The sequence below is a fragment of the Hakea prostrata genome, chromosome 6, assembly GCF_041222555.1.
Source record: "Hakea prostrata isolate BN-2017 chromosome 6, UWA_Hpros_2, whole genome shotgun sequence".
In the NCBI taxonomy this organism is placed as follows: domain Eukaryota; kingdom Viridiplantae; phylum Streptophyta; class Magnoliopsida; order Proteales; family Proteaceae; genus Hakea; species Hakea prostrata.
In genome coordinates this window covers 22879225-22951313 of record NC_142605.1, presented here as the reverse complement: position 1 = coordinate 22951313, position 72089 = coordinate 22879225, and the positions used below count along the sequence as shown (strand labels likewise).

At 37.7% G+C, this 72089-nt stretch overlaps 4 protein-coding genes across 4 annotated transcripts; 2 read left to right on the top strand and 2 right to left on the bottom strand.

Moving 5' to 3' along the window:
• The first annotated feature begins 14975 nt into the window (after window positions 1-14975).
• Window positions 14976-17607, top strand: LOC149012692 (patatin-like protein 2). Its single transcript, XM_089159417.1, has 8 exons — window positions 14976-15083; window positions 15197-15370; window positions 15475-15659; window positions 15769-15949; window positions 16281-16442; window positions 16537-16809; window positions 16935-17110; window positions 17314-17607. The coding sequence occupies exons 1-8, from the start codon at window positions 15018-15020 to the stop codon at window positions 17381-17383; spliced, it is 1287 nt and encodes a 428-aa protein (XP_089015543.1). The 5' UTR covers window positions 14976-15017; the 3' UTR covers window positions 17384-17607.
• A 13709-nt stretch (window positions 17608-31316) lies between these two features.
• PBA1 (N-terminal nucleophile aminohydrolases (Ntn hydrolases) superfamily protein) lies at window positions 31317-43065 on the bottom strand. Its single transcript, XM_089158282.1, has 8 exons — window positions 42743-43065; window positions 42518-42594; window positions 40272-40327; window positions 38731-38803; window positions 35645-35756; window positions 33663-33736; window positions 32121-32195; window positions 31317-31596 (listed from the first exon to the last, which is right to left on the bottom strand). The coding sequence occupies exons 1-8, from the start codon at window positions 42843-42845 to the stop codon at window positions 31477-31479; spliced, it is 690 nt and encodes a 229-aa protein (XP_089014408.1). The 5' UTR covers window positions 42846-43065; the 3' UTR covers window positions 31317-31476.
• An 11192-nt stretch (window positions 43066-54257) lies between these two features.
• LOC149012690 (F-box/kelch-repeat protein At3g23880-like) lies at window positions 54258-56151 on the bottom strand. The gene is made up of 2 exons (XM_089157648.1): window positions 54823-56151; window positions 54258-54396 (listed from the first exon to the last, which is right to left on the bottom strand). The coding sequence occupies exons 1-2, from the start codon at window positions 55962-55964 to the stop codon at window positions 54258-54260; spliced, it is 1281 nt and encodes a 426-aa protein (XP_089013774.1). The 5' UTR covers window positions 55965-56151.
• Window positions 56152-70184: 14033 nt separating this feature from the next.
• On the top strand, window positions 70185-70875 carry LOC149012689 (major pollen allergen Ole e 10-like). Its single transcript, XM_089157647.1, has 4 exons — window positions 70185-70269; window positions 70364-70398; window positions 70493-70745; window positions 70847-70875. Exons 1-4 carry the CDS (start codon window positions 70185-70187, stop codon window positions 70873-70875), a joined length of 402 nt encoding a protein of 133 aa, XP_089013773.1.
• The last annotated feature ends 1214 nt before the right edge of the window (window positions 70876-72089 follow it).

Genomic DNA, 72089 nt, shown 5'->3' with positions numbered 1-72089 from the left:
TTTTCCCTATAGTATTCACATTCTATAATTATGACCGTTAGATCTCGAAAATATTTGCAATCCAAGAAAGAAAGATCCTCCAATCTATGATTTGCATGCCTGAGAATGATTAAATGGGGGTGAAATTTCTACTTCTTACACAGGTAAGTGTATGCGAATAATCGACTACGCCACCTCTGATAGATTTTATATCTAATGCATTAATCCTGTCTTCATGTCTGGAGTAACATGAAAAAGGGACGTCTTGGCTTTTTTTCCATGGATTATGTGCTACTGTTTGGGTATTTACCAAGAAAAACCTTAAAAGTTCTGAATCTTAAAGCTAAGGTTATGTACATGGTCAAACAACAATATTGGTTTTCACTATAAGGAAGATGACAATAAGATATGCAGCCTTAATTCATGCTTTACAATCTGAAGACAAGAACACATCAACTAATAACAAAACAGAAACAAACCATGAATTCATAAAGTTACCAAATACCCCGGCCCCCAAAGCCCAGAGATGCATCTTTTAATACTTCAGGCCCAAAAACCATTCATTCCAAAAGCTTTTGGAATTCCATTTTTTTCCCCTTGGTACACAGGCAGGACTAGCAGCCCAGAGAAACAAAACTACATAGAGGTAGCAACCAGATCTGCCTAAAGAATCTCCATCCACCGATTGTCTGCAAGGTGACCAAGCTTCTCGAATGGCTCTACAAAATTCATTGAATATGCTTGCATTCTGAAATTGACCCTGAGACATTCGAACTTGAAAAAAATAATCTTCACTAATAGCAACCAAATATTCTATAGCAATAGCTGAGAAGTCGCAGAAGGGTGCCCTTTTTTCGGGTCATAATCAAACTAATCACAAGAATTGGGGGTCCACAAGCCAGGGGATGAGAGGGGGGGGGGGGGGGGAGGAAGTGGAGGGATGAAGGTTCAAACCTGATTGGAAAGAAAAAAAACTAAAAAATCAAACTACAATATTGACAATAATAATGGAAGCAAAATTAGTCTTCCCCTTCTTGAGTAAACCTTTTAGGAAAGAGACAAATACAAATTCTTTTGGACAATTTATCAAACAAAAACTGGGCAATATTTTTTTTCATCACAATTTAGCTGCAAATCGTATCACAAACACATCCACAATTTTACACACAATAACACAAACAATTTTTAACGTATACAATCTCTCCAATATGAAGAGGTACAACCATGAGACCGTACTATATCCAAAAATCCACTGATTACCAAATAAATGGGAATATAATAATTTTTTCTAGATAAAACTAGAGGCAAATATCAATATTCATCAAGAACAATAGTTCTCGATATACACCATCAATATATGAACTTTAGAATGAAGAAATCAAGAAAACTCAAATAGATTTTACCAAAACAAAGGCATAAGTTAGTGATAAGTATAACATAATAACCAATTGGGTTGAACCATGGTCGGTTCAATCGCCCCTGGTTAGGACCTATCCAGAGGTTAACCCATTGGAACCTTGAGCATGATGGAACTCAACGGATACAGGAAGGATCGTGATCCCACCAAGTTCGGGATAGACAATCGTGCCCCATATGGAAACCGCAACTAACCTAGATTAAGGAGATTAAACTCTACGATCGGACGGCTACACATAAGACTTTTGAGTTGATCCAATGGTTGGAAATGAGAGGTAAACCCTATATAAATCGAAGAATAACACGAAGAAAAGGTAACTTAATTGTTTTCCCTCGATCCATTGAATCTTTCAATCAAGCTCTGCAACTTGTTAGAGTTCATTGGTGGTGCATTTATTGACTTAACCATTAGAGGTGGCTTCCTGACCACTAAGTCGGCCCACATTAGACATTCGTTTTGGAGGAATCCAAAGGTTGAACAATTTTCAAACACATCATATATAAATCAAACTGACTTCAAGATTTGGATTTGAAGAACAAGAAACCATGAACTTGTCTAAAAGTCAATTTGATTGGATACCAAATGACTACCTAATGAAGAGTTGATCAAAACTAGATAGATCCTCTCAAAAATGAGATTTTCCCTCTTTCTTTTGTGTTTTGGGATTTTTTTGTTCATTCACATTTCCTTTGATAGGAAATAAGCAATTAGACTCTCTTTAAGTGTTAAAGAGAGACAAAATTGCCCTTCCATAAATCATGTGGACCAACTGTCAAGTAATGCGTCATCCTCCACATGGAAGGAAACCCCAATCCAACAAAACCCATGAACTCTTTGGTCTTACTGCTTTTACATAGGAGATTGCCACCATTCTCTCCAAGAAGCACGTCCATGTTGAAAGGAACTTCTTCTTCTTTTATTTATTTATTTATTGTGTTTGTGTGTAATAAGAAAAGATGAAATATTATTAATACGTGGAGCAAATGCAAGTTGTGCTTACAGGTTCAAAGGAGGTATGGGTGTGAAGTGCCCTATCAACCTCTTTCAAGAACCAAGAGAGGTTTGGTTATCTCAGTATTACTACATTTATTGATGATATTTGCTAGGTAATCTACTAAGTTTAGAGGCCATGGTTTATTTGGCTTTGGTAGCATATCAAATCCTCCTTGTATATTGCTCCAAATTAGCTCTATTTATATGTTGAGGTGATATACTTGATTGATGCCATAATTAAGACACTGCATTTATTCTTTTTTTTTCTTCGTATCTGAGGTTCATCCTGGCCAGCTTGCGCGTACCTTGATTACATCCTTTGGGGGGGGGGGGGGGGAGCTTTGTTGTCCGCATGGGTCGAACCCATGACCTCTCCATTGAGAAGTATGGATCTTACCTGTTGCGTCTTGACCTTCTTCGCGTCAAGGGGGTAGTTGAACGACCTCTTGAAGGCTTCTCCAATTGAATACGAGTAGGAGTGATGCCTGCACTCACAAAGGAAATTAGAGCGGCCCGACCTTGTGATGGTCGAGGGACTGCCTCCGACGCCCAAGTTAGTCTAGGCAACAATAGAAGGATTTGAGAGGGTTTTCAAAGTGTAGAGAATGATAGTAAGTTGAATCTCATACCTTGCCCATCTTAGGATGGATGCTATATAGTGGTTACCTAGAGGCGGCCCCTCCATCAATTTCACCCATTTAGTTGAAGAGTGGGCGAGTTGCCTTAGGAAGCACGTTCATTTCTTTAGTGGGATTAATGGAGCTGTTACTCCATCATCCACTTCCCCACATTTTGGAGTGGGTATGATGGGTGGTTATCTCTAACTGACCATTTTGACTTGGTCATCTTCAACGTTCCTCTTGGAATTAGCATTGAGCGTTCTCTCACTTCCCAAGCCTATCTCGAGTGAATATCGAGGGATCCCTTAGGGAAAGAGTTCTTCAACTCCCCGAGGGGGTGTGTGTAATTCTCCACAAAGGGTTATCCAATTTCTTGAGGGGGTGTAAAGGATTTCTCCCAAGGGGTTATCCAACTCCCTGAGGGGGTGTAGAGGATCCAAGGGGTTATCCAACTCTCCTAGGGGGTGTAGAGGATTCCTCCCAAGGGGTTATCCAACCCCCCGAGGGGGTGTAAAGGATTTCTCCCAATGGGTTATCCAACTCCCCGAGGGGGTGTGTGTTTCTCCCCAAGGGATTATCGGGTCGCATATCCTCCACAACATTACCACTCTACCAACCCTGCATTGATCTGCATCTATTTTTTTACTCCATTAGTTGCTTTCAAGGCCCCTGTTTAATAAGCAAAATTTCCCCATCCAGTGGAGGGGAAGTACCCCTACAAGCAAAAATATAGGAGAGTTAAAGTTAGTCATGGTTATTCTTTCTCTCCATCATTGCTTAAGAAACTGGAATCCTAGTTTTGTTAAAAAAAAAAAAAAAAAAAAAAAAAAAAATAAAAAAAAAAGAATGAATTTACCCATCCAGTGGAGTCTTACACACTAACTTGATGAAATACCCCTACAAGCAAATATATAGGAGAGTTAAAGTTGTCATATTTATTCTTTCACTCAATCATTGCTTATGAAACTGGAATCCTAGTTTTGTTTGAAAACAAACACTTTCTTCATAACGCTTTGAGTCTTGACCACGAAATATAGAAAAAACTCCTTTGGAAATATTTGTCAGTCGATTCCTTTCTTTGTTTACAGGCAAATGATTGGGATTGGCTCAATACTATAGAAATTCAACAAAGCATAAGATTCCTTTGATGAATTCCTATAAATAGAACTTCTTCTTCTTCTTCCCGATCCCTTCCTAGAAACTTACTTGGATGTTCTTAGCTTCCAAGTAATGGGTCATTCCATTCAGTCCATGACCATACAACTTCTGCACTTCAAAAGAATTTCAATTTCGATTAATCCAAATCCTATTGCGTATTGGGTCCAAGCCAAGTTTAGGGTTTCATCAGTATCAGTGGTCGATCTAATCAGAATATTAGAAACGAGACCAAATCATAACTTTGATAAAAACCCCTTCCTTTCAGACAAATTAGGCTTGCATTACAGAATTACATGCGTGTCTATATATATATACTACTCACTTGAGTTAATTGTTTTTCTTAAGTTCCAGTTAAGCAGTACCTCACCAATATCCACCAGAACTAATCAAATCAGTCTCTTATTATGGCAGATAACACGGCTAATCCAAATGCAAATGGGATCTTCTCGTGTTGACTTAACACTTTTTCAAGGCAATAAAGGACTTGGGGCTAACCCGGTGATGCTTTTTGGCACATTTCTTAAGGACTTAGCATTTTTTCAAGGCAATAAAGGACTCGGGGCTAACCCAGTCATGCTTTTTGGAACCTTTAAGGACTTAGAACTTTTTCAAAGCCAAGAAAGGACTCGGGGCTAACCCGGTCATGCCTTTTTGCACATTTCTTAAGGACTTAGCACTTTTTCAAGGCAATAAAGGACTCGGGCTAACCCGATCATACATTACGGCACCTTTCTTAAGGACTTATCACTTTTTTTTAAGGCCTTAAGACTGTAAATTAAGAACATGGGAGCAAACCCAATCTTATATTTTCGCACCTTTTCCTAAGGACTTAAGTGCCTTCTTTAAGAACAAAAACACGAGACATAACCCGACTATACTTATAGTACAAAGACAGAGGAAGGTACTTAATCGTATCCCTGGCATTTCTTTTGAAAAAGTTCTCCCGAGTAAGTCCCAATAATACAAAAGCAGAAAACAGTTACAAAATACTGAGCCAAATTTCATTCAAAGTACACTTCTGAATACAATGTTCATTACTCGAGATACAAGAAGTTACATGGCTCGGGATAGAAGAAGTTACATGTCTTGGGATACAAGGAGTTACATGGCTTAGGATACAAGAAGTTACATGGCTCGGGAACAAGATGTTACATGCCTTGGGATGTAAAAATTCAACAAGATCACATCGCCAGAGTTCGATACCTAGTGGTTGATATATTGAAGCATTTTCGAACTCTTCATAGTCGCCGAGAGCAAGATTCATGTGCCGATTGAAAGCCATGAACTTACCAACGAGCTGACGACCGTCTTGGATTGTCACTCGCATCTTGCCTCGGACGCCTCAGTCGACCTTCACTGGATGGAATCGGGGTAGATCCCGCCTCTGCAGACTGCTCGGCCAAACCTTCATTTGACACATTAGTGTCAACAACGGTGTTGCACAGGGACTCCCTAACCTCATCCTCGGCTTGGGACTTCTTGACCGCCTCATCCTCAACCTCATCCTCCGAAGGAGGATCTATAAAATCAGTAGGATCAAGAATCACGAGATCGGGAGCCCTTCGGGCCGTGGAAGATGGAGTTCATCTTGCAACTTCGGATTTAGGAGTTTTGACAACTTTAATGGATCTAGGAAGGACGTCTACTCAAGAGTGAATTTGAAGGCCTATCTCATCCCCTTTTTAAAAGCAAGCAAAAAAAGAGCCAACGCCAAATCTTTGAACTCATGAGTAATGAAATACTCCTCCAGCACCTCCCTCTTAGAACTCCCGGACAAACTGGCCTTCAGCTCCTCGATCGTCCTCCTCAACTCAGCATTTTTCTCCTCCTCTTCACCCAGGAGAGTATGGACGCTCACCAAATTCTCAATAGCCTTCCCAAGTGACCCGACTTTCCCTTTGTATTACCCTTTGATCTTAGAAACATCGGTGTTCTTCTTATTCAATAGAGCAATCTGCTCCTGAGCGACCTCAAGCTCCTTCCTAGCCTGGGAGGAGCTATAGTTAGCTTTTTGATGAAGCTGCTCAAAAAGCTTTAGCTCCTCCGACTGTTGTCGAGCTCATCCCAACGCCTTGGCAAAGCAGTGAGCAACCCCAGCCAGGTACCTGAAGGAAAAGTATCAGTCAAAGTCATCAAAATAAAAAGAAGTAAGAAGGGAAGAAAGATCACCTATACTCGTCCGAAAAGAACTGGTCATTTAGGACATCCTTCAAATATTCCTGATCGGACTGATGGGTGGCGCCCTCGACCCAACGTTGAGCAACGCACGGGTCACAAAAACCGAATCACGTTCAGTCAACATGAAGGCAGAAGAAGGCCCAACGCGAGATTCGGGTTCATGAATCCGAACCTTTTTGGCCCGGGCGCCCGAGGGACTTCCACAGTTGGCTCTCTTCCTCCCTCGGGAACAGGAGTCTTTCTTTTGGGACTTCTTACAATCCCGACCACGGCAGTAGAAGGTTGATTCACAGTCGACAGGAGACATGGCCACCATGCATCCGAAGCTGAAGAAGTCTTTGACTTTGAGGTAGGTTTCCTCCTCCGAGAAAGGGCCATGGACCCGGTCGCTATGGCCAGAAGGTCGTTCGTCGAGACATCTGCGGACATTGCATAACAGAGAAAATTAATCAGGTCAGAACCTAGAATACACTGTCAAATCAATCGAAACGAAAGCTCACCTAGAGTAAAACCCCACAACTGGAGAATAGACTCATATTACATGGAATAACCATGAACGGCATACTCATCCCCTTGAACCTGGTTGATCTTCCCGACTACATCTTCCTCTTCGAGATCCAAGCCAAATGGGGTATTCAAAAGATCAATCTCCTTCCTCGACCTTTCTTGGAAATCCATAAGGAAAGGCTCAAGAGAAGGGGGATTGAAGAATAAAAAAATTCCCTCCATTTTTTGGTCGTGGACGGGAGAGTCTTTTTCAATAAAATTTCCCTGAAAATCAAGGGAAGTTGACGTCCTCTTCGCCAAGTAAAACCAGCCCCACTGGGTATAAGGGTGCAAAGAATAATAATGGTGGAATAATCGGAAGGTTGGGACAACACCTAATTTATAACAAAAACCAATGAAGCCGATAACATTAATGCGCCAACTGTTTGGGCTCAAGTTGACCGGGCTGATGGAATATTGGTTTAATATATCAATGAAGAGATCATGCAAAGGGAGACGAAGCCCCCCGATGAAAGCATCATAATACAAAGGATAAAAGCCACTTGGGAGGAACTAACCACCATTTCAGAATCTTTTGGGAGAACAACTACATATCCATCAGGAATGTTGAAACTAGAAAGAAATCGATCGAGATCGAAAGAAGAAAGTGAACAAGGGTAAAATTTGGGTCCTGATGTACTCTTAACAAAATCTACATGCCAAGGGGTTTGGGGTTGTGACTGGGCCAATGCCAAAACCCTATCATCTAATTTCTTTCTATTTGGCTTATGAGGAATGGCACCCCGAAAACCACTTGGACGTTGAAAAGGCAGACGAGGAGGGGCCCCCGATTGAGAAGGGATGGCTTGGGAACTTGATGTGGGAGGATCACGAGAAGTAGTCGTTGATTTCGGCCGCAGAATACTTTGGGCAGAAGGATTAGCGGACTTGAATACACCCGTAGACTTAGAAGCATCCTGAGACACCTCATCTGGGACCACCTCCACTCGGGCTTGTTGGCGCAGGACCCATGGTACGTGTCATCTCGACTATTTCATTATAAACCCTTAGGTCATCATCGAGAGAACTCTCACCCGATGTATGGGTACGTTCATCATTCGAGGATTGCTCGTGCAAATCCTTTAGACGATCCTAGTAAGATTGACACCCTTTATTTGATCACTATCACCCTCACTCACGTAACCCTCACCGGCACAACGTTTTCTCTCACGTTCTTTTGGGACGGGTGAACTAGGCTCATGTCTAAACCCACACTCTCGGGAGCACGATCGTAAAATAAAATACTTACTGGTGAAGAAAAGCTGGATGGGGCACTTAGATCTAGTCGGGATCAAATCTTGGTCTAGAGCAATGAAAGCGATGGATCAAAACAAAGAAGGAAATGGGGTATTTATACTACTGGAAGATGTGTTATTGATCTTGATCGAACGGTCGCGATGCAACGAGATCAACGGTTCAAAGGAAGAGACGCTTGGCCTTCCCGAGGCAACCATAATGACCATTAACTCTGCCATTTGACGTGGCGACACGGGACTAGGCGCGATCTTTGAGGAAACCGTTATCGTAACGGATAATCTCTTCAAGCGAGACTAATAAATGAACCCGTCAAACATGTCCCGAACACTATCCCACACGATGCATCCATAGTACGCGATAGGGGGCTAGTGATACGGGAGGTTTTCTACCCGACCGGCTTCAGACCTGGGTGGGGCTAAACCCAATACTCAGTTAGGATCTTCTCCGACTATCTAAGAAAGAGCGTCATCTACGCTTGACCTATATGGAAACAAAGCCTTAGATAGAAGGTCAACTACAATGATGATTGAGCGAGACGGATGACAAGGGAGCATAATCCAGGGAGAAATGACAGCCCTCATCGGGGAAACCTGCTCAATCCGGAAAAGGTAACACATACACTATTTAAGCGAGGACTCACCCCCTCGGTAAGCATCCAATACATTCTAAATATAACCCTGTATAACTCTCGCACAAGATCTTAATCTATTCACTGTCTGACTTAGCCATTGGAGATGGCTACTCGGCATACGAGCCGACCCGTGTCTAACCTTTCTTGTAGGACTCATCGTCTCGAGAATCAATAGGGGCTTAGTCGACATCAGAATAATAACTGAGACGCATCACACTCCATCAGATGTTTACGAAACTGGAATCCTAGTTTTGTTACATATATATGTACATCCTAGGAAAGAAGGAAAACTTTTTCCATAACGCTTTCGAGTCTTAACCACGAAATATAGAAAAACTCCTTTGGAAATATGTGTCAGTCGATTCCTTTCTTTGTTTACAGGCAAATGATTGGGATTGGCTCAATACTACAAAAATTCCATATATCATAAGATTCCTTTGACGAATTCCTATAAATAGAAGTTTCTTCTTCTTCTTCCCGATCCCTTCCTAGAAACTTACTCGGATGCTCTTAGCTTCCAAGTAGTGGGTCATTCCATTCAGTCCATGACCATACAACTTGTGCACTTCAAAAGAATTTCAATTTCAATTAATCCAAATCCTATTGCGTGTTGGGTCCAAGCCAAGTTTAGGGTTTGCTCGGTCTAATCAGAATTTTAGAAACCAAACTATATCATAATTTTGACAAAAAACTCTTCCTTTCAGACTGATCACAGTATTTCATGTACACGTGTGCCTACATACACCACTCACTTGAGTTATTTGTTTTTCTTTTAAGTTCCAGCAAAGCAGTACCTTGCCTATATATACCTCTCACTTGAGTTATTTGTTTTTCTTAAGTTCCAGTTAATCAGTCTCTTATTATGGCAGATAACAAGGCTAATCCAAACCCAAATGGGAAAGCTCAAGATCAAGGATCTTCTTGTGATGTTAAGGAAGAGACTCATGACATCAACAAATCGGCTCAAGATTTCATAAACAAGTTCCGTTCGAAGTTAGATAAACAGAATAAGGAGGCATCATCTGGGAAGTGAAGAGATCGTGAAATCTAGTTGAAGAAAAAAGAAAAATATACTTCATGTCAATGGAGGAGTGTTATGATGGTTAAGAACCTGACTTCTCAGTAGAGAGGTCGTGGATTCAACCCCTACTAGCGGCATATTTACAAGTAGATTAGATTAATCAGCACATATGGTTAAGCCTATACTGTGAGTAAGAAAGTTTCATAATATAGTCTTTTGTTTCATTGCCTCTTCTAATATTCTTTCTTTCAAGCGAAATAGGTTTCCCTATTAACAAAAGCACTACCTAAAAGAGTTAGCTCTTTGGAATTCAAATTTTTTAGTGGCTACATCGATCCAATTAATCTTAGGTTTACGATAATAATTAGACACGCTATGAGATGTGTGTGGTGTGCATGCCAACGCAGTCGGTTGTCTGGGGAGCCTTGGTGCATGTACATGGTCGATCAAGGGTGATGGAGGAAGAAATGTTCGAATTCAATAAGAAAATTAACCTTTACAAGGATAGATTCTGATCTATATAGAAGCCGTTCAATCTGGACTTCAGATCATGCATGCAGCTTAACTTTCAACAGCTCAACAGCTTAGAGTTGATCACGTAATTATTGAAAAATGTCATAAGCTCTATGTGGTTCGGGTTTGTTGTGCTTGTGCATAGCAAAAGCTGATAAACCATAGTTGGACTTTCTTAATTTGCTATGTCTCTCTCTTACACCGGTTGTGGGAACGAATTACTATTCCAACAAACAAGGTTTAAAGTATTCCACGATACATATTCATATTTGACCCAACTGATACGATACATCTCGATACGTCTCTCCATTGAATTACACTAAAATACATTAGTTAGAGCGATACAAAACTCGATACAGGACGATACGTCTCTTAAAATCACCTTACCGATACGATACTCGATACCGATACTTTAAACTTTGCCAAAAAATTAAATACATGTTGAATTAGAACTGGATAGCCCATGGCTTGGATTTCGGAGTGTAAATTGGAATAGATCTAAACCATCAGTATGATATAGATCTCACACATAAAAGACATGAAATCTGCAGTTTAGAAACAGATTTTATGTTCTATGAATTCCATCCACACTTGTTCTCATGTGAATAACTAATCTAAACTCAACATCTCGATATATTACTTTCAACGCATTCATCACGCAGTTTCAGTCCAGGCACTTTCTCAGAAACTCACAAGTATTTCTCATAATGTTACGATTCTGCTGCACCTTCTGATAAACTTCGGGGTAGTGGGTGTTGCCACAAGTCTTTGCTTTTGATCAAAAGAATGCAAATCCTTTGTTGTACAATTTACCCGCTAGTTAACTCTTTCCTTTGGGTTTGATTACCAAAAAAAAAAAAAAACTCTTTTCTTTGGAGTTGCGCAACAGCCACAGCTGCGGCCGTGGAGGGGGGGGCCGCCCGCGGTGGCACACCCCCCACACAAGCCCGGGGCCCCCCCGCGCCCATCCCGTAGGGAGCAGTGTGCTTTTCTGATGCTTCTTTCACTATAAAATTGGGTGGAGTCCATGTGGGTCCTATTGACAGTTTTATCTTTAATTCTTAATTATTATTATTCAGATGTGGACCCTACAAGTGTTGGTACTCCTCTTCGGACGAGGAGGTCGAAAAAACAAGATCCATTTTATCACTAGTGGAATGAAATGCTTCGAATCAAGAGTCCTTGAGATGGTACTATATACACTAAGAAAGAGGTTTTCATATAAATAAATCATTCTAGAGTTGTGAAAGTATAATCCTTTATGGGTTCATATCCTCTACAATTCTCAGTACTTGTAATTTTCGGTAATTCATATTTAGAATTGTGACACGTGACAGTCAATAATTCAACGGTTACCCATCTAACAATTGAATCTAATGAATTCCTAAAATTAAGCCTCAAGAAAACTGGAGAGAAAGAATTAAGAAAAATTTTAGGATTTCGTTAGATTCAATTTTTAGTTGGGTTTTGATTGTAACCGTTAGATTATTGACTGCCATGTGTTACAATCCTAGATATGAATTACAGAAAATTGCAGGGGATAGGAATTGTAGAGGATGTGAACCTAACATTTTCTACTAGTATAAAATTGAAACAATAGAGAAAAGAACTCTGATTTTGATAAAATACGATGTTCTTACTAAGATGGGTAAGTCTTGTGTACATATTTATAAATAAATTTGAAAAACTATGGTTGTTACACAAGAGCCATTTACAATAGAATTTAGTTGAAAGAATCTTCAAATTTGAGTGAATTCAAATTTAAAAAATTGAATTAAAAAACTAAGAGATCCGTTATGCTCTTTGACTTGGTCTTTCATCCCCCTCAAACTTTGCATTGTTTAGCGCAAAAGTTTGTCTCTGTGCTTGAAGAAAGCTTGTGATGTTATGAAGCACTGTTTGATTAAGACCAAATTATTTTTTGTTGAGAGTTGTTGACTGCTTATGTTGCCCCAACTTGACACCCTTCAGAGAAGACAAATTATCGCCAAAATCCAAGGCTTGTGTTTTTTTTTTCCATCAAGCTTGACAGAAATAAGATTGGTGAGACTGATAATGGGGAATAGAGTGTTAGCAATGGCCATTGAAGATGTTTGTTTTCCGAAAAAAAATAACTCTCAAAACTTTGGCTCTAATACCATGAAACAATGGAGAGAAGAACTCTGAATTTTGATAAATATGTTGCTTACCAAGATGGGTAAGTCTTGTGTATATATTTATAAATAAATTTGAAAAACTATGATTGTTATACAAGAGTCGTTTACAACAGAATTTAGTTGAGAGAACATTCAAATTTGAATTAAAAAACTGAGAGTTTGCCTTTCAAATTTCATTTGTCATATCCTCTAAATTCACATTCACCGGGTGGATTTGTCAATTTAGGTTCGTGTGAGATTGTATATTGGCATGGTCATCCACAAAACATTTCTCAAAAATAAATAAATAAAATAATAACCTACAACACTCAAGCCAATATTAGCCAATAGATAGGGAGGACCACAAAGTTGTATAGTTAGGTGGTCATTGATTAGGCCCTTAGGGATTCATACCATCTATGGTCATGAGGAGGATGTGGTTATTAAAATTTGAAATTTTATATTATCCAACAATATAGGTTTATCCAATCAAAACTTGACACGCCATCCTTGCATAGTTAAAAAATGACGGACACATTTATGGCTACAGACGATTTAAATCAGTACTACTATAGCTTTGAATAACGAGCCCTAAATCACATGTGATCCATGAATTCAATCCTTCCACAATATTGAATGAGCCAAACATATAGTAAATGTGATGGAAGGCCCAGTCTGCAGCAAGTCGGACTGTATGGTCTAATTCTACTCCTTAGCTTCTTGACCTTTGTACTCAGGATGTCTTGGACTCTTTTTGCCCGTTTTATAATTAAATACCGGTTTACCAAAAAAAAAACATAGAGCCCCAGAGAACTGAGCTAATACGCACGTAACATGTGATATATATTATGTAATGAGCCAAATATATTCTGACACTAATTCAATACAATGCAATATAATTAAAAATATAGCAGCAGCAGATGGTGCCAATCTTCATTTGTCATTTTACTCATAAAATCACATCAATATATACACAATTTATGCATGGGTGCTAGAACTTCTATTATTGATTCTCTGTATTTTTTTGAGGTTCATCCGGGCTAGCTTGCGTGCACCTCAATTACATCTTTAGAGGGAGTTTTGTCATCTACAAGGGTCGAATCCATAACTTCTCCATTGAGAAGCATGGATCTTACCACTCTTTTTTTTCTTTTTGGTATCTAAGGTTCTTATATACCGGGCAGCTTGAGCGCACCTTGATTACATCCTCAGGGGGATGCTTGTCGCCCGGCACCCTGCCTCTCCGGTGGATCTTCTCTCTACCAACCCTGCATTGATATGGATCTTACCACTCTACCAACTCTACATTGAATGATCCTCTGTAATATTGTTTGGATATGATATGCATTTTCATGTGATCAACCGATTTACGAACGAGAGTCTATCTTGGACTCAATACCCCAAGGTAATAAATTGAGTAATCTAAATCTGAATCCAATTCTTTTTTATTTCAATGGTTGTAGAGGATGCTATTATTTTAATTTTTAATCACCATACATTCATGGAGAATTCAAAAATTAAAATTCCTCAGGAAAATGTGATGGAAGAAACATCAAGGTAATTGTATCCTCTAACTTCGAGGGTAGAAAATCTTGACTTTCTAAACATTAAGAAAAGCTTCTCATCTCAAGGCGTAGATTTACACCTCAGTTGTGATACAATCATGGAGGTTTTAGATTTGGCCATTTTATATTTAAGTGAAAGAGCATCTAGCTGCTCAATAACAATACTCACAACACAAAAGATGTGATTTCGCCTATTCCTTTTTCTTGTTCGGGGTAAAGATTGAGCCAATTACAAAGGAAATATGTGAACAATTTATCCACACCATAGGCATTAATTAATTAATATCTAATTACAATTGAGTATGTAAAGGCTATGTTTAGGTTTGTTAAAATCACCTCCAAGGAAATCATGAATAGAAACAAAAACGAATCTAATATTGAACACAAAGTTGGCGTGGTTTCATCGGCTGCTGTGCTTGTTCAAGTGGCAATGAAGAAGAACTTTCACTATGTAGAAAGAATATTATAATGCAGATCTTTTAATCAGTCATCAGATTAGTGTTAAAAAACTCACTCAAAACCTTAAGTCAAAAATCCTAAATTTCAATAATTTTATCGGAGAACATAATGTACATATTTATAGATTTTAATTGGGTAGATGGATTGACCCATCGAGTTAGGTCGAACCATAAAGGTTATGCCTCAGCACCCCACCATAAATCGAGATCAATGACGCGTTAGTCTCTAATTTCATCACATATCTCACGAATCAGATAATTTGAATTGCCCACTAAAATATGTCAATACAGATCCATCTTCAAAGTCGAATAGAAGAATATGGGTCACAACATAGCAAGGTTAACTCAAACACTGATACTATAACTCAAACTGGCTAGTTTTGTTTTGTTTATATTTATTTTTTTGGAAAAAAAAAATTAAACCCCGTTTGATACTTTTGAGGATTATAAATATATATACGCTAATGGAATAGATAACAGCACCGACTAAAAGAGAGCTGAGAGGTGAGGAGAATAAAGAAGAATTCCAAAAGAGGTAGTGGACTTATGGAGAGAAGTCATTGCATTGATCTGAAACTGCCAACCTTGGCATCTCTTTGTATTCTCTTAATTGTGAGTATTGTTGACTTCTCGTAGATATAGATTATCTATAGCAGTTTATTTAGAATTTCTCTTAGTTATTATTGATGTCCTAGACTAATTCTAGATACGCTGTTGCTTTATAGCTTGCTGAACCATCATTCACGGAAGGGCGTTACCAGGGTAGAAAATCTGACAGAATCAGTACCAGTAGCAGCAGCTCCGATGATGGAATCATCACAATTCTTAGCATTGATGGAGGTGGAATTAGAGGAATCATCCCAAGTACCATTCTTGTAGAACTTGAAGAAATGTTGAAGGTGACTAATATTTTGTTAACGTAGTTTATTTCTGTTCATTCAAATGTTTCTGCATGCCTTGTGCTCGCTTTAAGGTGTTTTTTGTTGAATTAATTACTTGTCAGCATCTTGATGGTAAAGATGCAAGGATTGCAGAGTATTTTGATGTGGTTGCTGGAACAAGCACTGGAGGTTTAATCACAGGGTTGCTCACTTACCCAGATGAATCCGGTCGACCTCTCTATACTGCAAACGATCTATTGAACTTCTATTTTGAAGAAGCTCCTAAAATCTTTTGGTTGAACTCAAGGTGGGTTCATTAGGGTTTTTTTCTTTCATGCAACCATTCTTCCTTTTTGGAACATTTTGAGACATGACAAAAATCTGATCAGTTTGAAAAATTACAAATCTCCTCACAGTATGAATGAGTTTGAGCAATTTGTGAGGACGCTCTATGAACCAGAATTCAATGGTACATACTATTACAAAGTAGCCAAAGAAATGATTGGAGGAATTCGATTGAATGAGACGGTAACCAATGTGGTTATTCCAACATTTGATATGAAACTTCTCAAACCAACCATCTTCACTACCTTTGAGGTACGTCTCAAACAAACAAGTCTAGATCCTCTATCTTCATGGTTGGATTCTTAACATGTGTACAATCTCAAAGCTTTTTTTTTTTTTTTTTTGATAAACTGTGATTATTGGGATTAAGTTCAATTTTAGCTAATTTTGCTTTGATACTCGTCACATATCAAGAATCCAGTCATATGGGTTATTGGAATATTATTTCCTCACCATCCACATAGATAGAGGATCCAAACTCGATTTGAAACAGCTTTCCAGTGAAGTATCAGTAAGGTTATACCTTGTGCACTGACTTCATATAGTGATGTCAATAATTCAGTAATGAATTGTCACTCCACAGGCAAAATCAGACGAAAAGATGAATGCAAACCTATCAGATGTTGTAATAAGCACAGCAGCACTTCCACTTGCTTTCCAACCATATCAATTTCAGGTTACCACATCGAAAGGAGTCACTGTGGAATATAACCTTTATGATGGTGGCCTTGTAGCTAAAAATCCTGTATGTCCCGAGCTTCATTAATCCATTTAATGCCAGTAAGATCAGTTCTTCAAATACACAAAAACTGAAGCTCTCTCTCTCTCTCTCTCTGCAGACTTTGGTTGCTATAACTGAAGTGGTAAAGGAGATGAGTGGCAACGTGGATTATTCGAAGTTTCGGGTTCTATCTCTTGGGACAGGAGCAGAAGAGGTGGAAGGATATGAAGCTAATATTGTGAAGTGGGGCATCGGTAACTATTACATTTTATTCAAGAAATTGAACTCTTCCCTCTCTGGATTAATAGAATCAACTGCCGGACCCCGCATGGCTGAATTATATGGTCGCATGCTCTTCCATGCTTACCCAACAAACTATCTCCGGATTCAGGTTTGATTTATCTATAGAGATTCTTTTTTGTAGGTTTATATAATATTATGGTTAACAGGAAGTTTACCATCTCTGTACTTTTGTTTCTTCATTTTGATTCTAATTTTGTTCATGTTTGAAACCAGATCGACACCTTGAACAGCACTGAAGCTAGCGTGTCTAACACAACAAGTGCAAACCTACACCATCTTGAGGAAATAGGGAAACAGCTCTTAGCCCAAACTCTTACCTTCTACGACCCAAGCAGTGGAAGGTTTAAACCACCTCGTCTTGGTGTCACAACTGAGCAGGCTCTCCTCAGGTGGGCTCTCTCTCTCTCTCTCTCTCTCTCTCTCTCTCTCTCTCTCTCTCTCTCTCTCTCTCTCTCCCTCTCTCTCTCTCTCTCTCTCTCTCTCTCTCTCTCTCTCTCTCTCCCCCCCCCCCCCCCCCCCTCTCTCTCTCTCTCTCTCTCTCTCTCTCTCTCTGTGGTAAACTTGAAACCTAGCCTATTAAATGTTCTTGCAGGTTTGCAGAAGAGTTATCTACTGAAAAGAAACGGCGTGAGGCTAAGCGCAAATCAATTGCTTCGATGTAATATTCCCCCTCTGGTTATTAAGACATGATCAGCTTAGTTAGCAAATAGTTGTCCTAAAATAAGATGATGTCAAGAAATAAAGGGCAAAGGGAGCTTGAGTAGCTTAACGATGTTCATGTTTGGAAGTTTGGTGGAGGCTGGCAGAGGTCATGGTCGTGTTTGCCTCCATCAATTCTTATTTTCTCCTTGTGTATGTGTGTCCCCACTAGGTAATATCAATAAAATTCGGGGGCATTTATACTAAAACAAAGGAGAAATATCCTCAGGGCCTTAATTATAGACTTTTTTTTTTGTTGGGGGGGGGGGGGGATATGGTGGGGTCAGTAAAGCACAATGGAGTAACCGAGCACAAATCTAACAATCACCCATTGGAACAAGCCACTCGATTGAGCAGTATTAGGGAATAGAGAATGTTGTTGTAGTTAAATGGCCTCCTGCCACTATCTTCCTTAATTCAAATTTACCCATTTGGCACAAGGAGATTTAAATGTGCACACTCAACTCAGTGAGTCACAAAGGAACATTTTTAATAAAGCACATTTACATGGGCAGACTACACATGGGCAGCCCTTAAGAAACCAAATATGAATGCTACTAAAAATTAACTTGCAAGTCTCCAGACAGTTGACATGCTTTAAGATATAACATCAGCCCTCCTCTGGGTAGGTCTAGTCACTCTGATCCCTTACGGACTAGTTACTCTATTGGGATCCCGGGTAAAGGGGTTCAGTCCTCATCAATCAACAATGGCTGGGGTTTAAGTCAACACTTTCTTACCACGACCATTAGCATGAGTACTGGCGCATGTCGGGGTTTCATATGTTAGGGTAGTAGCATGTAAGGGTACCAAGCCATGCAATCTAGACTCCCTAGGTATGTCATCCAGTAGTCATGATAGTGCTAGGGCATCAGTGAGCATGTGTCCCATACTACAACCCTCTGATATCCCAAGCAATGAATACCTTTCCATCACAACTACATCACAGTATCCATCATTATATTATAATCATTCAGTCTATATCACATCGTAATGAAGTATATATAAACATCATATACAACATACATTCAACATTAATTCAATGACTTATACAACTAAAGCAAGTTACATGAACAATGGATAGTGTAAGAAATATACTATTTATCATATAGCATGTCATTACATATAAATAAGAAAGTGTGTCCTTACCTATAAATATGTAAAAGCTTACTAGAATGCAATTAAACTTCACTCACAATACTTCCAGTAAACACAGAGGATACCTAAACATAGAATTGCAAAAATACATTGAAGACATGAGTCAAATCAGATCAAAGACAAACTTCACAGAGCTACTGTGACCCAGCTGGTCGCTTGGGGCAGTTGGTTGGGTCAAGCGACCGCCCTGAGTGACCGCCTCAGTTACAAACAGTTTGCAAGTCCGAAATTCTAACTTTCGATCATCTAATTTTAATCTGATTTCGGGATGATTTAAGTCCAAATGTCATTCTTAAGAAGTCTATAACAAAGGTACGAAACAACAACCTAAAATTCTAAAGATTCATAATTCAATCCATCTCCTTTGATTAGATCCATCCTTTATTCGAATGCAAGGATCCGTTCTCAGACAAGATTATCTCAAAATCATTGATAGAGAATAGAATCAATACAATTTAGTCACTACCAACAAAAAGGGGAATAGATCTACACCATTCCAAAAGATGAGGGAAGAGAATGGAGTGAGTGAAGATCACTTACCTCTTCAAGATTCAAAAAGCAGACGAATGATTGGTTCTACTTTGCAATCTAACTTCTCTCACCTTCCAATACGTGTTCTCTGCATCCTAACCGTCCACAACAGCAATCCCGAGTAAAATAATGAGTAAAAAGGTTAGGGCTTGCTATATATATGGAACAGATGGCAAATTAGGGCAAAACCACGCAAGCAGACCTGGCGGTTGCTTGGGGCGGTTGATTGGCTAATCAACCGCCTTAAGCAACCGCCCACTAGTACTTTTTAGTATTTGGGTGCTTTACTCAAGGGGTTGATGCCCAACTCAAACCTAACCCTATACAATATGTGGGAGAGGTCTTACCTTTAATCTGGACATCTTCAAATACCTCTTGACTCCTACTGGTGATCCATTTCCAAGTAAGGAAGGTTCTTCATCAAGAGAATCCAGATCCATGGACTTAGAAAATGGATCTTAGACTTCATTCCGGATATTCCACAACTTATTCCAGCTTGACTTTTGGGTTATCAGACCTGCAATACGAATTTCGGGTTAAAAATACGAGAGTTGTTACAATTCAAGTATTGAAGCAATTTTTGACGATAATTGCATTTCAAAATGGGTTTCAACAATTTAAAATTTTGTCTCTCCATAAATTTTGCAAAGGCAATTATCACCCCTAAAAGTAGGTCTTAAACCCTTGTGGTGCATCGGAAATAGTTTCCTTTAGAATTTCCAATGGGAAAAGTGAAATGATATGTTATCAGGAAAGGACATAAAACAAAGTTATGTAATTGGAAGGATGCATGCAATAAAATGGGTAGAATGAATTCTTTACCAAAAGATATCTAACTCAGTTGAGTAATGATATAATTTCATGCTTTAACTATCTTAATCAGGAAGTATGGATTCCATCTTAATTAGAACATTTTCAAAAGCAACATTTTCAACACGGACTTTAATCAGGTCGTGGACCATCCATTTCCCTCTAAACAAAGGACACATGTCCATTAGTCACATCCAAATGTTTAGAATAAATTAAAATTCAAAAACTTCTATCCTCTAAATCTTATCTCACCCTTTGGATGTGACTAATAGACACATATACTTCATCCAAAGGGAAATGGACCTAATAAAAATCCTTTCAAAATATAATAATGATGGAAAAAGTCATTTATTAAAATAAAAATAGAAACTCACACTCACACTCACAATTATAGCAAGATCATACATTTCCTATAAGACGGAAACATTGTCATATGGACTACTGATTTTCATCATCATTTTCATGAATGTTCCTATAAGTGTAGATCTATGTAAACAAAATAAGAGCAAATACTTGTTGTATCAAGTTTGTTTTTGGAGCTTTGGACCTGTATAATCAACAACATCCATTTTAGAAATCATCAGAATTTTGAATTAAGATGAAAAGCCAAGGTTAAGAAACTTGAGAAAAAGAGCAAAAGAAAATTAAAAGTGGGTGAGTTAAGACTTACCAGTAGAAGGGATAAGACTAAATCCATTGTAGACTCTAAAGTGAGAACAACATTGTAGATGCAGTGCAATGAGAGATGCAAAATCCTCCACTGGTGTCTCCATTCCATCTATCTGGGATTCTGTTTTGTAGGTTATGAATAGAGTTCGTTTCTTCTTTCCATCACCTTTATTTAAAATCAATTAGGTCCAGAATGAGAGCGTGAAACTGAGAAGTTGAAACAACACTAGAAGTGGTAAAGACTCATACTTCTAATGAAGAAGTTATGGGTTCAACCATTGTGGATTGCATATGTAATACCCCCATCCCTTGTATATAAAGCTCTCCTGCTTCAAAAAAAAAAAAAGTTTATCGGAAAAAAAATAAAATAAAAAAAGGAAACAGGTAGAAGAATCAAAGAGAATGAAAGAGATGAATTGTTTGAAATGGTTCAATGCCTAATCATACTATTAATATTAGTATTATTAAAATTATAAAACGATTTACTAGGTAATATAATTTTTTCCCTAGATTTTGTTATGTATGCTTGCATAGGTTTTATGTCTAAGTGGAACCAATGAATTTGGGTGTACTAGTGGCAATTGATGTTGTAGGAATAAGTGATTTGGTTCTCTTGAATCTATACAATTATTCTTTTGTTGCATCTACTTTTTGCACTTAATACAATTGATCTTTTTAATAAGAATAAGAAAAAAACATTAAGATCCATATGGCATTAATGGTTTGGTTACCAATAAAATTTTAAAAAAAATGATATCAATGGTTTTACCAAAAAAAAGAAATATGACATTGATGGAATGGATCTTGAGCAACATTTTTTCAGAAATGGGAATAGGAGAAAATTTTGAGTAAATACTATTTTCTTTAAGAAATAGGGAAAAGAGAAATGATTTAAGATTTAATTATTATCAAGTGAGAGTTTAAAATTATGAATTTGAATGTAATTAACTGTATCTTTTCACTAAACCTTTGAGGTATTTTTGAAGAAAAATTTAACCATTCTCCATTTGGTCGTACTTATATAATAATAATATGATATGATATGATTTTTGGAAGAAAAACGTAGTCATTTTCCATTAGTTCATCCTTTTATAATACTAATATGATAGTATGGTATACAATATAATGGTAATTTTGATCATCTATACTATGATAGTCTTTTATTTTCCGACCAATATTAATTCTCCCAGAAGAGGGGGACATTTCCTATTGGACAAACTTCTAAAGTATCGATACCTTTGATCATATATCTTGAGATGTTCATGAAATTTTTGCAATTTTTACATTATCACTATTCTTAAAATGAGAACTTTCTAGCTAGCTCAAGCTCTGAGCAATCATTAGCCTCTCGTTGCCATGTTCAGCAGTATGGCGTGAAGACGGAGCTGGAGTTGTTGTCGGGTTGGGTTTCCCCCATGTGGAGGACGGCTCATTACTTAAATTATCCCATATACTTTATGAAAGGGTATTTTAGTCTTTTTCTTTACAAGTCAAAAAAGAGACTAATTGCCTATTTGTTGAGGAAGAAAAAGTTAAGGAAAGAATCCCAAAGAGAGGAAAAAGCTCCAATTCTGTTTTTGAGTGTCTTGTTCAGTTTCGATCAAACTTTTCACCAAGTGGTCATTCGGTGTCCGATCAAGCTGAAATTTAGATTGGAGGTTTGTGACTTCTCATTCTTCAAATCCAACAGTGAGATTGTGAATATGAACTCACAAAGTCAAAGTGATTTTTATGCCTTTGAATATCTGTTTTGGTGAAATCTATTTGAAACTTTTTAATTTAATTCATTATTATAGTTCATATATTTAGTTGGGTATACCAAGAACTGTTGTTCTTGATGAATGTTGATGATTGTTGAAGTTTTCCTCTAGTTTTAACTGGAGAAGATCCTTGTATTTCCAATTTTTGTGGTTAATAGATTTTTTGTTGGACTACGGTCCTGTAGTTTTGTCTCTTCATATCGGAGAGGTTTTCCACGTTAAAATTCTAGTGTGTTATGTGTTTGTGATTTTATGCAATGCTTATATATTTGTTTGTGGATGTGATTGTGATACAATTTGCAACTAAGTTGTGAGCAAAATATATTGTCCACATTATGTTTGATAAATTGTCTACAATAATCTCTATTTGTCTATTTCCTAACAGTTTCACTCAAGAAGGGGAAGAATTTTTTTTTTCCGTTGCTATTGTCAATATTGTTGAGTTGTTCGCTCGTTCACCCATCAAAGTGGTATTAGAGCTTTCAGATTGGTTGTTAAAGTATTTGCTTGAGTTGAACAATGGAGACAAACACAAGTAGAATGGGGAATTTGAATTGTTCCAATTATCATATTTAAAAAGGAATTATGTGAAAGATTTTTATTTGCTTGTATTTGCTAGTGAGAAGCTTGAAATAAAATAGATAAAGAATAGACTATTTTTCATAGACAGGTTTGTGGTGATCTCAAGCAATAGGTGGATGATAATGTTTGAACCATATTAGTGGAGAGACACATGTACGCACTTTGTGGTCTAAGCTTGAGCAATTGTATCCTCTAAAAGCATAGATTAATAAATCATTTTTTATCAAGCAAATGATGGCTTTGAGGTGTCAAGATGGAATTCCAATGACAGATCACTTGAATTCATTTCAAGGAATTATTAATCAGTTGGCAGGTATAGAAATCGAGTTTGACGAAGAGATTCAAGGTTTATGGCTTCTTAGTTTTTTGCCAAACTCGCGAAAGACATTTAGAACCTTATTATCACTCAAATGGATTTGGTCAAAAGTAGTAATTTGAATGAATAGATGAGAAGAAAATCAAAGGTACCTATTCATAGTTAAATGCTTTGGTTGTTGATAAAAGGGGGTGAAGTAAGAGTAGAGGCCCAAACAAAATAGTGGCAAGAGCAGAAACAAATCCAACAAGTTTGTCAATGTTGAGTGTTGCCACTGTAGTTTGAAAGGTTACACAAAAAAGTATTGTCGAAAATTGAAGAGAGAAAATAACAAAGAAAAAGACAGAAAGAAAGATGATGACAAAAATGATGATCGAGTTACCACCACTTCCAATGATTTTCTCGTTGTATATGAGAATGGTGTTAATTTTATGTGTCTAGAGACCAATTGGGTAATTCACAGTGATGTTTCCATTCATACTACATCTTATAAGGATTTCTTTATATCTTACATACCAGATGATTATATGGTTATAAAGATGGAAAATGATGGTTTAGTCAAAGTTATTGGCATTGTAGATATTTGTTTGGAAACCAATATTAGGACAATGTTGATTTTCAAAGATGTGAAACATATGCCTGACATCTGTTTGAATTTAATGTTCAAGGGCAAGCTTGGTGATGAAGGGTATTATAGTATATTTTGTAATGGCCAGTAGAAGCTCACCAAGGGTGCTATGGTTACGGCAAAAGGTAAGAAAATATCATCATTGTATTTGATGCAGACAAAGCTCTCCAAAGGCATTATAAATGCAATGGAGAATGAAGGTACAATTGAGTTGTGGCACAAGAGGCTTGGTCACATGAGTGAGAAGAGAATGATGATATTGTCCAAGAAGAATCTCCTATCCAAAATGAAAGGTACACATTTAAAGAAGTGTGTTCATTGCTTGACAAGTAAACAAAATAAAGTTTCGTTCAAAAGTTCTCCTCTTTCAAAAAAGAAAGAGGTACTTGACTTGGTACATTAAAACGTGTGTGGTCCTATGAAGACATGAGCCATTGGAGGCTCTCTTTATTCTGTAACATTCATTGTTGATCAATCAAGGAAGTTGTGGATTTACACCTTGAAGACAAATGATCAAGTGTTTGATGTATTCAATCAATTTCAAGCTTCAGTTGAGAGAGAAACTAGAAAGAAGTTGAATTGCATTCACACAGATAATGGGGGAGAGTACATAGGGTCATTAGACGTTTATTGTAGAGAACACGCAACTCGGCATCAAAAGACACCTCCGAAAACTCCTCAATTGAATGGTTTGGCTGAAAGTATGAATGAGACATTGGTAAAGAGAGTCAGATGTTTACTTTCACATGTAGGGTTGCCAAGATCCTTTTGGGTTGAGGCTTTGAGTACAGTTGTGCATGTTTTAAATCTGACACCATGTATTCCATTATAGTTTGATGTGTCAAACAGAGCATGGACAGGTAAGGATGTTTCTTATGATCATTTGTGTATTTATGGATGCAAAGCATATGTCCATGTTTCTAAAGATGAGAGATCTAGACTTGATGTTAAGACACAGCAGTGTATATTTTTGGATTATGGTCAAGATGAATTTGGATATAAGTTGTATAATCCAATTCATAAAAAAAATTGTGTCAAAAGTAAGGATGTTGTCTTTATGGAGGATGAGAACATAAAAGACATTGACAAGATGGAAAAGATAGTGCTTGAGTGTAGTGATTTGATTGACTTGGATCTGATTCCTCCAACAGTGGTGTCAAAACAGATTCGAGATGAAGTTCAATATGAACAACAAGGTCCAAATGATGCAAATGCTTCTAGAGAAGTTGAGACAGGGGATAGTTCTCAAGAGCAGTCACTAATATCAAAAGCTCCATCACCTATTCCACTTAAGAGATCTACCAAAGACCAACAATCTTTCACAAAATACTATGTTGATGAGTATGTTTTACTAACAGATAAGGGAGAACCGGTGTGCTTTGAAGAAGTAATGGTAGATGAGCATAAGAATGAGTGGGTTGAAGCCATGCAAGATGAGATGAAATCCTTGCATGAAAATCACACCTTTGAATTAGTAAAGTTGTCCAACGACAAAAGGGCTTTGAAGAACAAGTGGGTGTATAGAGGAAAACAGGAGGAACAATCTTTACTTTCATGATACAATACTAGATTGGTTGCCAAGAGTTTTAGTCAAAGGAAAAGCATTGACTTTGAGGAGATATTTTCTCCAATTGTGAAGATGGCATCCATTCGAGTTGTTCTTGGTCTAGTAGATAGTCTAGGAGTAGAGGTTGAGCAAATGGATGTGAAGACTACTTTCCTTCATGGTGATCTAGAAGAATAAATTTACATGGAGCAACCGAAGGGTTTCTGTTTTTAGGTAAAAGGATAAGAGGATTATGTTTGTAGGTAAAGAAAAGTATTTATGGCTTGAAACAAGTATTGAGGCAATAATATAAGAAGTTTTAGTTAATTATGGGGGGAGCAAGGCTACAAGAAAACTTCTTCTGATTATTGTGTTTTTGTTTGAAAATTTTCTGATGATGATTTTATAATTCTTTTGTTTTATGTGGATGATAGGTTGATTTGTTGGCAGGAATCCAACTATAATTGCTAAATTGAAGAAGGAGTTGAGCAAGTCTTTTGTTGTGAAAGACTTGTGGCCAACAAAATAGATTCTTAGTATAAGAATCATTCGAGATAGAGATGCAAAAAAGTTATGGTTATCTCAGAAGAAGTACATTGAAAAGGTCCTTCAGAAGTTCAAGATGGACAAGGCTAAAATGGTTAGTTCTACTCTTGCTACTCACTTTAAACTCAGCACTAAAAAGGGTCATTCCATAGTTGAAGAAAAGGAAGACATGGAAAGAATTTCATATGCCTCTACGACAGAGAGATTGATGCATGCCATGGTTTGCACAAAGACAGATGTAGCTCATGTTGTTGGTGTAGTTAGTTGCTTTCTCTCAAATCCAAGAAGAGAGCGTTAGAATGTTGTTGAGTGGATTATGTGATATCTTCGTAGTACTTCAGTCTTGAAGCTTGGGTCTGAAAATGATAAACATCTTTTGATTGGCTACACAGATGCAGATATGATTAGGGATGTTGATTTTAGAAAATCTACCTCTGGTTATTTGATTACTTTCTACTACTAAGGCAAGATTGCAGAAACGTGTTGCCAGTTCTACTATAAGGAAAAGTTTATTGCAATAACGGAAGCTTATAAAGAGTTGGTATGGATGAAGAAATTTGTGCAGGAGCTTGCTTTTAAGCAAGATCAGTATGTATTTTTTTGTAATAATCAGAGTGTCATCCACCTTCGTGCTAAATCAAAACATATTGATGTGAGATTCCATTGGATCAAGGATGTTGAATTCCAAGTTGTTAGAAATTGTGAAAATTTATACTAATTAGAATGGTTTCAACATATTGACGAATGCTCTACCAAGGGAAAAGCTTCAGGTTTGTTGTTCGATGGCTACGTTGGCGAATCCTTCTACATAGTGGAGAGGGGGAGATTTGTTGGGTTAGGTTTCCCTCATGTGGAGGATGACCTATTACTTGAGTTAGTCTATCTACTTTATGGAAGGGCATTTTTGTTTTTTTCTTCAAAAGTCAAAAGAGGGGATAGTTGCATTTTGTTGAAGAATAAAAAGTTGAGGAAGGAATCCCAAAGATAGAGAGGAAAGAGCTTCAATCCCGTTTTTGAGTGTCTTGTCCAATTTCAATGAAACTCTTTGTAGGAAGGTCATCCAGTGTTTGATCAAGCTGAAATTTGGACAGGAAGTTGGTGACTTCTCGTTCTTCAAATCCAACAGCGGGATGGTGAATATGAGCTCGCAAAGTCAAAGTGGTTTGTATGCCTTTGTGCATTTATTTTAGTGAAATCAATCTAAAACTTCTTAATTTGATTCATTGCTGGAGTTCATACATTTAATTGTGTATGCCAAGAACTATTGTTCTTGATGAATGTTAATGATTGTTAAAGTTTTCCTCTAGTTTTAACCAAAGAAGATCCTTGTATTCCTTGGTGATTAGTCAATTTTTTTTGTAGACTGCGGTCCCATAGTATTTCCTCTTCGTATTGGAGAGGTTTTCCATGTAAAATTGCATTGTATGTGTTTGTGATTTTGCAGACAAGTGTGTTTGTGATGCAAATTTACAACCAAGTTATGAACAAAAGATATTGCCCTCATTCTATTCTATAAATTGTCTACAAGAATCTCTATTTGTGCGTTTGAAAAACAAGTGCTCTCAAAGAAGAGAAACAGTTGGCTTTTTTTTTTGATAAGAAGAAAATTTCATTAAATTAAAAACACTTACACCCATAATTTTTAGTTGCATTACCTGTTCCTATTAGTTCGGAATCAAATAGTGCTAACTTTTCAAACAAACCTTGGAGCATTTGGGACGGGAATTTGTTAAATATTACATATTTGGTTGTCTTAGCAACCTTGATTAACATATCTATATGTTGTAGAGACCATGTTCCAAAATTTGGTTTTGGTAACAGATTTGGCAACTCTTCTATATTGCACCAAATTTCCTGTATCCCAATCCCTTGTTGCTGCCTGATCCATCCCATATTGTATTCCAAAAAGAGCTGCTTCTAGCTTGTCCGGTATCTGCACGGTTCCAAAATTGATGGACTCTATATGTCCATTCATGTGCATCCCAATGCTCCATCCTGCCATCCCTAGGTGCTAGTTAAGTACTCCTACACATATTAATACAATATTATTAGTTTTTGGGATGATGTTGCACCAATTTAAGTGCTCATAGGTTAGGTTTCCTGCATTTGGGATTGGAGAAATATGAATTGTAATTTCATTTTTCTGTAGTTTAAGATTTGCAATCCAGTGATTCAGGCTTTTTAACACCTTCAGAGGGTTAGGATTTTTTTGATGAAAAACTTTAAGGTTTCTTTCCTGCCAAATGAAATAACAAGAGATAATAAAGACTGAAAGAAACCATTTGGATTTGGATATATCTAAATGGGTTTCAAGGTTTTGACACCAACTTAGAATTGACAAGTCTCTCCAATTTTCAGTTCGTAAGCCCAGTGGTCCAGCAGCATGTATTCTTTTAGCCCATTCACATGATATAAAAACATGCCAACTTGTTTCGCTTGCTTCTTCGCAGAGAGCGCATTCAGATGAACAGTTAGACCACTAGGGCTAGTTTTGATCTGATTGGTAGACCGTCGTGCAGTAATTGCCAGAAAAACACCTTGAATTTTGGGTGTATAAGTAATTCCCAATAGAATTTCCACCACCCAGAAGAGGGGTTCCCTAACGAAGAGAAACGCCTCTTGATTATCTCAGAAAAAGCTTTTTTAATTGTGAATTCTCCATTTGGAGAAAGCAGGGAGGACCATGAGTCGTCATGGTCCGACAAATTAATTGGTGTTGAAATGATGGAAATAAAATTAGGATGAGTTAGGAATATCTCCCTGTTGATGCTTTGGATATTGTTGAGGACCTCAGCAACGTTGCTTGACGTGGCCCTATTGAGAGATCATTTGTTGGTGTTGGATCTGGCATTTGTGTTGGTAACTAGGGATCAAACCAGAAAGAGGTTTGTGTTCCAGTTCCGATTTTTCGTGTCACCATTGTTCTTAATTGCGGAATTATAGTCGTGAGACTATTCCAAATCCATGATCCTTTCTTTGCACCAACTTTAGGGTCAAAAAAAGATTGATTTCTGAAATATTTTGCTTTTAGGATACGAACCCATAAAGCATCGGGTTGGGTTAGTATCCTCCATCCTTGTTTCAGAAGCAACGCATAGTTGTAATCTTCCATCCTCTTAAAACCCATACCTCCCATCGCTTTTGGCTTGCAGAGTCTACCCCAAGCAATTAAGTTCAACTGTTTTTTCTTGTTTGGCTGGCCATTCCAAAACCTTTGACAAATCGCATCTATTTTGGTGCATATAGTCTTTGGGAATTTCAAACATTGCATTTGGTATAACGCCATAGATTGCAATGAAGCTTGCATCAAAACTCCTCTTCCTACGAACGAGAGATTTGTTGCCTTCCAACACGCCATCTTCTTGGTCATTCGCTCGAGCACAGATTGCAGAATTTTTGTTTTTCCTTTCCTAGCCAATAATTTTGTTCCCAAATATGTTGTCTCTCCTCATAGTTTTGGTACCCGTAAGATAGAAAGTATCACATTTCTGTCCTCTCTGAGCACATTCCGGCTGAAATGAACTCCACTTTTCTCAAGGTTGATCTCTTGTCCTGTTAAATCTGAGAAAAGTTCTAGGACAGCCTTCAAAGCCATCACTTCTTCAGTGTCTGCTTTGCAGAACAAAAACGTGTCATATGCAAAAAATAAGTGAGTGATATCTGGTGCCCCTCTCCCTATTTTGACACCACTGATTAGATTGAGGGATTTATATTCATCAAGGAGTCGAGACAAGACTTCCATGATTAAAAGAAAGAGATATGGACTTAGGGGGCACCCCTGTCTAAGACCTCTTGATCCCGAAAACCATGAGTAAAGGGATCCACTCATTTTAATCGAGAAGGTGGGGGATGAGATTAAGATGTCAATTAATCTACACCATTTTTCATCAAACCCAAGGAATTGAAACAGCTTGACTAAAATGCCCCGATTAGCCTTATCATAGGCTTTTGACATATCAAGTTTTAAAGCTATGAAACCTTTTTTGCATTGGGTTTTTTTCATGAAATGAAAGATCTCATGTGCCATTATGATATTATCCGTAATTTGCCTTTGTGCCACAAACGCATCTTGGTTTGGTGAAATGATTTCTGGGAGAAAGGATTTCAATCTTTTTGCAAAGATTTTTGCAATAATTTTGTAGGACACATTGCACAAACTGATGGGACGGAAGTCCGATACTAGTTTTGCATTTTCTTTTTTCGGGATGAAGTAGAGTAGAGTGTGGTTAACTCCATCTGGGAGAATCTCATTCAAGAAGAAAGACTTAACGAACCTGAAGATGTCCTCACAAATGACATTCCAGAATTTCTGATAAAAGAAAGCATTAAAGCCGTCCATTCCTGGTGCTTTATGAGGACCCAATGAGAAAACCGCACTCTTAATCTCTTGTTGTCCGGTGTGATGGACAAATTTCCGCCATCAATATTGATGGGAGGAAAGAGACATTCAACAAAACTAGGGTCCAAAGTTTGATTAGGTTGGAACAGATTTTTCATAAAATCTGTAAAAACCTCAGCTATCTCACTAAGTTTCGTTAAAATTTTCCCATTTGCCTCAACCTCTGAGATTTTTCTCTTGTGGAGGTTAACTTTACTCGACAGGTGATAAAATCTAGTATTCCTATCTCCATCAGAGATGTACATGCCCCAGGACTTTTAAAACCAAAACATCTCCTCCGCCTCCATGGCCCAATCAAGCAATTGTTTTTTTTCCCTGATTCCCTCCCAGTCAGGATTAGGCCCTTTTTCAAGAAGCTTGATTTCCATTGAAATACGAACAAAAAGATTGTCCACACGGCCAAACATCGAGAAACAGTTGACTTGTTTCCGCAATTATTGTCGACATTTTGGTTGAGTTGTTAATTCCTTTCCCCCATCAATTGTTGCCACAGAATTAGTCAGCGTTGGTATTAGGTCGATATGAACTATCAGAATATTACCCCCAAAAAAAGATATGAACCATCAGAATGTCCTCTTCTGATATGTTCATCAACGGTTAAGCCAATTTGATTACCGTATAAATTCTCAACTTTTCAGCTCCAGTGCCAAATTGGAGGCCAAAACCCTAGAAGAGTCAATCCTGTTAGACAAGGCAGAAAAGCAGTGATTTGGAACACGGGATGTTACCCTTCGTCCATTTCACTAGGAGGGTCATCCCCTTCGTGCCATTGATATATACTGCTAGGAATTGACCGATCTGGCTGATCCATTACTGATTTGAATCGGATGATCTGGCTGATCCCATGCCAATTCCTGAACCAGAATAATGAAACGCCACATAGAAAATACGGGCTCAAAAGAATCCCTGTTAAACAGGAAGCAGCAGCAAAAAGGTTAAAGTCAAAAGAAGTGCACGGAAAGATGGTTTACTTGGCAACCAACAGCCTTCTTTATCCACAAAGGTGACTTAAAACAAAAACAGATCAGACATGTTGAACAATATTAGCCAGACTACAAAAATCATAAAAGTTGACTGTTCATAGGGTTTCTTGGCATATGAGATAATGGACTTATTGAGAGTCCTCTGGCATCAGTGTGTCCAGCAATGAATTCTGGGGCTCCAATTCCTCATGCCAAAGGGGTAGGCTGTCTCCTGCGTGGAACTTCCTCGACACCCCCTCTGAGTTTATCTGCAATTGACATACCGACAATCAGAAACGGACAATAATTTGACAAAACAAAGCATGGTAATAAATGGTGACTCCATCTGAATGGATTTTTAATGTGAACTACACACATTTTGCAACAGAAAATACTAGAACTATTGACTCATGATTGGCCCCTGTACCTAGACACAACCATGCAAAATGAGGACCACCACAATCCCATGGAAAGGTGGAAATGGTGAAATATGTCATGTAGCCTTGTATCAAGGGCAAAATGCCGCACATGATCTGCTAGCATTCTCATTCCCACAATTTTTAGCAGAGTTAGAATCCCCACAGTTTAAGAGTGAACAGACAGACGATCAATTCACAGTGCACCAGATTGACAGTCAGACAGTACCTCATCATTTCAATTTTGGCAACGTATTAATTGTATGCTTTCCCTTGAAAATATATACTTTGTTTTTAGCCTACTAGTCCAATTTTTTCCATCCTTCCTTAATCCCTTTATGGCTTGATACGCTTGTAAAGAGAATACTAATACTCACAGTGACAGTGCGAACAACACCTCCACTAGCACCATCTCGAGCAATGGCAAGGGAGACTGCCTTCACCACTAGTTTCTGCAGCAAGTTAAAAGTTGTCATTTCAATATATAAGTACTGAAAAGTGAAAGCCATTAGAAGACACATGGATACAATTTCCAGCATAGAAATAATAGGCTACCATAACTTAGCAAATTGTCAGTTGCAATACCTAAAATATGTAAAACAGAGATTTTGCATTTGGCTAATTAAGCAGAAGTAATTCAAAAGTGGTCATTTTTCATTCCTTAATTTGACTAATTGTGGATAGCACATGTTAAATTGTTGTATCTCAAATAAATTGTAAAATGATGGGAGCTACTAACAAGGTTATACGCAGTAGGGTAAAAATCACAATTAATTCAACCAAGCCATCTAGCTAAAGCACTACTTTGAGCTTAAGAAAGCCAACAAATTGTTGTAGATCCTGAATGCATCTGCTCACAACTCACACAGAGAGTTGCTCCTATCAATCTGCAACTAATTGCACACAATGTCTTAATCCACAAAGCACATAGAGCCTTCAAGAAAAATCTTAGTTTTCAACACCACCTCTGTTGGGACATGAGAAGGAAATACTGGTGGTGTGCCTATGAGGTATTTTTACCATGTTGATAATAATCTTTACGTGGGAATCCACTTCACACCAAATTTGAGACTTACTGCTTTTCAGCCTTCTCCACTATCATGTGTATCTGATAAATTTATGATATTTGCACCCAAAAAAAAGAAGAGATCATCTTATTATTTTATTTGTGATAACTGATAATTCAATTTAACAACTGAAGAAATTGACAGACCCAAGTGAATCTCCCAAGGACCCAGTCCCAATAATCCTGTACTTCTCTATGAAGGCAGTGACTAAATCAACCACAGCTTAGCTTGTTAACCCTATCAAATCATCTGGTGATAAAAAGTTATCCAGGGGTGTATGTTTAAACACTCAAGTTTACAGAATCATCCAAAAGTAGCCCCCTGAAAATGCCTGCTACATGGTAGCTTATTTTGAACTAAAATTTTCGGGAAATTTGTTCCTGTCATCATATCCAACTTGTAAGTCTCAGGCAGATAGAGTTCCCTCACATGGCAATATAAACCTTTGAAAATTGCTAATATGGTGGACATATAGTTCAGATGAGACCCCAAACTCTGGGTAATCCGAGGGACATAAAATGCACTGAACAATCACTTTGATCAAAACCATCACTCTGATAACTTATAATGGTGGACCATAAAGAGTCTTATTAACGCCCAAGTGAATCAACCTATTTTCCATATTGTCCATCCATGCAATTAACTTCTAGGTTACTGGTTTGCATTGAACATATCATAAGAAGAAGAGTTTAGTTCCAGATGATTCCAAATATACTAACACTGATTCAAACAAACAATCAATAAACAACCAAAATGAAAGATTAAAAAGTAATTAAAAAAAATACTTCACGACAGGCAGATTCATCCCCCAAAAAATATGCTTCATATGTGCAAACACAGGAGATTGCATACCTCTGCTTCCTCCTGGGACATTCCTTCTTTCCATTCATGATCAAAGAATCCATACAAATAGCTGGAGCCAGATCCTATAAAATAAATAAATAAAAATGTCATTTAGAAGTATAATATATCGTTGCAAATATCTAACTACCAAAGTCAATTCCTACCCATCCCCCCAACAAAAAAATTTGAAGACTTTCATCTTGAAAAGGGACTTCATCCAACTTATAGACAACCAAAAGTCCTAGAGGCAGCCCTAATTCATCCAGGTATTCCCAGTGTTGCAAATTAATACTTTCATCCGATCGAACTTGAAGCGCACTGGCAATAGTTATATTGACAAACTCTTTTTCCTACACAAGTTTGATGGCTACAATCCCATCCCCAATTTTTTAACATCCACCATGTCATCTTATAGAACCTAGACTGTAACCCTATAGCAATACTAAACACAATTAAACAACAGCAGCGACAAAATGATGTGGATGTTGCTTCCTCAACTATATGAAGCTGAAGCAAGAGGTACAATTTTGGCAAGGTGACCAGTATGGCAACCATGAACTAACCACTTTCATGATTTGATTCTACAACTAACTTAGCATTTATTTCCACTACACACTGAATATTTTATTACAGTAAGATAAGAAGTTGGCACCCATCAGATCCTTTTGACTAGAGAGAGCCAGATGTGATAGGATTTGGCAATTGACCCAAATATTATGCATGTGGGATTAAGCCCAGCTTCAACTTTACCTAGTTATCCTCTCCTTTAAATTTAATATTTAAAAAAATACAATTAATATCATTTTTTAATAATAATACCTAGAACTTCAATGAACATCACTGTCCGTTCTGCCAACCTCCTCACAAGTACATAATACTAAATGTCACCCATGACAATTTTTATTTTGGCATGTAATTTTTACATTGAATTAGACATCCAAATAATAAAAAAATTACATCGAATCCATTTTCTTGTTTGTACATGTAAAGAAGAGGAAGGGAGAAAAAAAAAATTCAGTTTTTCACAGCTATATACTTTGTAGGGAAGGGAAGTAACCAATCAGATGAACATTCACCAAACTAACAGATTAAGTGCTGAACATTTGAGAGATTCAAAATTGAGGAGCATCTGTTTAATAGTTCAAAATATTATCCTAAAATTTTCTTCTCCATGGTAATGCAAATATTATATGTTCACAAAAACTACAAATTACCTAAAGCATAATTCACAGTAAGTATAAGCTTATAGCATTTTTCTTAAAATAATACCTAGAACTTCAATGAACATCACTGTCTGTTCTGCCAACCTCCTCACAAGTACATACTACTGAATTTCTCCCATGACAATCTTTCTTTTGGCATGTAATTTTTACGTTGAATTAGACATCCAAATAATACAAAAATTACGGCGAATCCATTTTCTTGTTTGTAAATGTAGAGAAAAGGGGGGGGGGGGGGGAACCCTTCAGTTTTCACAGCTATATACTTTGTTGGGAAGGGAAGTAACCAATCAGATGAACATTCACCAAACTAATAGATTAAGTGCTGAACACTAAAAAGATTTAAAATTGAGGAGCATTGGTTTAATTGTTCAAAATATTATCCTACTAAAATTTTCTTCTCCATGGTAATGCAAGTATTATATGTTCACAAAAACTATAAATTATCTAAGTGTAATTTCACAGCAAGTAGTATTTCACTACAAGATACTGACCCATTTTACAAAAAATTTTAAGAGACTGTAGTGGTCCATGAAAAAGTCTCTATAAAGTCCACATCATAGCGTGCATGCTATAAGTATTCATCTACATCCTCCCATCCATTTTTTTTACATTCTGTTCTGTTTGGTTACCTTTCTCCAAAACAACTACCCTTTTCCAAACCCAACACCCTTTGACTTGCTCATTCAAATAAATTGAATTTATAAGAATTTTATTTAAGAACTACTTATCAATAAAATCTTCTCTAAGAACCAAGTAGCAATGGCATACCTCCAAGTGCAAAAGGTTGCTCCAAAATTGTCCCACCAATAGGCACTGAATAAATTTTACCTCCTTCATACTGGTCCCATCCACCAACAATCAGGCCAGTTTGTAACATATTCTGCCAATATCACCAAACAGAGATAATAGTATAAATGGAGATGTAGATTGGGATTGCTGAACTTAGTGTAAAGTGATGGACAAATTAATATGAACACAAAATAATTTCTCATTATAGCATTCCAGTGAGTCTGTAACACCCCTCAAAACAAAATTAGTGTGGAAGTAACTTATACCCACAGCAGACATAGGAATTAATGAATTATATAAAAAAATAAAAAATACAAAAAGATGCTTTTACTATCAGGAATGCTCTCGCAAGTTATCTGTCACAAATACGAAGGAACATCCTCCTTTCACCATTAATAAGAAAACGATCAGCAGATTATACAAAAATACATTAGAGTTTTTAGGAGAACATGGAAAGAATGAGAGTCCAGACCCTTCTCAACACTCTTTAGAAGCGACCTCATTGGAAAGAACAAAACGGTCACTCGAGAGGGCCATATTGAAGCCACTGAAGAATAAGGTTTCAGGCATGGATATGAAACAAATAAATCTTCAATGAACATTGTATAGAAAAATTATCAAAGATTTGGTTCACAGTTTCTGGCATTACAATCTAGCGAGCAAGAGAGATGCTAGAAGTGGGATAGATATGGGTTAATCAAAACTACAGCAAGGAAAGCTACTTTAGGTATGGATAGGCTGCAGTTGAAGTTTGGGAGCAATTGGTAAGGATGTTTTATAAAAACAAGACATCAAAAAGTTTATTAACAGTAAATTATAAGATTCAATAGAAGCTGTAGTTTTAAAGGGTGAAACTACGCTTTGACATGAGATGAGAAAGTAGGCTACTTAGAGGATTCCAAAAGAACAATCAAAGAAACAGTTCCCAGTGATAAATACGCAAGAAAAGACTAGAAAAGAAAGAATGACTATGTAAGTGAACTTTCACTGATTATATTAACTTCTGGTAAACCAACAGTGACAATAGATACAAGAGAAGATTAGAAAAGAAAGAACGACCATGTAAGTGATTTTTTACTGATTCAATTAACTACTGATATTTAATTTACCGAATGTTACAATACACATGAGATTAGAAAAGAAAAATGACTATGTAAGGGAATTTTTACTGAGTAAGTTAACTTCTGGAATTTCATTTACCAAATGTCATGACAGAACAAAGTAACAATAACTTGATTTCAGACTTATGAAATGGATAAATCTGGGAACCTCAAAAATTTAATGGTATCATTTAAATACTTCACTACTTTGCCATTTAACCTACGGGTACTTTGACAGTTCAAAGCACTTCCACTCTTAATTTTCTGTAGTCTCTGAAAAGGGAGACAAGAAAAAGAAAAGAAATAAAAATGAGAAATAAGGGGGTAAAAATCTGTCACTAAGAGGAGAAAAATCTGTCAAAAAACAATATTTGAAACCTATCTCAAGGTGGCCAGAGGTTCATTCTTCAAGGATGAAATCCTTTAGTAACTGTACCCAGAACTGTAGAAATGATTCACATTTATCACCAGACTGAGCTTCTTTTCCTAGGAACAAGACTATGGTTGTGTTCCTTACCCAAAAACAAAAGTCTATGACATATTGGGCCTTTGATCCCATGGGTTTTCTATGTAATAGGCTCTATTCTATGGGCCAAAAAGTGGGTGGTTGGGTTGCATACAGGATTGATTAGTTTCTTTATTTACCTAATTTATCTCAAGTTGTCAATTGATGAATTGAAACATTCTTTATTTACCTAATTTATCTCAAGTTGTCAATTGAAACAATTCTAAGTGGTTCAATTTAAGTTGCAATTAATTGCAAGTGTTTTATGGGTGGATTATGACAATTCAGAGTCAATTTCAGTTTCCTAGTCTGGATGCATTACCTAATAGGTTAAGGATTAGGTTAGATTTTTGCTGCTTAAATAGGAGTCTATTTTTAGTCTTTTATATGAGGTTGTTTTAGTGGCAAGTATAAACACAATTATATTAGAAAGCTTTTAGCTGCTTCTCTTCATCTCCAGTGCAGATTAATATTGTATTTGATCAAGGCAGGTGAAATTACTGTTTGATCTAATCAACCCCTAGATGTGTGAAGCCCAGATGGCACCTTGATGCGATGAGTGTTGTAAACCAATCAATTCCTTGACTCGCTCAGGAAGTTCAAAATGAAGCTTTCTTTCAAGATTTGAAGATCTTTTCATATTCAAGATTTGAGGTTTGTGATTCGAGATTCGAGGCACAAGAACAAAGCTAAAGATTCAAGTTTTATAAAATATATCTATCAAACAAGGTGCTTCCCATGAGAAGCCAAATCAACAAGTGAAACTTCTATACCCAATCATCCCCACCCAAGAGAAATCAAAACCAATAACTAAGCCTCATACACCCCCCATCATCTCCGCCCAAGACAACCCAAAGCAAGAAGTAAATCTTGTGCATCCCAAACAATACAATCTTCAACCTGATTCATCCCAAATATCTCTTGGCATTCCTAAATTTTCAAAACATTCACATATCCATCCAACCATCTCAACCCTTATCTCTCATATCCCTCAGAAACATTCCCAAGACCCAAATCTCCCATAGCATTGACCAATCATCCAAACATCAAGCCACTTAATTGGTTACCTGACATCAATATAGCATAACCAATCCTTCAAACTCTAATTTGACACAGTCAAACCTGCTTGTTCATTGAAGATCCAGGTTTAATGGGTCCTAGTTGGTCTCCTATCAATCTAGGACTACATCAACATGACAGATATTAGAAGAGCTCTAAACTATTGGCTGAGACAGGAGAAGATGGATCCAGGGAAAACAGGATAATGGGAGAACTAAACTATAGCATTTGTTCCTTCGGCTTTTTCCTCCATGATAAGGAATCCATTTGTACCCTTAAATCTCTACTTTTGGACGTCAACAAATTCAATGAACAGAAAGAATTACTATTACATTCCAATATAAAATTGATGTCTGCATATATTACACAAGATACAAAATAAAATGACAATTTAGTCAAACCTTGTTGTTGTATGACAAAAGCCTGACTAGGTTTGCAGCGACTTTGACAGTTGCAGGCTGCCCAAGTTGTATTCTGAACCAAAGGACAGCACATCAGAGTCGGCGATGTAAAAAGATTGAAGAGGTTACTAAATAAACTTGGTGTGTAAGTATCATGCCAAATCTAACAAAATGCAATAGGAACAGTTCACTTAGCAAGCAATCTGATATGATTGGATACATGGGGGACGTCCACCAGAGCAGTAACAGAAAAAATTTGTCTCCCGCATAGCTCCTACAAACAATTGATTGTATGACTTCTCTTCTCCTAGCATTTTTATCGCCTCCCATTAATTGATTACAACTGGAGTTATCAAACAATTCCTAGGCATTTACTCCAACACATATTGATGTAGAACCTGGACAGATTAAAACCAGACAAAAAATGAACCAGCTAGGACCAATTTAAACCAGCACTTGAGGCCAGCTCAAACCAGCCAGCTGGCCCATCCAGATAGTCACCTTGCTCCACAATTTTGACCAGTCAACCTGGACTGCTGCAAACAGACAAACATGGAGAAAGGAGGCCAAAACACTGTTAAAGACACTCTTCACGTGAACACCCATTATTTGGCAGTGGGAATATTCATAGAGGATTTGTGGGGCCCAGAATCAAATTACATGATTTTATACCTAGGAGATGTATTAGTTCAGTTGAGTTTCTATTATAATAACTCATGCACATGACTGAAAGAATTATATAGCCTAGTAGCTTCTAATTCTAGATAGTTTTTTACTTTTCATAAGATTCTGTTATCACTAGTTACTAAGTTAATAGTTTCTAGTTTCAGTCTATGAAGTTTCTATTCATTTCAAAGCTTTAGCCAAGGCTCTTTCACTTGCAATAGAAGGTTAGACTTCTAGACAAATTAAATTCGCAATGTTGCCACTTTATGGAGTAATCCATGTTCAACAGCCAAGATAGTTGTGAGTGACAGACAAATGGACTGGGACAGCCCATCCCCCTCCCCTTCTCTTTCCATCTTCTTATCCCCTTTGTCTCTATCTTTTCCTTGCTGCTGTTACTGTTTTTCAATTCATTAAAAACACAAACTGAAGATTAATATCCATACTGAGTTGATTCCCCTGTCTGCATCATTATTGGTTGGGGAGGTCCAGGGGATTTGGAACAGAGAACCCAATACGACATTTTAAAGATTTCCATAAGTGATGACCTACTTGTGGATTTTGGGGTTTGGTGTATCAGATGATCTGTCCATTTCCCAAAATCATTCAGGAAATAATGGCATAACTATAAAAATATTTACAAGTGCACAGAAAAATGAGAAGCCAAAATTTTCATCTAATAATATTCAGGCATATGAGCATAAAATTTATGAGAAGTCCTACACCTACACATACATAATACACACATGCACACAGACACAAACGAATAATAAAAGCATTCACAGGCTGGTTGAAATTAGGCCCTCTCCTGGTCACCCTTCCAGATCATTACAGAAATAATTAATTGCCACAATAAATAACATAAATTTGCTCACGTGTGTTGATGAAGAAAGTAACGGACATAATCAGAGACGATTTGAGAATCTGCTGCCTGCAAATGATCAATGATCACCAAAAACAAAAGACTGAGCACTGTAGCTTAATACACTACATGTGATAAGTAAATAAGTGATTCAACATTGGAACATGTGATATCACAAATAAGAAGAAAATGAACAGAAAAGCATTAAAAAGTAAGAAATTCCAGACAAAATGAAAGAAGGAATATTATGGATAGAGGGTCAAATACACAAAGTAGTAATACTAAATGGCAACGCACAAAGAGCAGACTACCTTAAATTTGTTCATTCAAAACTGACACATAAGAATGCTTTGTTGCTACAAATAATTAGTAATAGATTTCACAGCTTAGGTAAAGAGATAACAGTTCCACCAAAAAATGCAGCACTATCAGAACCAATTCATAATTCTCCAATAAAATCTATAAGCAGGCAATTTTCTTGCTTCTTCTCTCCCCTCCCCCTTTTTCTTTTTTAGACACCAGAATTTAAGAACTTCTGCCTTCTTTGTTTTGGGGTAAACATGCAGAGAACAGTATCATGTAAAATATTGATCCACCAACCCAAACTAAATAGGAAGGGGCACCAAATACTCCACCGGAGTGAATACCATGAAAGAAAATCCATATTCATCAACCAAATATGAGAAACAACTTGTTCGCTAAAGCATTCCATGCTAATGATCTCGGGAATAGACACAGCAGAAAAATTTACAGGCAACTTTACTATCAACATTAACAACTTATCCAATTTGTGGAATTTTGTGCTTTGAATTTGACCTGCTTTTAACTTGATGGCCGTGAAATGCCATTTAAAGCATTAACAAAAGTATTTTAGCCAGCTTGCACATGTTTATGTACTTCGTATATCGCTGAATTATTTCCTACTTAATGGCCATAACATACCAAATCCACTGCATGCCATTATCTCTTAAACTATGTTACTCACACACAGCTAAGGATACAAAAAGGATTTGCATGAAAGATTCCATTCCTTGCATTCTTAATGCTAAAATGAAGTGTCAGACATGGGTACAAGTTGTGACTGAAGTTTGCTGGTAAAGTCAAATCCAACTAAATTTTAATAAGAAGATTCTATTATACTTCTAAACTAGTTTTCTCAGAACACTGTCTGTTTCACTACCCATGTTCAAGCACCCAAAAAAACCAAAAAGAGCCAGTAAAGCCCAAGCATTCTAATTTGCAATTTGGTCATTCTTTCTGTGGCCAGGCCCATGCTGAAGAGGAGCACAAGGATTTGACGCCAGTCTAAGGGAAACTAGATGATTCCATGATCTTCAATGCATGTGATGCTCATGTAGCATGTGTATGAGACTTATGTCAAAATCTAATCATGTAAAAGCAATGCAAAGGATTCCTAGGATGATGTTCTAATAATTCAAGAATCCACATGATCTTGGATAACTTAGAACATGGAATAGGGAAAGTAAATCCCATCCCATACATTTACCACTTTGTATCCTTCTCCGCCAAAGAGATGAAAACTCACACATTGGGGCAATGAAAAGGATGGAACCATGAGAAAGAAAGCAGATTGCAGGATCATTATTAACCAACCAAATCAAATGAGATTAAAAAGAAGACAACATCAAAATGAAAAATGAGGCAAAACCAAAATCAGGCTCTGGGTTGTTCGAGCATGAGCCACCTGAGATTCAGAAATATAACTCACCGGAATTCCAAGATTGGATCTCATTCCACCAAATAATAATAATAAATAAATAAAAGAAGATACTTCTGCAAGATTTTCTTGTCAATTGCATACCATCCAATATTGATATCCCATGCTTTTCTGGTGAAAGTTAAATATTATAAAGGTACTATACTATGAGGAAGATATAACTGTCTACAACCCAAAACCATCAAACTCGAATTTCTGGTAGTACCAATGCAGGAACCATTACACATATGAGGGCATCCTACCAAAGATTTTGCCCCTTAAGAACTCCATATCAGCCTACATCAACATTCACAGTGAGGCATGTATCTTTAAAACCCATCGTTTCTCCCACAAAATTAAGCTCAAGGGAAGAAGCAGCTATGATAGACCAACAATAAAATGAATTACAACAGTACTATTTTTAAGATCGATATGAACACAAATCCAGAAGACCATAATCAATAAAAATTAAAAAAACAACCAATAAATGTCATAAACAAGCATTCAGAAATAAAAAGAACAGTGAATTATTAAAACATTACTGAGCCAGAGCGACATAGGTAAACATTGTCAGTCAACTGTGTGGTTTTGTCGGATGCCCGGTTAGCAACGTACATTCCTAAAACACAGAAGAAAGAAAAATGAAATATGCACTCCTAAAGTCATATACAAAGCAGAAATAATGAATTGAAACCCTATTTAACTAAAGCTAAGTCTTTGCCAAACTAATCAGAAAGAAAAACAAGTAGGGTAGATAAGATCAATACCAGTGCTTGTTCTGGAATCAGCACCGAGGACAACGCCCCCGTTGTAGGTTACTCCAATGATGGTCGTTCCCATTGAATGAGGAGCATCCAGATGAAGATCCATTGAAGCAAATCTCAAGCTAAAAAAACCTAGTGATCGAAGAAATCCAAAGCGTTGGCAGCTGAGAAATTGAAATCGATCCTCAAATATGAACCCTCAGAAGAAAGTTTTGCTATAAAGAGACACCGAGAGCTTGGCTTTTCGCCCAAGTCACTGCCGAAGTTCGTATTAGCTTTTCACTGGAAATCTCGAACAAAATACAAGTGAACGGGATCTGGACGGAATTTTACCTTTCCTGGGAGGCAATGCTGTAAAATCCAAAGTTTCTACAACGGGCGCAGGAACCACGCCGGCTACTTTTAACAAGAAAGGAAGTCTAATTCAGATTGCCCTCTCCGGTCTATGACTATTCAAAACGTACCAAACGGCTCACCCAAGTCGACTTTCTAAAATTCAACACTAGGGCCATGGTACATTGTGTCAGCGATATATATTGTCATGTTACTGGGAGGTGACATGATTCCTCCAGCGACACGACTTATACAGAAAGTAAACGATGTATCGCCAAAAAATGGGCAATATATTGTGAAAAGTCTATTTTTTTAGCGATATATCACCAACTTCACCATATTTAATAAAAATTTATTCGGTTTTTCACCAATTTTTCGTTTGATTTTGCCAAAGTAACATAGGACCTCTACAGGTTCTGAGGGCACTGCCCCCACACCCCCGCCTAGACAGTCTCCTTGGACCCCCGCTTCCCAGTCAAAAATGTGAAGCATAAGCCATGCTCAACATAATTATATAATGAATTGTAAACTTTAATACATCTATTCACAAGTTGTGTATTTGTGTTCTCTTTGCATGTTTACATTAGTTTATATGAATTTTCCAAACTTTCAATTTTGCCCGCATATAACCAGACATGTTCATTCAAAAACTGTAGATTAAATGACTTTTCTTGCCAAAATAATGTTCTCATTGTGGTTATTAGCATCAAGTTAGGTTACACAACAAAATTCAAGCCAAAATGACCCTAAACACCCTCCAAAATCAAGGGTCGAATTTTCATTGACACCCTGTAAAAAGTCGCCGACATGTTGGTGAAATGTCGCCATGTCGGTGGTGGCGGACCTTGACTAGGGCATTATGAAGCCCCCTTCTATATATATGGTTGCAACCTCTGCGAGTGAATGAAGTGAAATTATGTCAAATTTAAAAGAGAAAAAATTGGGTTCTCTCTAGACGTCACCACGCATAGTGAATATAAATTAGGACTAATTGTGATTGTTCTTTTATCCTCGGCCTTTCCTTGAACCCTCCGAACTGAAGCAACCACGGTAAAGTGGTGACTTCTCCAACTGAAGAAAACGATGCACAATCGACTGGTCCAACATTGGGTTTGGTTTTCCCTCATTGAGTCGAACCAGTCTATCGGTTTTACTTCACTTAAAACAAGCAAAACACCACATGATGTTAATCAAGGGCAAGAATTCATTTTGGTGATGTGGCTTCATCTGGAGCATTCACAACTCAGTGCTCTGAAGCAAAATTGCACTCCAATTTGAAGATAATCTTACTGCATTATCGTTGTCTGGGTCTTACTAGGGGTGTAAACGGACTAGATTCGGATCGGATAGTGGTAATACCATATCCGCATACTATCATATTCAAAAGGATTCGGAATATCCTATCGGTTTTTGGACGGATTTAGTTGGATTCGGATGATAATCGGATAGTTATTTTCTTAAGTAGATTCTTCTAAGTGAGCATGAATACAGATTAAATACAAGTTTTTGACTAACTTTTTACATCTTTACCATTTTATTTGTGAGGACTAGATTTGAAATTTAAGAATTTAATAACTTTAATAGCTATTTTAGTAGAAAATCTAGAAAAACAATCACATGTCATAGGTAAAAAATTTTACAAAAATAAGAAAAATAAATTTCAGTAAGTAACTTAATCGGATAATTTTATTGGACGGATAAATCCACATCTTATTAGTAATCGGATGGATAAATCCGCATCCTATTAGTTATCGGACGGATTCGGATACCCCTAAATGGATGTGGATTTGAATTCGGAAACGGATTTCGATTATCCATTTACACCCCTAGGTCTTACACCCCTAGGTCTTACAACCCTTCTATGTCCTGGATTATGGAATCTTATATTTTTCCGACATTATATCCATGTGAATCACTATGCCGGAAAGGTATGCAGTGCATTCCAAGCCCAAAATGGCCAGCAAATATTTGCATCCTAAAAATCAACAAAGCTTAGATGAAAGGAAAATTCAATACTGCATAAAAAGAGAGTAATTTGCAATTCTAGTTTTGAATTCCCTATTCATGTCCGTTTTTATCCTCACATCATACGAATGTAGTCACAATTAGAGAGAAGAATGAGAGAGAGTTTTGGAGAAAGATTGAGGAACAGGAAAGTGGTCCTCTTTGAAGCCATTCCTCCAAATTCAGACTTACAATGTTCATTGAGATTTCAAAATTTTCTTGCCTCTATTTAACATATTGAAAATGGTGAGCTCTAAGGTTCCATGACCATGAATCGACAAGAAATTTAGACTGAATCATCCGCAAGAGTGAGATTTCGAGAGTTAGGAGGTGAAATTTTGAGAGTTAGGTAAAATGAATTGGAGACCAAGGTGGGGCGATGGTGGCTGGTAGGGGGAGGTGGCGTCAGTGATTGTTGGCATTGGTGGGTGGTTTCTAGCAAGGTGTAGGATTCCCCTTTCATCCACCTATGGGTCGAGTAGGGGATGAGACACAAGGGTTGTCTAGTAAATTGATATTAGAGGAGTTTTGGTCATTTCATTTAAGGATTTAGTTGAGACTAACTTAGGTTGTTAGTTGTGTGCTACACATACTATTAGGTTGAGTGACATGACCCAACTTAAGAGAGTTATATGTAAAAAGCTCCATTCAAAATGATCATAGAATGTTCCCTAATCTTGTTTCTATTTCTATTTTCAAAATGAAACCATTTCCCTCGAAATGGCTAAAACAAAAATGATGTTTACTAATTTCAACATTTTATTCAAACCAAACTACTTTTGTATTGATTCTACAAACTCACACACACACAAATGAGCCACTTGTTGATTAGCAAATTTCATATATATATTTCTAAATAAATAATCCGGTCCATAAGGCTTATATTACTGCAAGGTCTCCAAGTGAAGAACATTTGTAACTTTACCCTTTACTTTGCAAGTTAGGCTATCTCAAAGTTTCAATCCTATAACAAACAAGTTGCAATAGTTAACTCAGAAATCAATGAACGACAATTTGTTTTTCACACTAAATGAATTTAATTTATCTGATGGTGAACAAATTAAGGGGTAAAAACATAGGCCATTGAAAATATGGACTCAAACTATAGGAGGTACACATATATAATGATTTGTAGGCTTTGTTTTCTATTTCTATTTTATCCACAAAAAAAAAAAAAAAAAACATATATATGATGATTGTATAGAAAAAAATTGTAGTTACGGCATCTTCTCTATTTGTGTTCCTTTGGCTAGGAACTGTTAGTGCAATAAGACTTTCTATGTGAAGAACAAATGTAAATCTTAGTGGAAGCCCTTGGATTTCAAGCTGTTTTCTCTATTACTTCTCTTATTATATAAATAAAGTTTACGGTCATCCAACTCAATTAAATAATTATCACCAGCCGACCAAAACCCTAACAACTGCATTCTGCCAAAGAAATCTTCTACTAGTTCTCTAGAGATAACAAATTGTTTAGTCCAATACTCCTTCAAGCCAAATCCTTCATCACCCAAATGGCAGTTCATCCATCTGAGAAATGGAAAAAAAAAAAAAAAAAAAAAAAGGGCATCCTCCCAAAATGCAAGCTTTGTGATAAACTTTTCATTCTTATCTGTATAATTCAGTTGAGGTATTTCATGAAACACCTCCAGTGCACTGTCAAAGCAAATGATCAATTTAGGATTTCTTCACAATCTGTGGCCATGCCGGGCTTTCTAATGAGGAAATTTGTTAGTAGTTGTTGCCAGTGCCATTAAATGATTAACAAAGTAAGGAAACTCCCAGTTTTCTCCACCTATCATTACCGAGTGTATACACTATAACATCTTCCCTCATGTTGTTGTTCTTGCGATGAGGAGTAAAAATCCTCTCACCACTTTGTACCCAATACTGATGGGATCAAAACTGAATCTGCAAACAAGAGCAGAACTGAGCCCACTCCTTGAAAGGAACTTTTGTTCTCTAGTAGCTACATTCCACAAACATAGGTTCCAACCACCACCCCTCACACTAACAACTGCGAAACCCAAGCATACCAACCCGTTACACCAACCACAAGACGAGAATAATATTTAGAATGATTCTCGTATGGGAAATCTAGTTTCTTTTCTTGATTAGGAAATGCAGAATCTATAGTGTAGAAACCACTAAGTTCACCACGATTGTCATACCCATCAAGAAATACATTAAGGTTACTATTTTCAACCGTTCTCTGTAATTGCTTGTGGATGAAATTAGGGATCTATATCAGGTTATAATAGCTTTTGCATATATAACTAAATTGCAATAGTGACTTAATAGGAAATCTCAACAGGATCTCCTCCACAAAATCTTCTAAAGAAATTGTGATCCTCTATGATTCTTCTTCTCGTCGTTGACACATACATAGATTGCAAGGAGATGACAGGTTTAAAGACAACAATTTAAAAAAAGGATGAGAAAAAGAGACACAACAAAAGAATCAGGTAGATCCCTATTGCCCTTACTATAGATATATGGACATGTTGAAGAACAAATTTTTGTCATCTCACATTCTCATCTTCCACACTTGGCTACCTCGAATGCAACCACTTTCAAATCCTGGAATCTAATGGTTATTTTTAATCCTAAACCATCTTGAAACTACGTGTTATTCCAATCTTTACTTAGATAGCTAAAGCGATATGAACCATTCAGCTTGGGACAACCCCTTTCAGTTCAGTTAAAAGAACAGGCTTGCTACTTTCCGATGTCCACTTATCGGAAGAAATGACTGCATCTATGGTATTGCACTCATTGATTGCCGCGTGGAAGGTTCAACATACTGGCATAAGCGTTCAATGGACTTCTCGGCAAGAGTTGCAAGTCAATAAGAGAAGGTCATTGTATGTTTGCACATGTGTCACAACATTTAATGCTCTATACCTATACATTAAATGTTTCGTGCTTAACAGGGAATATGCCAACTCGGTTGTATCCCCCTAAGTATTGCCTCCTTAAGGCTTGTCTGGAGTTCAGAAGCAAACATGTCACATCTGAAGCCCACTTTGGTCAAAATCACTGGTAGATTTAGAAGATGGTGCATAAAGCCTTTAGCTTCTGCCGCAAGTTTAGCGCCAACCTAGATCGTGACCCTTCATTCAAATCTAAAGGATCCGATGGCTGAGGTTCATCTAATCCAAGAGGCATCCTATTCGCCAATAAGAGTAAATCTTTACACCCTCATCTGGTAAGCCAAGTTAGCTTGGCATTTACTCTTGCAACTACCCAAGAACATTCATTCTTTTTGGGCATTTTTACTCCTCTCCACGAGGATTACCAAAATCTAACTTTACCATCGGAGGTGGTTTCCCGTCCACAGATGTGGCCCACTCTCACTGCTTTTCTTGTCCATAGATCCCTGATTTGTGGCATTTCCAGACTAGACCGGAGTTGACAAATTTTGGAGCAACACTACCTAAATACATAGTCTGCCTCTCCTATTACTCTCCCGCATCCTCCTACCTATAATCAAGGTTGGTTTAAGTATCAGTCCTTATCGTTTCCTATCGTCCGATACGATGTATCAATATCGCAAGTCTTCAATACAATACATGCCGATACATTCTAAAATTTAGTGTTTTCGATGTCTCTCAATGTATGGCTGATACATGCCAAAACGATACAATACCGCGATACATGTCTTTGTAGTCTTTTAAACAATAAAATTATCCTTCTCGATCTCTCTCGCTGCAAGTTGTAGAGTACCAGCCAAACTTCCTCCTCTTCAGCTGCTGCTCCAATGACTTCTTTGTAGTGTTCTAAGTAGTAGCCACTGCCTCCTCTTCTCCTCTGTTCTTCTTCGCCCCCATTCCCTTCTGTTCATTCTTCCTTCTCCTCCTGCAATCCCACTACTCATACTTGGTAGCTAATGGCTAGAATTTTGCACCTGAAATAACCCTTGACCTACCTGTTCAAACATGCATTGATGAATCCGAACAACAGAGGCTTGATGCTTTTGAATTCATTGTGTTAATTCCACTTCCTACTTGCGGTATGCTCTTTATGATATTGGCTCATGATTCAATTCCCATGTATTTAGATATTGATCCTTAAAGTTTCGGTTTTTATGTACTCGCAACGTCAAAAAGAAAGTCTGAATTTTCCATTAAAAATTTTCAATTTTAAAATTTCTTGGGCATTAAGGTATAATCTGAACCTCTGTAACGTAAACCCGTTTCTCTGCAAACACGGAAACTATCAAAATCAGTGGAGCTTCAATCTATTAGCCTGTTTTAATGGGATATTTCAGTCTTTGTTATTTTATTTAACACCTTTAATTAAATGATATTGCCTAACAAATTTCAAGAACCGAGGAACCCAAAAACAGAGAAAAGGGCTTCATTAATTCCAGTAACAAAGACTCTTTAAACTAGTGAAGGATTAGTTTAATGTTAATCAAGCAAGTAATTTATACTCAAATCTAATAAAAACAGACGACTTATTGAGAGCAGATAAGGGAATGAGAAGCACTAACCATGAGATATACAAAGCAAGCATCATTCGCATCATTTTGATGTTTTTTTTTTTTGGGTAATATCATTTTGATGTTACCTGAAAAAGAAGCTAACCAGATTACCAGGCTTGTCTAATTAGAACTTGTCTATTTGGTAGACACAACTAATAGGACTCTGAATGTAAAGTAGTCATGTTTTAAAATTCCCTTTTTGTTAAAATAGCTACTTAATATAGCTCTAGATATCCATCGGAATATGGTTGACAAAAGAACAATGTAACCAACGGGGGTTGGTCCAAGTGGTAAGCAGCTTGGTTCGCTTAAGCAAGGTTTTAGTATCGAATCCTTGTGGATGCAAAAAATCCCCGCTAGGAGACTCACCCACCACAGCCAGGTGTGCGACGCGGGTCGAACACCGGTTTAAAAAAACCGGGGTTGGCAAACCAAAAAAAAAAAAGAAGAACAATGTAACACTGAAGGACTAATGAAACATGCTAATTCAATACTTGAGTTTTAGTTGTAGAAGTTCTCAGTTTCATAAAAAAAAAAAAAAAAAAAAAACAATGTAACACTGAAGGACTAATGAAACATGCTAGTTCAATACTTGAGTTTTAGTTGTAGAAGTTCTCAGTTTCATAAAAATAAAAAAAAAGCACATGTAGCCATATGTTGGGGAGGTAAGTGATGGTTAGTGAGAAGAGAAAAAAAGTCTACAAATGGATAGAAAAAAAGGAAGTATGGTTTTGGAAGAGAGCATGCGAAACGAATTTAAGAGAGTTTAGGAGGGGAAAGATAAATACTCAAAAGGAGAATTCATAAATGGTACTTGAGGAGCTAAAATGGTACTTGTGGAGCTAATTATGTTTTTCAGTCAACGATATATTTTTTTTTAATGTGGGGGTTGGGGCGGGGAAGAGGAATACCATTGTAGAACGTGAGCGCAAGCATTTAGTTGAGCTGATACTTGCCATGTTATTTAATGCATCTACGCCTTTATGTTTTTTTTTTTTTTTTTTTGGTAACAGCACTTCATTCATTGAACTAAAGAAAGTACAGACACACAAACAAACGAAGAATACATACACAACTGCATGAAGACACAAGGTTCGAAACGAACTAAGGAGTGGAAAGTGACCAAGCTGTCGTACATACAATAGACAGGCTCCTCCAGGCTAAGGAATGGGTCAAGCCCAACAGATAGGGTCAAGCCCAATATACCTTTAGAAATAAAGCTGCAACAAATACAACACCAAATAAGCACCCACATAGGGGGACAAAATACACGCCTCAGGGGCGGACAGACAACACGCCTCAGGGCGGACAGACAACACGCCTCAAAGGCGGACATAAAACTCCTTTGGTTGTCTCGGTGGTAGCATAAAAAATGCGGAGAAGGTTCAGACCTGCCATCCGACTGTGCCGTAGAGGCGTACCTATCAAGCTCGCCGTAGAAAAACTTGTTCCAGATCTGGAGTTAATCTGCGGTATGCACCAAAGATCGCTGCAACCAGAGAGAATATTTATTAGTAAATAACGAAAAAAGGAAGAGCTGCAACCAGGGATGGAGAGGGAGAAAGATCGGCAGAAAGAAACTCAGATCTAAGGGGAAAACCCCAGATCTGGGTATTTAAGCTGAGACAGGAGAGAGGGAGAAGACGAGAAAGAGGAGATGAGAAAATGCGAAGAAGACGGGAAAGAGGAGAAACGAAAAGGCGGAGAAGGGAGTACAGAGGAGAAAGGAGAGAAACAGTTGAGGCGGGAGACGAAAGGGGTGGAGATGAGAAACTGGAGAGGCAGAAGTCAAGCAAATTCGAGGAGGCAAGTGGGAGAGCAAGCAGGTGGTAGGGAAGCAGGCGGGAGGTGGAAGCAGGGAGAGTAGGCGGGAAAGGAAGCAAGGAGGAGACGGGAGAGAGGAGCAGGGGAGGCGGAGAGACTACAGAGGCAAATCTCTCTGCCTCAAACGGTGGTCGACAGAGCTTCGGTCAGCAGAGAAAGAGAGAGAGAGAGAGAGAGGGAACGTTGCGTCAACTCATGGTTTTTGGGTAGAAGCTTTTCTTACATTTGTATTTTTAATCAACCACTCACCTTCACAAGTTCTTGATATGAAAAACTCCTCTGAAGCTGTTGTTTGCACAAGATCCAAATTACTCTGTTTTAAGAGTTTCTGGTGCCGGCTGGGTCTTGTCCGAATATTTTCCTCTATTTCAAGACGATCTTTGATGTTCTTTTCAATTAATACAATTATCAATAAAATAATTATTAGTAATACTATAAAATTCTCAAAAAAATGTGCAATGTGTTTTTTTCAACAATTAACATGGAGAAAGAATCATGCCCACCACTATTTCGTTGTTCGTAACATAAGAACGTCACTAATGAATTTGAAATCATGACTTTTGTTTTTTTTGGTAAACAAAATTTATTTAATGTTTTCATTATTCAAGTTTTAATATTCTCATTTATATCATAGAGAGAGAAAAAAATGAAACTGAGTAGAATTCCCAAAAGTTATGGGCTGACCAGCGTATTTATAATCGATGTGAAAAAAGAGCTGTTTAGAAGTTCATAGGTATGATCATTGGACATTTATTCTCCACAATTGTCAATAGGCTAAGATTGAAGCCCTATAATGGAGGCAAACAAAGATCTCTCTCAATCTTAAGGTGTAGAAAAATGAGGAAATGAAGGGGTTACGGTGAGGTTTGAATTTGAATTCAAAGGTTTATTTGTATTTCCCACCCATTGAACCCCAAAGAAAGAGGGATCTTGGACTCTGAAGAAAATATATTGAAGGAAAAAATTCAAGTGGTTAAATATGATGAGAAGCAAATAAGATCATTGATGGAAAGCACTACCAATGTAGAAGAGCGGATAGATGATGAGTTATGGTGGGTTTGAATTTGAATTTGAATTCAAAGGCTTATCCTTTACAGTCCGGATAAAATTCTGCATTGAAGGCTGTACAATAAAATTTTAAAAATAAATAATACTTAGAAACCAAGAAAGGAGTCTTCTCATTCGAGATGAACTAATCTACAATAAATCCATTCCAGGGAGTCCAACATTTTTCCTTTATATTTGTAATTGTGGTGGTTGACTTAGTCTACTTTATATTTGATTTTCATCCTTTTAAGTTACTTAGATGGTGGAGCTACTGAATGTATTGAACAAGAAAAAACGCCAGAGAACCAAGGAATGAACCCTGAACCAGGTACCAGCAGTAGCTAGAGAAGAAAGCAAAACTCGCACAGTATTGATACGAAATCTTGCTCGTCCTTCCTTGTCATGTTCCGGTAAAACACGTGATCGACCTTGGATGTCGAGGTACGTCTCTAACGAGCAAGTTAGTAACAATGATATGATCTCAACTACTCAATAGAGAATTCAAGTAATTGATCACACAGAATATGAATACTTACTACATACAGTCTGCTTGAGATGCTTATATAACTTTAGATATCAGAGTTAAGACTTGAATATAACTCTAAGAAGAGTTGTGTTAGGAAATTAGTAACCCTAGGAAGAGTTATTTACCTGACTTATCCTTCTAGGTAATTAATAGGTGATAAAAGTCTACCTTGATTGGGCACCCTTAACATGATGGTCGAACCGTCCATTAACACTATGGTCGAGACAATTGTATTGAACCCGCTGGTCAGACCGGTCATGGTAGAATGACTATTTTAGTCATTAACACACAAAACAATAAATCCTTCCCCTGAAAAGAATTGACAACAACGATTCCTTATGCATTGTACCATTCACACGGGCAGGGGCGGACCTATGAAGGGCGGAGGGGGCCATGGCCCCCCCCCCCGGATTTTTTCAAATTTTATTCATATTCCCCTAATTCCTTTAATTTTTCCGGTTTTTTCTCTTCCTACATGTGAAATGTCACTATTTGGCCCCCCCCAATATTGTGAACAATTTTTAAATGTAAAATGATGGGTATAAATGTCATTCCTAATAAAAAAAACTAATCTATCAATCCCTATTTATTCTCCCCTCTCTTCTCTCTCGTCTTTTATTCCTATTTATTCTCTTATGTTTCTATAAACGTGAGTTAAAGGAAATTTTTGAAAAAAAAAATCTTATTAGGTATTCAAAAATCAAAATATTATTTCTAATTAAAAACTAACTCTTCATCCCTATTTATTCTCTTATCTCCTCTCCTCTATCCTCTTTTTTTCCTATTTATTCTCTTCCCCTTCTATAAGCGTGGCTTAAGAAAATTTGGAAAAAAATCTACTCCACAATTAAGTCTCTTTTTCTTTCTCAATTTATTAATTGTTTCTTTTTTTCTCTTTTCTTTTGTTATTCTTTTTAATTTGATTTTATATTTTATGTTTCTTTATTTCTTCTACAATTTTTGTTATTTGATTTTGTATTGTGAATAAAATGTCTATAGTTAGTAGGTAATTAACTACCATTGATTTGCATCTCTTACCTAAAAAAAAATTTGGTTTACATCTCCTACCAATGAAAATTTTGGTTTGCATTTAACTTTTTAGGGTTGAAGTCATGTGTATATATTTTTTTATATTGTTGCTTTAATTTTACCTATATTTTGTCGAAAAAAATATATCATTATCAATAATTTATCATTTTTTCAAATATGTGTGGGCCCCACAAAATATATATGGGTCTATTCTTTAATTTAATAAAATAATTTAGTGGTGGGACTCCAAATAGGAAGGTTACTAGCTTTCATTCTTCGGGCCCCCCACTATTGCATCCTGGGTCCGCCACTGCCGTCACGGGCACATCAACATTGCCCCCAGAAAACTCCAACACTACTGCAATTAGCACTGCCTGCCGAAGTGAACCCACAGAAGTACTCATCACACTGGCAATATCATTAGCTCCAATGTTCCAGGCCATGTAACAGCAGTGTTATACAGTAAAGCAATTTGAAGGTATGAAAGATCAAATATGTTAACACGATTAAAAAAAAAAAAAATCAATCTCTAAGGAAAATTTGCTAAAAACAAACTACTGCAGCTGATGTATCCTTTGCCTTGCATGTCAGGCTATTTCGAAGTTTCAATCCTGTAACAAACAAGTTGCAATAGTTAACCCAAAAATCAATGAAAGACAATAAACCATTTTTACACTACACCTATTTAATTTTCATAATGGAACAAATTGAGTGGTAAAAGCTTAGGGAACTGAAAATATGGTTTCAAATAATAGGAGGTAAACATATATATGATGACAACATAGAAAAAATGTTTTTTTTTTTTAGGGTAAACTAGAAAGAAATTATAGTTACCTCATCTTCTTCTTCATGTTCCTCCGACTAGGAATTGTTGGCGAAACAAGACTCTCTATGTAGGAAGCACGTGAAAGTACTATTGGAACCCCTTGGAGTTTAAACTCTTCTCTTCTATTACTTCTTGTGTCGTATAAATAAAATGAATAAAAATCATCAAATAGAATTTTACCACCTGACCAAAATCCTAACTGCATTGTTTCACGGAAACATGGTTCTCTAGAAATTACAAATTGTTTAGTCCAAGACTCTTTCAAGCCATAATCCTTCATCACCCAAATGGCGGTTTGTCCATCAGAGAAATGGCAAAAAACAGAAAGGCATCCTCCCAAAGCTGCAATCTTCGTGATAAAATTCTCACTCTTATCTGTATAATTCGGTTGAGGAATTTCTTCAAACACATCTCGTGCACTGTTAAAGCAAATGAGTAATTTAGGATCTCCACTGGATTGGTTGACATGCCTGCCCTTCCAATGAGGAAATCCGTTCACAGTTGTTAACACTTCCGTTGATGTTGTATAAAGATAATAAGAAATATCTCCCAGTCTTGTCCACTTATCATTACCAAGTGTATACACTCTCACATCCGTCCATTTGTTCATTTTATTGTGATCGAAGAAGTAAGAAACTGTTACAACTTTGTAGTCATTACCGATGGGATCAAAACTTAATCCGCATACACTAGTGTAACCTAACACACTCCTTGGAAGGAACTTTCGTTCCCTGGTAGCTGGATTCCACAAACACAGGTCATGACCACCCGTCACAGCAGCTTTAAAGAAACTCAAGCATACTAACCCGTTACAAGAACCCACAACACTACAATGATATGTTTTAGGATACCACTTGTTTGGCAAATCTAGTTTCTTTGCCCGATTGGGAAACGCAAGATCTACAGTGTAGAAGTCACTAAATTGAACGGAAGATCCATAGCCATTAATAAGTAGAAGAGGGTTATTATTCTCAATTGTTCTCTGTAATTGCTTGTGAATGAAAACAGGGCTCTTTATTAGATCATACCAGTTTGTGCATACACAGTTGAATCGCAACAGTGACTTAACAGGAAGTCTCGATAGGATCTCCTCCATCAAATCTTCTGAAGAAATTGTGATCTTCTGTTGCTCTTCTCTTCCTTGACCCATGATTGCACGCAGGAGTACAGATTGAAAGCAGGCAAGAGGACAGATTGAAAGCCAGCAATCCAGAAAGAGAATGAAAAGAAGAAAAAAAAGAAGCACAAAGAAAGAGAGAGAGGCAGAAACAAACCCTATAGCCCCTTCTTTGGATCGGACCTACTGAAGAAGGGATTTTTATCATATCAAATTCTAATTTCCCAATCCCTCTCAAATTCTACTCCAGGAACGTTGCTGGCTACACCGAATCCAAGTACTTTCTAATCCTGAAATCCAACGGTCACTGTTTTAATCCTAAACGATCTTCAAACCATCTAAAACTCTCCCACTCTCGGTAGAGTCCTTACTCCAATGGAATTTCTATTGAAAACATAAAAATTGGATTCTTCAAAGAATTTTGATCTGTTTACTATATTATAATTGAATCCGTAGTATTTTTCCTTTAATTCCTAATCCCATAAGGGTTTCCTTTAATTCCTTTAATCAATCTGGATTATTTTTTGGATCCTCTTATTCTTTCAAAATTTAAACTTGCCACTGATTTCTTACAATCCTACTTCAATCAGTACTTTAAAAACTCAGTTTTCTGAATTTTGATTCTGTTTCCGAGTTCTAAAACTCAGAATTTTGTTCTGATTGATCGGTTGAATTCCGTTCTCATTAATACCTTTGATTTCGTCACATCCATGAGAAACATCTCAATGTTCTCTTTAATTCTCAGTTTTGAGGAGTCTTATCTCTAACAGGAATTGTCAGCGTTGGATTATCTCTTACATGCAGCAACTCCGGCTGAGAGAAAATGAACAACAGAACAAGAGGTTCAGATTGACTAGAAAGAGAAAGGATAAATGGGTAACACAGAAAGCTTGCTTGAATGGTTCAGATATAAACAATTACAGTTTTTGAAAAACTTCACATGAGAATTTACTGCCACTACTCATGACTCCATGAGAATGAACAGTCATTCCATCTATCCCTGAAGTTCTGAAACGTTTTTTTCTTTCCTTCAGTTCTTTAATTTGACCAAACTGACCTCATGCCAATTCAGATTCCCGCATCTGAACCATGAGAATACTATACTTGTCAGGGGTAAAATTGTTATTCCAGGATAGACCTGCCAGGTTCCTGAAACGTTTGGCCTCTTTCCTTCTTTAGAGTTGCAACCCAATCTGAACTTCCATTTTTCGGCCCCCTAATATTGAATCCCGGCTCCGCCCCTAGTAAGGGATACCTCCCAATCTTCTCCACCTATCATTACTGAGTGTTAACATTGTAACCTCTGTCCTCATGTTGTTGTTTCTACGATTTGAAAAAAACTGTCACCACTTTGCACCCATTACTAATGGGATCAAAACTGAATCTAAAACAAGTGCAGAACTGAGCCCACTCCTTGGAAAGAACTTTCATTCTCTAGTAGCTACATTCCACAAACACATGTTCCAACCACCACCCCTCATGCCAAAAATTGCGAAACCCAAGTATACCAACCCGTTACAACAACCACAACACGAGAATAATATTTAGCATGATTCTCGTATGGGAAATCTAGTTTCTTTGCCTGATTAGGAAATACAAAATCTATAGTGTAGAAACCACTAAGTTCACCACAATTGTCATACCCACCAAGAAATACAATAAGGTTACTATTTTCATCTATTCTCTATAATTGCTTGTGGATGAAATTAGGGATCTTTATTAGGTTATACTAGCTTTTGCATATACAACTGAATTGCAATAGTGACTTAATAGGAAGTCTAAACAGGATCTCCTCCACAAAATCTTCTGAGGAAATTGTGATCTTCCATGACTCTTCTTCTCATCGTTGATCCATACATAGATTGCAAGGAGATGACAGGTTTAAAGACAACAATTTAGAAAAAGTATGAGAAAAAGAAACACAACAAAAGAATCAGATAGATCCCTATTGCCCTTACTATGGATATATGGACCTATTGAAGGAGGAATTTTTATCATCGCACGTTCTCTTATTCCATACTTGGCTACCCCGAGTGTAGCCACTTTCAAATCCTAGAATCTAATGGTTATTTTTAATCCTAAACCATCTTGAAACTACCGGTTATACCAATCTTTACTTAGACTTGGAAGTGATATGAACCGTTTGGCTTGGGATAACCAGCTTTAGTTCAGTCAAAAGAACTGGCATGCTACTTTCCAATGTCCATTTTTCCGAAGAAATGATTGCGTCCATGGTATTGCGCTCATTGATTGCCGCGTGGAAGGTTCAACTTGCCAGCATGAGCATTCAATGGACTTCTCAACTATCACTTCTCGACAAGAGTTGTAAGTCGATAAGAGATTGTCCCTGTATGTTTGCATATGTGTCACAACATTTAATGTTCTATACTTATACATTAAATGTTTCGTGCTTATTAGGGAATATGCCAACTCGGCCATATCCCCCTGAGTATTGCCTCCTTATAGCTTGTCTGGAGTTTAGAAGCGGACATGTCACATCTGAAGCCCACTTTGGTCAGAATCACAGGCAGATTTAGGAGATGGTGTATCAAGATTTTAGCTTCTCCCGCAAGTTTGGTGCCAACATAGATAAAAGATCCGATGGTTGAAGTTCGTCTTCTCCAGGAGGCATCCTATTCGCCTATAAGAGTAAATCAGTAAATCTTTACTCCCTCATTTGGTAAACCAAGTTAGTCTAGCATTTACTCTTGCAACTACCCAAGAGCATTCATTCTCTTCGGGCATTTACTCCTCTCCACGAGGATTTGTGCTATCCAAAATCTGACTTTACCATCGGAGGTGGCTTCCCGTCCACAGAGGTGGCCCACTCTCACTGCTTTTCTTGTCCGGGATTTGTGGCATTTCCAGACTAGACCGGAGTTGACAAATTTTGGAGCAACACTACCTAAATACATAATCTGTCTCACCTATTACTCTCCCGCATCATCCTACCTATAATCAAGGTTGGTTAAAGTATCAATCCATATCGTTTCCTATCGTCCAATACAATGTATCAATATCGCAAGTCTTTGATACAATACATGCCGATACATTCTAGAATTTAGTGTTTTCGATGTCTCTCAATGTACTGGCTGATACATGCCAAAACGATACAATACCGCGATACATGTCTTTGTAGTGTTTTAAACAATAATATTATCCTTCTCGATCTCTCTCGCTGCAAGTTGCAGAGTACCAGCCAAACTTCCTCCTCTTCAGCTGCTGCTCCAATGACTTCTTCCTAGTGTTCTAAGTAGTAGCCACTGCCTCTTCTTCTCCTCTGTTCTTCTTCGCCCCCATTCCCTTCTGTTCATTCTCTCCTGCACTCCCACTGCTCATACTTGGTAGCTAATGGCTAGAATTTTGCACCTGAAATAACCATTGACCTACCTGTTCAAACATGCATTGATGAATCCGAACAACAGAGGCTTGATGCTTTTGAATTCATTGTGTTAATTCCACTTCCTACTTGCGGTATGCTCTTTATGATATTGGCTCATGACTCAATTCCCATGTATTTAGCTATTGATCCTTAAAGTTTCTGTTTTTATGTAATCGCAACATCAAAAAGAAACTCTGAATTTTTCATTAAGAATTTCAACTGTAAAATTTGTTGGGCCTTAAGGTATAATCTGAACTTCTGTGACATTAACCCGTTTCACTAGGATTTTTCTGAAACACGAAAACCATCAAAATCAGTGGAGCTTCAGTCTATTAGCTTGTTTTAATGGGATTTTTCAGTCTTTGTTATTTTATTTAACGCCTTTAATGAAATGAAATTGCCTAACAAATTTCAAGAACCGAGGAACCCAAAAACAGAGGAAAAATCGAAGGGGGCTTCAATCTCAGTAATAAAAGCATCATTCGTATCATTTTGATGTTTTTTTTTCGTGTTGGTTTCACCACTAGAACAGCTCTGCGTTGACGTATCATTTTGATGTTACCAATACCTTAAAAAGAAGCTAACCAAATTTATTAAATTAGAACTTGTACATGTAAATGCACGTGTGACTATTTGGTAGACACAACTAATAGGACTCTGAATGTAAAGTACTCAGTGGAAAGGTCATGGGTTTGACCATTGCGGACGACAAAGCTTCCACCTGGGACGTAATTGAGGTGCGCGCAAGCTGGCTAGATGAACCTCAAATACCAAAATAATTCCCTTTTTGTTAAAATAGCTGCTTAATATAGCTCTAGCCCCACTGCAATGTGGTAGACAAATGAACAATGTAACACTAAAGGACTAATGTAATTGCAGTATTTAGTTGTAGAAGTTTTCTGTTTCATTAAAAAAAAAAATTGCACCAGTGGTCATATGTTGGGGAAGGAAGTGATGGTTAGTGAGAAGAGATAAAAAAGAGTTTACAAATGGATAAAAAAAAAGGAAGCGTGGTTTTGGAAGAGAGCGCGCGAAACAAATTTAAGAGAGTTTAGGAGAGGAAAGATAAATACTCAAAAGGAGAATTCATAAATGGTACTTGAGGAGCTATTTATGTTTTTCAATTAACATGGAGAAAGAATTATGCCCACCACTATTTCGTCGGTCGTAACATAAGAATGTCACTTAAGAATTTGAAATCATGATCTAGAATCTTAAGTATATTTTACAATCAATGCAAAAGTAAAGAAAAAAAAGCATAATCTAACAAAATTTATTTAATGTTTTTTAATATTCAATTTTTAATATTCTCATTTATATCATAGAGAAAAAAGAAAAAAATGAAACCAGTAGATTTCCCAAAAGTTATGGGCTGACCGGCCTATTTATAATAGATGTGGAAAAGAGCTCTTCTGGAGAATATAATTGGACAAAGACTTAGCCGACACCAGCATAGAGAAGTTCATATGTATGATCATTAGACATTTATTCTCCACAATTGTTAATAGGTTAAGATTGAAGCCCTCTAATGGAAGCAAACAAAGATCTCTCTCAATCTTAAGGTGTAGAAGAATGAAGAAATGAAGGTTCCAAACACAGCAACATCCATGTGTATCAAATATTGACATGCTCAAATTCCTTTGATGATGTTGAAAGCAAGTGTATTGCAGCATGGAAAGGTGTGATCGTCTACAAACCCTTCAAGAATTTAACAAAGTTGAGGTGGGGGAAAAAGATAACAAATCACAATAGAAGATCTTTTCATTGTTTAAGCGAAAAATGAAATAAAAGAAAGTGGATAATTTTGGTCTACACTTCTTGGAATCCACCTCAAAGTGTATCCCCCACCCATTGAACCCCAAAGAAAGAGGGATCTTGGACTCTAAAGAAATTATATTGAAGGAAAAAATTCAAGTGGTTAAACATGATGAGAAGCAAATAAGATCATCGACAGAAAGCACTACCAATGTTGAAGAGCGGATAGATGATGAGTTACGGTAGGTTTGAATTTGAATTCAAAGGCTTATCCTTTACAGTTCGGAAACAGTTCTACAATGAAGGCTATACAACAAAATGTTAAAAATAAATAATACCTAGAAATCAATAAAGGAGTTTTCTCATTCGAGATGAACTAATCTACAATAAATCCATTCCAGGGATTCCAACAGTTTTCCTTTAGCTACTGAATGTACTGAACAAGAAAAAACACCAGAGAACCAAGGAATGAACCTGTAACCAGGTACCAGCAGTAGCTAGAGAAGAAATCACAACTCGCACAGAACAACAAATCCTTCCCCTCAAAAGAATTGACAACAAGGATTCCCTTGTGCATTGTACCAGTCACATAGGTACATCAACATTGCCCCCAGAAAACTCCAGCACTACTGCAATCAGCACTGCCTGCTCAAGTGTTAGAGCACTACAACCCACAGAAGTACCCATATCATTAGCTCCAATGTTCCAGGCCATGAAAAGCCCAAGCAGCAGTGTTATACAAAGAAAGCAATTTGAAGGTCTGAAAGATCAGATATGTTAACAGTTAAGAAAATATCTTGGGAGGTCTTCATTCTTTGTACCTCCTGCAATAAAAATACTCATCTATAGTGATTTTTTATATTTTCTCTAGAGAATGGGTGGGACTTTCACAAGATTTATGAACTATCCTTTGCTTTGCATGTCAGGCTATTTCGAAGTTTCAATCCTGTAACAAACAAGTTGCAATAGTTAACCCAAAAATCAATGAAAGTCAATAAACCATTTTTACACTAAACCTATTTAATTTTCATAATGGAACAAATTGAGTGGTAAAAGCTTAGGGAACTGAAAATATGGTTTCAAATAATAGGAGGTAAACATATATATGATGACAACATAGAAAAAATGATTTTTTTTTTGGTAAACTAGAAAAAAATTATGGTTACCTCATCTTCTTATTCATGTTCCTCCAACTAGGAATGGTTGGCGAAACAAGACTCTCTATGTAGGAAGCAGGTGAATGTACTGTTGGAAGCCCTTGGATTCTAATTTCTTTTCCTCTATTACTTCTTGTGTCATATAAATAAAATGAATAAAAATCATCAAATAGAATTTTACCACCTGACCAAAATCCTAGCGGCATTCTTGTAAGGGAACGTGGTGGTTCTCTAGAAATTACAAATTGTTTAGTCCAAGACTCTTTCAAGCCATAATCTTTCATCACCCAAATGGCAGTTCGTCCATCTAAGAAATAGCAAAAAACAGAAAGGCATCCTCCCAAAGCTGCAATCTTCGTAATAAAATTCTCACTCTTATGTGTATAATTTGGTTGAGGAATTTCTTCGAACACATCTCGTGCACTGTTAAAGCAAATGAGTAAATTAGGATCTCCAACGGATTGGTCGAGGGGCTTGCCTTTCCAATGAAGAAATCCGTTCACAGTTGTTAACACTTCCGTTGATGGATAAAGAAAATAAGAAATATCTCCCAGTCTTGTCCACCAATTATTACCAAGTGTATACACTCTCACATCCGTCCATCTGTTCATGTTCTTGTGATCGAAGAAGTAATAAACTGTTACCACTTTGTAGTCATTACTGATGGGATCAAAACTTAATCCGCATACACTAGTGGAACCTAACACACTCGTTGGAAGGAAGTTTCGTTCTCTGGTAGCTGGATTCCACAAACACAGGTTATGACCACCCGTCTCAGCAGCTTCAAAGAAACCCAAGCATACTAACCCGTTACACGAACCCAAAACATTACAATGATATGTTTTAGGATACCACTTGTTTGGCAAATCTAGTTTCTTTGCCTGATTGGGAAACGCAAGATCTACAGTGTAGAAGTCATTAAATTGAACGGAAGATTGATACACCCAGTAAGGATGATCAACGATAGACGATAATGAGAGTGAGGAACAGAACAGAACGTAGAGAAGAAAGATAGTTGAGAATAATTTTCTTGATGCCTCTATTGCTATTTTCAGGAGTATTTATACTCTTCAATTACAATTCTTCATGTCGTCTCAACCGTGAGATCAAATACCTAAAATTCCTCAAAGGATCTGTTTCTCATTTTTACAATTTCTTCTTTTACGCTTTTATTCTGATCCTTCTTTTCTGTCTCTACAGGACATAATCGGCCAGGTGAGTTGGCCTCAGGCGTGCTCTGTTACTGATCCGCAGCACTCCCTGTCCTTGTCCTTGAGTAACCGATTTTGTCTCAGCTGGCAGTGGTCCTGGTGGTGGTCCTAGAGCAATTGAAGTCTGTTCTGCTGGCCTCTGTTCTGCATCAGGAGGATCGACGATTTGGTTCGTATCAATACCCACCTCTCCAACATCGACCTTGTCCTCAAGGTTGAAACCAGGAAATAGTTTTTGCATTTCTTTGATATCCACCCATGACGACTCCTCTACTGGCATATCCTTCCATTGTACGAGGGCTTGAGGCACCTGAAGTCCACGACGAAGAATGGAACGGGTCTGTACCACAGCGAGGGGTTGTAATTTGTCGGGAGGCAACTCGGGAATAGGTGTTGCAGGAGATGGGGTGCCAATAAATGGTTTCAGAACTGAGATGTGGAAAACAGGATGAATCTGGGACGTTTTGGGCAAATCTACCCTGTATGCAATGCTGCCTACCCTGTTAAGAATTTTGAAAGGCCCAAAGAACCTCTTCGAGAGCTTCTGGTTTAAGCGAGCGGCGACGGAAGTTTGCCGGTAGGGTTTGAGGCGCACATAGACCCAGTCCCCTACCTCGAATTGTCGATCGCGACGCCTTCGATCTGCCATGGTCTTCATGCGATTCTGAGCACGAGCTAAATTATGCTTAAGTGTGTGCATAATTTGTGTGCGTGACTGCAATTCATCTTGTAAGGCTGCATTGGTAGAGTCACCAGGGAGATATCGACTGAGCGAGGGAGGAGGTCGTCCATACACAGCTTCGTAGGGTGTCATGCCAATGGAAGAGTGATGAGATGTATTGTACCAATATTCAGCCAAGCCCAGGTATCTTACCCAATGAGTTGGAGCGTCTGCAACATAACATCTTAAATACATTTCCAGGCTTCGGTTGGTGACCTCTGTTTGACCGTCAGTCCTTGCAATCGGTGTAATTCTTTCCAAAAGGAGCTAAGGAAGAGTGGATCTCGATCGCCAATGATGGTCCTGGGTATCCCGTGCAGCTTTACCACATCATTAAAAAAAACCTCCGCGACTCTATAACTGGTGTAGTGAGGCGGAAGAGCTGAAAAATGACTGTATTTGGATAAGCAATCCACTGTGACCAATATTGCAGAGCGATCCTTTGATAAGGGCAGACCAGTAATGAAATCAATCGAAATCTCTTCCCACACTCGTTTTGGAATTGGTAATGGCTGTAGGAGTCCCATTGGCTTCGTGTGTTCCGCTTTCATTTGTTGACAAACTTTACAAGCAGCAACATAGGCTTCCACATCTGATTTCATTCCTTTCCAAAATACGTTGGAACAGAGTCGCTTGTAGGTGCGCCAGATCCCTGCGTGTCCTCCCTGTGGCGATGAATGATACTCCTCTAAGAATGTGTTTCTCAATGCGGAGCCTCTAGGAACTACTAATCGATTGTGAAACAAGAGAAACCCTTGTTTGATAGAGTAGCCTGGTGAATTGTGTGGGTCTTCTGTCACCGACTTGCGGATTGTTTGTAGTTCCGACGAATTCTGCACCTCTTGTTTGAGAATCTCCATTAGGTCTACGGTAATGAGCGTGATCGAAAAGAACTCCTTGCTGTCTTCTGGCCGCCGAGACAGAGCATCCGCCGCGTTGTTTTCTTTTCCGGGTTTGTAAACAATTTCAAAATTATACCCTAGTAACTTGGTGAGGAATTTCTGCTGTTCTGGTGTCTGTATCGTCTGAGCAGTAAGTTCCCGGAGACTCCGTTGATCGGTCTGGATATAAAACTTGCGACCCAAAAGGTATTGTCGCCATTTTGCTACAGCTTGTGTAATCGCCGTCATCTCCCTCACGTAAGTGGAAGCCGCTTGTAACTGAGGTGAAAGCTTTCGGCTGAGGAAAGCAAGGGGGTGTGTTTGCAAAATAAAATAACCGCAGCCACTATCGTTAGCTAACGGTCGATCTCGAGATATGCCACCTAGAATTCAACTTCTTAATAGTAATGCGAGAGTGGAATGATTCAATTTTTGTTAACTAATTACTTAAACTAAACCAACGATCCTAATCCATACATCTAATGCAATCGAATTGAAACGAAAAAAATAAGCAAACATAACTAATGCATAAATAAAAGACAGAAAAAATGCATCAACACCACCCGTCACTGAAACAGAGGCACGACCGTAGGCTTGCTCCTATGTGGTCCAGATAATGAATGAATAGCAAGTAAATAACGGTAAATAACAAAGCAATAGAAGCCTTACCAAAGAGAGCCTCCATCTCATCAGGATCCAGGGGAGGGAGAACAATAATAATCTAGTAATCCTAATTAAGAATATGGAGGGTAGATAGAGCGGTGGAGGGGAAGAGAGACTATTGAAGATCTTACTTACTTCATCTTCCAAACAAACTTGAATAACGATTCAATCTCACCAACCCTAACAACCGTCTGATAAACTGATCCAATTGCTAACCTGAGAGAGCATCCTCTTGAAACTTGAACATGAACTTGAACTTGAACTTGAAATTGCATTGATAAAACTAAGGATTACACTTGCATAAAAGAAAAATTACACAACTTCAATCTTCCTAAACATTCAATCTAAAAACTAGAACTAGAGCCCAAAATTAATCAAGAACTAGAAAACTGAGCAACTAGAAGTAGTGTAAACTAAGAAAATCAAGTCCCTTCGACCTAGAGGGAGGTATATTTATAGAAGAATGAGATAATTTACAACAAGAAAATAATGATAATAATAATGATAATAATAATAATATAATAGAATAGGACATAGGCTTCTTGAAAACGTGTTTTACTTGCTTTTGAGTTCACTGACAGGTGAGCAAAGAAAGTAGAGAGAATATAACGTATATATATTTTTTACAAATTTTTTTTTAATAGTAATAATGAAGTGGGAGAAGAACTATTAGAGAAATATAATCTACAATAATTTCTTAAATCCTAGTCTTTGACTACTTGTGGGCCCCATACATTCTCAATTACAATAAACAAATAATAAAATCCTATCTATTTTACAGATATTCTTGCCCATTTACATCTCTAGCCCATCATGCTCCAAATCAGCCCACTTTCGCACTTGAGATTTAACACCTCTTGATGTTAAAACCACTGTTTAATACCCAAAACTCCATATTCGCTAAGTCCTGAATTCATAATCTCAACACATACCCAGTGCTCCACTCGTTTTGCTGTTTTGCCCTAGATTTCACACTATGTGCTCATCGGGTGCTTGACCGAGATAGAACTTTGCCCACGCCTACGCCGATCGTCTGTTTCCACTATAAAGGGTTCGAGTCCCATGCCAAGACCGCGCTCGTCATCGTCTTCCTTCTCAAACGCCTCCGAGTTGTGTTCGTCCATTCATATCACCTTTCCGTGAGATTGGTGAGAGGACCCCTTGAGCATACCCCTTTATAAAACGGCGTATACCCTCACCCTAAACCCTCCGCCTTATGCTTTTGATGGGCCAAGCATTGATGCGTGATTTTTTCCCCGATCAACAGAGCCCATGGCTGATACCATATGGCCCGTTATCCAATTTCCGGCTGACCAAAGAGACACTTAGACCGTTTTGCATATGTCCTGTCCCTTATATTTTCAAACCGATTCTAATGTGCCGTGGGCCTCCAAGTTGCTAAGATTAATAAATCATCAAAGAAAACCAAGACGTACCTCCTTAGGATGGGCTTGCCCTTCTCTTCTTGAAAGTAGCCCTTAGTGAGCCCAGGGCATTACTATTCATGTCCTTCATGGGTTCAGCTTTTCCCTCTTCCCTTCACTTGATCCTGTCTCCTTTTTGAGTAGCTGCCCCTGCAACTCATCAAATAACTCATCATGGTGTGGGAAACATCCCTAACTTGGTATTAGGCTCATATCCACAAAACCTCCATGTGCCATCCTTCTTCTTGACCAACGTAGGTGCTCTCCCTCCCCCATTACTTACATCGTCTCTTTTTCTCGCTCTTCCTTCAAAATTATCTGGGCCTCCTTTGCTACTTCCTTTGCATGATGCTTGATCTCCCTTGGGCTCTGGTTCTTTAGACATCTTCAAATAAATCCAATAATTCCTTAAGTTCTCCCTCTCTTGTCTCCCTCCTAAATCCAACTTAAATAACATACATGATGGGCCCCTTTATCCCTTCCTTATTTCTGTGACTTGGTGCCTTGTTGGCTCCCATCCCTTCCCCTTGTCTTGATCTACCTCCTGTTGCTCTTCTCCCCCTATCATCCACTCCTCCTAGATCACTCCGCTCCTACCATCAGGGCTCCCTTCCCCTTCATATCTTGCATTTCCCTTGACCCTACCATCGCAACGGTCTTTGCCTCCCCACTAACACGTTTCCTCCTTACTTCCATCCCCCCTCTACTTCTCTCTGGTTGTGGTACTTCCTCCGTCGTAAGACCTCCTTCACCCCATTAATCCCCTGCTCTTGTTCTTGTGATTGCCCATTATGATGCCCCATTTCAGCCATGACCTCCTTCCTCCATCGTTTCCTCCCTTTTCGCTCTCCTGGTTCTTTCTTCCGGTTCCTTGTCTCTTTCTAGGTAGTTTCCTCTTCCATTCCCCAACCTTTCTCCTTTCCCCTTTCTCTTCTTCATCTCTCTTTTTTTTGTGGTGTCTGCTCCTTGTTCTTCGTGGGGTTCTCCTCTTTTTCTCTTCTCTCCCTTCCTTCCTCTTACTTCACTTTTATCCGATCCCTTTCTTTCCTCCTTTTTCCCTTCTCTCCTTCCCTTTCTTGGTTTGCCCTCCCCTTCTTCCCTTCATTAGGTCCCTTGTCCTCTTTTTTCCTTCTAATTCCCCTCCTGTTTTCCTTTTTTTCCTGTTTTTTGTGTCGTAGTGGCCCCTGGTTTCTTTTTTTCCTTTTCCACTCTCCCCTTCACTCCCCCCCCTTTTTTTCCTCCATTGTTTCATCTCCACTTCTCCTTCTTGCTTTTCCCTTTCTTCTTCTTCTCAGCCTGCTTTCTCTCTTCTCCTCCACTCCCCTTCCCTGTCCGTTTGTTTTTCTTCCTCTTTCTTTCTTTTTACTCTTCTCTTCTTCTTCTCACCGATCATCCTTCCTCCTTCTTTCTTCTTCTTTTATCTTTTATTCTCCTTCTTTCTCTACGGACATAATCGGCCAGTGTGAGTTGGCCTCAGGCGTGCTCAGTTACTGATCCGCAGCACTCCCTGTCCTTGTCCTTGAGTAACCGATTTTGTCTCAGCTGGCAGTGGTCCTGGTGGTGGTCCTAGAGCAATTGAAGTCTGTTCTGCTGGCCTCTGTTCTGCATCAGGAGGATCGATGATTTGGTTCGTATCAAAGATCCATAGCAATTAATAAGTAGAAGAGGGTTATTATTCTCAATTGTTCTTTGTAATTGCTTGTGAATGAAAACAGGGCTCTTTATTAGATCATACCAGTTTTTGCATACACAACTGATTCGCAGCAGTGACTTAACAGGAAGTCTGGATAGGATCTCCTCCACTAAATCTTGTGAAGAAATTGTGATCTTCTGTTGCTCTTCTCCTCCTTGACCCATGAAAGCAAGCAAGACGACAGATTGAAAGCCAGCAATCCAGAAAGAAAATGAAAAAAAAACACAAAGAAAGAGAGAGGCAGAAACAAACCCTATAGCCCCTTCTTTGGGGACCTATTGAAAAAGGGATTTTTATCATCTCAAATTCTAATTTCCCAATCCCTCTCAAATTCTACTCACAGGAACGAGGCTGGCTACACCGAATCCAAGTACTTTCTAATCCTGAAATCCAACGGTCACTGTTTTAATCCTAAACGACCTTCAAACCATCTAAATCTCTCCCACTCTCGGTAGAGTCCTTACTCCAATGGAATTTCTATTGAAAACATGAAAATTAGATTCTTCAAAGAATTTTGATCTGTATAGACATTATAATTCACTCTGTAGTATTTTTCCTTTAATTCCTAATCCCATAAGGGTTTCCTTTAATTCCTTTAATTCAATCTGGATTCTGTTTTGGATCCTCTTATGCTTTCAAAATTTAAACTTGCCACTGATCAGTACCTTAAAAACTCAGTTTTCTGAATTCTGATTCTGTTTTCAAATTCTAAAACTCAGAATTCTGTTCTGATTGATCGGTTGAATTCCATTCTCATTAATATCTTTGATTTCGCCTCATCCATGAGAAACATCTCAATGTTCTCTTTAATTCTCAGTTTTGAGGAGTCTTATCTCTAACAGGAATTGTTAGCGTTGGATTATCTCTTACATGCAGCAACTCCGGCAGAGATAAAATGAACAACAGAACAAGAGGTTCAGATTGACTAGAAAGAGAAAGGATAAATGGGTAACACAGAAAGCTTGCTTGAATGGTTCAGATATAAACAATTACAGTTTTTTAAAAACTACCCATGAGAATTTACTGCCACTACTCATGACTCCATGAGAATGAAGAGTCATTGCATGTATCCCTGAAGTGCTGAAACGTTTTTCTCTTTCTTTCAGTTCTTCTTTAATTTGACCAAACTGACCTCATGCCAATTCAGATTCCCGCATCTGTAACATGCGAATACTATACTTGTCAGGGGTAAAATTGTTATTCCAGGATAGACCTGCCAGGTTCCTGAAACGTTTGGCCTCTTTCCTTCTTTAGAGTTGCAACCCACATATCTTGTTGTTCTCTATTTATTTTCTCAAATCTCAGACCCTCGTAGAGGCTCAAGAACATCTCTCTTTCTCTGTGTGTTAATTGTTAAAGAAGGAAAATGGAGACAGGAAAAGGTTTCAATCAAGCCATCAGGTTTCTTCCTATGGCCATGGCCATTTTGCTTTGTTCTGCTGCCGCTACAGGTGAAAGAAATTGTTTCTTCTGATGATGATGATGATGATTATGTATTTATATATGTAAATCTTTAATGTGGGTTTACTGTGATTTAATTTGCAGAATCAAGGGTTAATATTGCAGAAGAAGAAAAGCATGTAAGTATATCTGATGATGTAATTGCAATATATTTGATCAATGAATTCAATATTATGTATGGGGTTTCGATTTTTCTTGATGATGGGATTGCAGGGGCATCAGATCGATAGTTGGTGCATAGTTAAACCTTCTACTGACGAAACTAAGCTGAAGGCCAACATTGATTATAGTTGCAGCCAGCTTGGGGTTGATTGCAGATTAATTGAAGAAAATGGAATTTGCTACAAACCTGTCAACCTTGTTTCTCATGCTTCAGTAGCCATGAATCTCTACTACAAATCTGCAGGGAAGCACTCTTGGAACTGTGATTTTGGTGGCACTGGTCTTACTATCACTCAGAATCCCTGTAAGTGTCTCTACTGCTCTCTATAACAACTAATCCTTCTCAAGAGTTCTTAAATTTCTAGTTCTAATACCACATTTGTATGATGTTTTGTTGTTTTGCAGCTGTAGATTATTGTGTGTATCCTCTCTAAGGATGGAAATATGAAGAAATTTTAACTGAGGAACCAGCTGAAGGGATCAATTTTAAGTTGGATGTTTTATAACTGGAATTGATTAATAATCCAGTTATTCTCTGCAACTGAGTCAAGTATATGAATCAAGGTGTTCCGTTAGATTTGAATAAATTCAGTTGTTTTATGACTTTATGGTTTTGGGTTGTTGAATTTTTTGAATTTTCCTTTTTAGTATTAGGGTTATTGAATCGGAAAAGGCAGTTTTTTATTGTATTTAGTTTCACTTTAAAGCAATCTTTTAGATTCTTACAAATTGGAAGATAGATTATTACGACCCATACTTGCCATTCATGTATCCACTTCAAAGGAAATTTGTCTAAAATTATTCATAGGTGGGAAGGGGTCGAGTTATTGATGTGAGAATATGAGTTGGATCCAGAAAAAGGGGGTTTTCAATTATAATACAGAAACAATTCGTGTATATATTTTACAAAAACGTGAAATCAAAGTAGGTGATAAAGTAGTTGGAAGACATGGGAATAAGGGTATCATTTCCAAAATTTTGCCTATGCCCTATTTCAAGACAGAAGACCTATTGATATGGTCTTCAACCATTAAGAGTCCCTTCAAAAATGAATGTAGGACAGATATTTGAATGTTCTCGGGTTAGCGGGGGAATCTGCTAGACAAACATTATCGAATAACACCTTTTGAGACGTCAAAACTAGTCCAAGTTATACTTTAACTTGGGACTCATCATTAAGGCTGGCGTATGGAAATTATATTGCATGCTTTTCTATTCTTAACAGCCAAACACAACCTAATTTCATGGTTGCACATCTTAGGATGTAGTACTGGAAGCTACTCTCTCAGGATGTAATGAGGGTGTGTTGGTTCAGACGAAGCTTAATTTACCTTTATTTATTTATTTATTTATTATTTTATTATTTTATTATTTTTTTTGCGTTTGCGTATTTTTACTTTTCCTCAATAGCAATGAGACTAACATGTCAAATTTTCAAATATTCTTTAATTATTGGGGTTTAAGTCATTTGCAGTGCTCATTTGGGCAGCCGTTAACGAATAACACCACATGTTATACATAAATCCCTTCCGTTGAGGTGGGAACCTCCTGATGTGGGTTGGATCTCCGTTAATTGTGATGGTTACATTCGAAATAGACTTGGTGGCATGGGTGTTTTAGGATGCAACTATAAATGGGAAGTCATCTC

Coding starts and splice junctions, on each gene's coding strand:
- LOC149012692 (XM_089159417.1), top strand. CDS start 15,018: ATGGAGAGAAGTCATTGCATTGATCTGAAACTGCCAACCTTGGCATCT. Junction 15,084..15,196: donor CTCTTTGTATTCTCTTAATT/GTGAGTATTGTT, acceptor GTTGCTTTATAG/CTTGCTGAACCATCATTCAC. Junction 16,810..16,934: donor CAAACTATCTCCGGATTCAG/GTTTGATTTATC, acceptor GTTTGAAACCAG/ATCGACACCTTGAACAGCAC.
- PBA1 (XM_089158282.1), bottom strand. CDS start 42,845: ATGGATCTTCATCTGGATGCTCCTCATTCAATGGGAACGACCATCATT. Junction 38,804..40,271: donor TACTTTCTTCATCAACACAC/GTGAGCAAATTT, acceptor CCTTTGGTTCAG/AATACAACTTGGGCAGCCTG. Junction 35,757..38,730: donor TTTTGTCATACAACAACAAG/GTTTGACTAAAT, acceptor TGATATTGGCAG/AATATGTTACAAACTGGCCT.
- LOC149012690 (XM_089157648.1), bottom strand. CDS start 55,964: ATGGGTCAAGGAAGAGAAGAGCAACAGAAGATCACAATTTCTTCAGAA. Junction 54,397..54,822: donor AACATGAAGAAGAAGATGAG/GTAACTATAATT, acceptor TGATATTGCCAG/TGTGATGAGTACTTCTGTGG.
- LOC149012689 (XM_089157647.1), top strand. CDS start 70,185: ATGGAGACAGGAAAAGGTTTCAATCAAGCCATCAGGTTTCTTCCTATG. Junction 70,270..70,363: donor TTGTTCTGCTGCCGCTACAG/GTGAAAGAAATT, acceptor TTTAATTTGCAG/AATCAAGGGTTAATATTGCA. Junction 70,399..70,492: donor TTGCAGAAGAAGAAAAGCAT/GTAAGTATATCT, acceptor ATGGGATTGCAG/GGGCATCAGATCGATAGTTG.